At 37.4% G+C, this 72,089-nt stretch overlaps 2 protein-coding genes across 2 annotated transcripts; one reads left to right on the forward strand and one right to left on the reverse strand.

The window, feature by feature from the left end:
- Positions 1–7,045: 7,045 nt before the first annotated feature.
- Positions 7,046–11,668, forward strand: LOC145138359 (disease resistance protein RPV1-like). Its single transcript, XM_079072454.1, has 5 exons — positions 7,046–7,629; positions 7,914–9,030; positions 9,113–9,415; positions 9,504–11,069; positions 11,313–11,668. The coding sequence occupies exons 1-4, from the start codon at positions 7,151–7,153 to the stop codon at positions 10,998–11,000; spliced, it is 3,396 nt and encodes a 1,131-aa protein (XP_078928580.1). The 5' UTR covers positions 7,046–7,150; the 3' UTR covers positions 11,001–11,069; positions 11,313–11,668.
- A 21,907-nt stretch (positions 11,669–33,575) lies between these two features.
- On the reverse strand, positions 33,576–39,675 carry LOC145136683 (ABC transporter C family member 3-like). Its single transcript, XM_079070793.1, has 8 exons — positions 37,186–39,675; positions 37,020–37,106; positions 36,327–36,932; positions 35,800–36,259; positions 35,482–35,696; positions 34,415–34,720; positions 34,263–34,326; positions 33,576–34,161 (listed from the first exon to the last, which is right to left on the reverse strand). Exons 1-8 carry the CDS (start codon positions 39,547–39,549, stop codon positions 33,809–33,811), a joined length of 4,455 nt encoding a protein of 1,484 aa, XP_078926919.1. The 5' UTR covers positions 39,550–39,675; the 3' UTR covers positions 33,576–33,808.
- Positions 39,676–72,089: the final 32,414 nt, after the last annotated feature.

Below are 72,089 nucleotides of genomic sequence, written 5' to 3' on the forward strand. Positions count from 1 at the left end.
ATAAGTAGTATGTTAAAAAAAATGAAGTGTTTTGAAAATTTGAACTACTTATTCATATAGGAATAACAAATGAACTGTAACAAAATTATGATAAATGAGTTCTTCATATATAAATATAACTTGTGAGGAAAGTCAATACATGTTTGATTCATATGTGAATATTAGGGGTGTTCGCGGTGCGGTTTGGTGCGGTTTATCCTCAAAATCGCAAACCGCACCGCATATGCGGTTTGTTATTTTCGGGAACCGCAGACCGCACCGCAAAGGTAATAAACCGCGTTATGCGGTGCGGTTTTGTGCGGGCGGTTTTGTGGTTTTTGTGTGGTTTATGCGGTTTCATAAACATAAATATTAAATTTAGTTTTAAACATAATAAGTGTGTGATGCTTTATATTTTATGAAGAAAAGATTAATTGCATGTATAAGCATCTTCTTTATGCATAACATCAAAATATTTTACAATATTTTAAAATTATAATATGAACATATGGTACTGTAAACACATAATTTTTATATAGTTGGTTTCCCATTTTGACTCATATTTATCGATCGAAATCTCATAAACATTATTAAGGGTATTAAAAGTGGTAAACATCTAGCGTGTTGTGTATATATATATATATATATATATATATATATATATATATATATATATATATATATATATGGTATGTTTCAGTGCGGTTTGAACCGCGGTTTGGTAACTATAAACTGCAAACCGCATCGCATAGTGCGGTTTATGAAAACTACAAAACGCAAACCGCACCACAAGCGTCCAAAACCGCATTATGCGGTGCGGTGTGGTGCGGTGCGGGCGGTTTATGCGGTTTGTGCGGTTTGATGCACACCCCTAGTGAATATAACATGTGTCGAAAGTTGATGTAAGCTGTAAAAAGTTTATTATATGTTATATTTATATATGAATGATACTTAATCTATAAAAAAAATTAATCATATTTTTTTATTAATAAGTGAATAACGAATGTGTTGTACTAAAATTCTAATACATTTTTATTCACTTATGAATAACGATAGCTAAAAATATAAAAAAAATAAATTTTTTATTTTATCTTAAACTATATCAATATGGATGTCTATTTGTAGAGAATAAAAAAAAACATGAATTTTGGTATATTTAAAATCATTTTTCGATAAAAATAGCTTCTTAAAAGTTAAAAAAACGAAAAAAAAAACTATGTTTTTGTATATATTAAGGTAATGATTAGCATAGTTTAAGGAAACATGTTTTGTTGGAAAACACATGTTTATTCTTTTCCCATTTCCGCTGGTACGACGGAGGCTTTTGAGGCAAAAATAAATGAGTGACTAAGAATGATTCCCCCATTCTCAACCTTTTTTATTTTCTGAATTAAACTTACATCTTTCTCTCTCTCCCTCTCTCTCTCTCTCTCTCTCTATATATATATATATATATATATATATATATATATATATATATATATATATATATATATATATATATATATATATATATCATACATAATTATAAAGCTAGCATTTTTGCTTGAATCTCATGCATTTGAAACCCCCTTTTTTAACTTCCTCAAACCACATTCATTTGAAACTCCCTTTTTTAACTAATACAACTCAAAAGTTTTTTTAATTATGATTTATCACTCAAAAGTTTTATAACTTATATTATGTTTAATTAACATTTAGTGAAAAGTTTTCTATAAAAATGTCAATCTTTTGGGAAGACATGCATACAAATCATATACTAGATGTCAAAACACTTCAACCAAAATTCATTTAAAATCTAATATTTCAAATGCTTTTTAATAATGATTATAAAAATTTCAACATGTGTTACTTAATTGATTGATTAATAAAAATATTAATGTTTTGAAACTCCTAACTCTTAAACTTATATTATTTAATTTGTTAGTTAACTAAAATATTTTTCCTACATAAAGATAACATTTTTATGTTTGGTTACTCATATTTGTTTATGTAATTAGAAAACAAGGTGTACATAGAATGACTACTTCAATTTCACATAGGAATTGATACCACTAGAGAGGTATGTTGTCTTTAACCGGTGGTAGGAGATCCACATATCCTTTTTAATTATTTATATTAATGCTTAGTAATATCTATTTTATATTCCTATTCACCTTAATTTTTTAGGTACAAATTAAGGAAGAGGATTCTCGGCGCGCCAACATAAAATCAAACGTACGCCTTGCAAAATATGTAATTAAAATTAAATATCATATTTAATAATCGACTTATTTTAAAACTCTTGATGACATTTATGTATAATGATATATTTTGTATGACTTCATTCTTAATTTCAATGTTTAATATTTGAAAGTTCATATATGAAACCTTGGATGTTTTGGTGTAATATAAATATTGTAATACAAAGTTTATTAGTTCAATATTATTTATTAATAGCTCATTCAAAACAACTTATTTCTTATTTTATCCAAAAAAATGTTATCGGACATAAGAAAAGTAGATTATATTAATGTTATACAAAAACTTATAATATATATTGGGTATTATAAAATTAAAAGTAAAGTTTATAAGGTATGGACTATATTAGATAGTATCAAAATATAAGTTGATGGATTTTTATGTTATTTGATAATTCGGTTAATGCCCAAAACATTATTAAAAACGTAAATCTCAACATATTTCTATTTTTTCCCATAATTATTTTAACCACTTAAATGCATTCTTGCGCAACGCGTGAGGTTACGCCTATATATATATATATATATATATATATATATATATATATATATATATATATATATATATATATATATATATATATATATATATATATATATCCTCCCTAGTAAATGAAAATAATTTTGCCACATGTCACTCTCTCATTAACTTGGACATATGTCATTTTTTGGTATTTTTGAATAAATATTTTCCATTTGTCATTTTCTCACTTTTTTATGTTTTCTTATTTAACACATCATATTTACACATCAATTAATAATTGCCTTAATTGGAAATAACTAATAAATTACAATATTAGTACTCATATAGTATTTAATATGTTTCCTTTAATTCAAATTTCAAATCTAAAATTTCAAATTTAAATAAATTTTTGTTTAAACTTTTATATTTAATTTTTTGTTTTATCAAACCCGTATAACATACGGGTCTAACACCTAGTCTTCTACTCTAATAAATGAAAATCTTTTTGTCACATGTTACATTCTCATTGATTTAGCCACATTTCATTTTGTGGTTATTTTCAATTAAACTTTTTCCACATGACATTTTGTGGTTTTTTCCATTTTATCAAATTCCATATAATATTTAAATGTAATAATTGTAATAAATCTAATAATAAATGCATATCAATTTGATTAATTGACTTTTCTTTTAATTTCAAATTTTCTAAATTAAAACCTCATTAGTTTCATTTGTTTATTTATCTAAATTATTTGTTGAAATTTAAAAAAGAAAAAAAAAACACTTTAATTTTAAAATTCAATATTTTTCTAATTTTTCTTATAAATTCAAATTTTCTCAAATGTTTAGAATTTCATATTTAATTTTTCTTTTGAATAAACTCATGTAATACATGGGTTTTACACCTAGTATATATATATATATATATATATATATATATATATATATATATATATATATATATATATATATAGGGTTGAGATCGGTTGAGAACTCATAGTTTCCCGAGAACCCGAGAACTAAAAGTGAAGCGTTGGATCAAAAGTAATCCATTAAGGACATGATCGTCATCTTACCAATCTCATTTAATGTTTAATTTTTTTGTGTTATTTAACATATTAATATAAATGTCTAAAAATTTACATCATAGATCAAATTTTCATATTTTTTTAAAAAAAATAGTATTTTCGTTTTTTTTTAAATGCAGATTTTTTAATTTTTTATAGAAAAACATGAATTTTCGAAAAAAAAATTGAAAAAATATTTTTCTAAAATAACTGCAATTTTTTTTAAAAAAAAACTGTATTTTTTTTAAAAAAAACTGTATTTTTTTTTTCAAAAAAGCTGCAATTTTTTTTAAAGAAAACTGCATTTTTTTTTCAAAAAGATCTGCAATTTTTTTTAAAAACTGCATTTTTAAATAAAAAAACTGCAATTTTTCAAAAAAAACTGTAAGTTTTTTTAAAGAAAGTTACATTTTTTTTCAGAAAGAAACTGTATTTAACAAAAAAACTGCAACTTTTAAAAAAAAAAACTACATTTTTTTGAAAAAAAAAAGTAAATTTTTAGGAGCATATGTTCATATTTTTTCAAATGCACATATATACATTTCTTATACTATAATATTCGTAAGTAAATCACAACAAATCTCATATTTATTAATTAATCTGTAAACATAATAGTACAAGTATTTTATTCGATACAAAATAAAATATAAAAAATAAAAAAAATGCAACAAAGTTCAAAGCGTTTTCATGTCTTCGTGTCAATATTTCCATATTTTCTTCGATTTATCATTTTCCACCTCTTCAATATTCACCACAATTTCTTCCAAATCTACAAGAAAATTAAAAAGAAATTGATTGATGCAAAAACATTCACAAAAATACATATGTGATTTACATGTGAATCACATGTAATTCATATGTGATTTACATGTGAATCACATGTAATTCATATGTAAATCACATTGTACTTTCAACTTTTAAAATAAAAATAAGCTACCATTGTACTTTCAACTTTTAAAATAAAAATAAGCAATAATTTGCTATTTTTTCAAGTAAAATGTTGTAAGCATGTAACTGGAAGAAATGAAAGTAGAAGGCTATAATAAACAAATTAAACAAAGTACATATAGGGACAATAATGTAATTTACACTATGAGATGGATGGATTAATATACCCCAGGATATGTTTCTCCTTGCAAATATTGTCGGATGCTAAGTCCATAGTTCCAACAATACTGTTCAACACAGTTCTTTTCACATTTTTCACTTCCTTTTTAACCTGAAATGTCAAAAGTCTACATGCTTTCTACTAGATATATCATATACTGTATATATCACAGGCTGAATTATACTCAAATCAATCTATGCACACACAAACACACACAAATATAAAAATGTAATTCATAAAAGTCTAAAGCTAACAGATATAATAGAATCATTTTCTACACATATTAACAAATAAATAAAACATCAAAATCATGAAACCATAAACTTACTTCTTTTACAGAAACATTTCTAGGGTTATTTCATTCCTATACAGTAACCACACATGGTCATGGAATGTAACACTAAATTCCACCACCTTGTTTTTTCAATTACCTTGTCCACTTAATTCCACTGTCATCCCATTGCATTCCTTCAAAACCAACAGACCCGACCTAATCTTAAGCTGATAAGCTATTGAATGAAGACAATCAATAACATATCTAAAAGCAAGTTACAGAATTATAGAATTAGGACTCTACAATCACGAAATCAACTGTATTTTTCAAAAAAAAGTATAACAATGTGCCACATGAATTAATTCTAAATGCTTCATCAGTTGATTTCTCAAGAATAGCAGCCTGTACAAATGAAAAAAGTGTTCATGTTTCTAAATAATAGAAAGAATTTGAAGTTTTTTGAAAAGTGTTTTTCATTTATAATTGACCTGAGGTAGATTTATTAGGACATAAAATTGGTCAAATGTAAACAATCAGTGGTCTCTCTCTCTCTCCCTCTCTCTCTCTTGGGACATAAAACTGACCACTATTTTAAGGCCAAGGAAGAGAAATTGCATAACATTTCCTACAACAATTTCTCTAGTCCAATTCAAAATTCAATTTTGATCTTGAGTTCACACACACAATCCGAAATTCAATTTTGATCAGAAGCTTTAATGGAGCTTCGGTCAGTTCAGTCGTAGGTTGTTAGTAGCATACCTGCAAAAGGCTTTACAGAATCGCAGCAATTCATATGCTATCGCCAACTTATCAAATCGTTCGGAACGAAGAGAATTGTTCAGTCAAATGCTATCAAGCTCAGACCTGTTCGATTCAAGGTTCAAGCCGCAGGTATTACATCAATGCTGTTTATTTCTGCCAAATTTTGCAATGTGAATTGTTATTTCTGATAAATCGTACGTTTAATTTGTGGTTTGTAACTTGAAGTCGAATTTGGTTTTCCAATTGATTAACGATGGGAAAAACTCACCTGTGATCAACGAGATAAAGTCGCTCATCATCGAGGTCGGGCAGACTCTGTATTGAACGGACGGTGTTGCTGCTTCCGAACATCGAGTCGTCCTCTGGCTCAGAGACCGGAAGCTCAGAGGCGAAGGAGAATCGAGAGGTTCGAAGCGATCGGACCTCTGGCTGATTTATTAGGGCACGAAACTTCGAGAGGGAAGAATGACACAACCACCGCGATGTTAAATCTATCAATCATCGGAGAATCTTCAATGAAGGCGGTGGTTGTTGACAGAGGTAGGGTGGTTGTTAGAGGGAGGAGGGAGGGGTCGACGAAGAGGGAGGAGGTCGATGGAGTTGGTGAAGAATCGGAGAAGGGAACGAGCGATAGAAAGACTAATCACGATCTGATATGTTTATTTGGGGAGCTAATTACATGTTCCCTTAAATGCCCTTATCTTATTTTATTAAGATACCCTTCCTTGTTTTTTTTCTATTTATTTACAAAATTGCCATCAAAGATTTTAGCCCTTAACTTTTTTAATCTAACGGTCCACTTTTAGTTCTCAGGTTCTCGGGAAAATATGAGTTTTCAAATGATCCTTGCTCTCTCTCTCTCTCTCTCTCTCTATATATATATATATATATATATATATATATATATATATATATATATATATATATATATATATATATATATATACCAATTTTTTTCTTTTGCAATTTTGTCAACCAAATACGAAATAGTAGAAGTATTTTTTATATATTGATCAAAATAAAATTATTTTCGCACATAATTCTAAAATGTATGAACACATTGAAAAGAAATTATACAAGGAATCTTATCGTCTTTTTCATCAGACAAAGGGGCTTTCTTAATATATTCTTTCACCCAATTCCGAAGTTTTATGTTTTAACCATTGACTTCCTAAATTCCAAAGCTTCTTTGCATTCGTTCTCTTATAGTTTCCAACAAGGATTTGATTTTATGTAAATCCTTTAAGCATACCGTCAATGGCGTCTTCTTCCACTTCATCCATTCACAGGAGGTTTAAGTATGATGTCTTTTTAAGTTTTAGAGGCAGAGACACTCGTACGAACTTCATTGATCATCTTTATTATGCTCTTCAGCAGAAAAACATTCAGACTTACAAGGATGACCAAAGAATCAACAAAGGGAACAGGATCAGTGATGAGCTGATCGGATCTATTGAAGACTCGAGATTTTACATCATTGTTTTCTCCAAGAACTATGCATCTTCATCATGGTGCTTGGATGAGCTTGTGAAGATAATGGAGTGTCACAAGACGACTAGCCATACAGCTTACCCCGTCTTCTACGATGTGGAGCCATCCGAAATCCGCAAACAGAGTGGAGCAGTTGGAGATGCGTTTGCGGAACATGAAAATGAAGAGACTGCTGGGAAATGGAGAGAGGCTCTAAAAGAAGCAGCTGATTTGGCTGGATGGGAGTTGAAGAACACTGCTAATGGGTAATTCCTTGTCATATATTTGCATTATTCTTTTGTTTTAACCCGAAGTGATTCTAGTCTATAAAGCCCGGATCCTAACGACTATCGTTGACCCTATTTTGACCAAACGGAACCAATTGTTTCCCATGGATTTGGGTAAATCTCTATTCTAAGTATAATATTGAATATTATATTTCCATTTTTGAAAAAATCCAACTCAGTGGGTTCATATACTGCGTATGTTACAGTGATCTGAAACTAATCATGTTCCTGAGTAAATTAACTGACTTTTCTTTACAATTCAGGCATGAAGCTGAATTCATCCACAAAATTGTTGACAAGCTTTCTCTTGAGCTATGGTCCATCGACTTCAGCATTGATGAAAAATTAGTAGGCATGGAGACCAGGATCAAGGATGTTGTATCATCTTTAGGAAGTGATATCGATGATGATGTCCGCATGGTTGGGATCAAGGGGATGGGAGGTTGTGGGAAGACAACTTTGGCCAGAGCTGTTTTTGATCAAATATCCTGTCAATTTGAAGGTAAAAGCTTTGTTGAGAATGTGAGGGAAGTTTCACATGCTTCTTTGTCTGGTTTAAAGTCGTTGCAATATCAAGTCCTTTCAGACATCTTCAATGATCGAGGCATCACTGTAAGTGGTGTATCTGATGGGAAAAACATGATGAGGAGGATGATGCATGCTAAAAAGGTTCTTATTGTTCTAGATGATGTTGATCATATGGATCAGCTTGAGGCGTTAGCGGGTGAGCCTAATTGGTTTAGGCCGGGAAGTAGAATTATCATTACCACAAGAGATGAGCAAGTGCTCATAGCAAAAAAAGTGAGGCTGATTCATAATGTCAATCTGTTATCAGATAAGGAAGCAATTTGTCTCTTCAGTAGGTATGCTTTTGAGAGAGAGATTCCAAATCATGGATATGAAGAGCTATCAGGACAAGTTGTAAGTTATGCTGCTGGTCTTCCCTTAACGATCACAGTTTTGGGTTCACTTCTATTTGGTAAAAATGAGAGTGAATGGATAGATACCCTAGAAAGACTAAACTCAATTCCCTTGTTGGAAACTCTAAAAAAGTTGGAATTAAGCTATATCGGTCTAGAAGAGGATTACAAGGAAATATTCCTAGATGTTGCATGCATACTAAGAGGTTGGCCAAAATACTTGGCAATTGAAGCTCTTGAAAGCTGTGGATTTCATGCTAGAAATGGTTTACGAGTTCTTGAGCAAAAATCTCTCATAACTATTGATGATCATTATTATGATGGTGAGTGTGTAGGTATGCATGACCATATTGAAGAAATGGGCAGGGATATTGTTCGTCGTCTGCATCCCGTTAATCCTAAGAAACGTAGCCGATTGTGGATTGATGATGAAGTTGAAGATATATTGGTTAATGATCTGGTAAGGATCAAGTTTATTTGTAAGTTGGAGGATTTTCATTTGTTACATCAAAAGTCTCATGGTGACTGCCTTTGTATTACAGGGTACTAAAGCAACAAGATGTATACGATTCGATGCCCAGGAACTCAATCCAAATATTGTTATGAAAGGTCTTAGAAATATGAAAAAACTTAGACTTCTTGACTTGCAAATGGGATTTAGTGTTGCAAATAGAAGTGGTTTTTGTTGGAATTCAAATAATGATTTTCCAAATGCTTTACGGTATCTCCGTTGGAACAATTACCCTTTTAGATCTTTACCCAAAACATTTCAAGCAAATACTCTTGTTGGACTTGGGATGGCTCATAGCAGAATCGAACAACTTTGGGAGGCGGGAGAAAGAAAGGTAGAATTATATTGTTTTGTGTGATTCGTTATCATGCTATAAATTAATTGCTCTCTTATTTATGTGTTTTTTTTTTTTCTTGTGTTAGGTTCTTAACAAGCTCAGATTCCTTGACCTCAGTTATTCAATGTTGAGGACCTTTGATCTTGGGCTTTTCCCAAATCTTGAATCGTTGACTCTTAGAGGATGTGTTTATTTGGTAGAACTTCACATGCCAATTAGATGTCTAAAGCTGAGATCCTTCCACCTCGGTAATTCAAAGTTGAACACCTTTGACCTTGGGATGACTCCCAATCTGAAGACTTTGGTTCTTGATGAGTGCAACGATTTGGTAGAACTTCACATGCCCGGTAGATATCTAAATCTTAGATCCCTTACACTCAATGGTTCAAAATTGAGAACCCTTGAGATTGGCCGGATTCCAAATCTCGAGTGTTTAGATATTCAAAATTGTTATGATTTGGAAGAACTTCACATGGCTGAGGAATGTCAAAAGCTCGTATCCCTTGACATTAGTTTTTCAAAGTTGAGGACTGTTGACCTTGGGCTGTCTCCAAATCTCAAGAAGTTAGATCTTAAATACAATTATAGTTTGGTAGAACTTCACACTGCCATTGGATGTCTTAAAAAACTTATCTACTTAGACTTAAGTGGTTGTTTGAAGTTTACATCTTTTTTCTTTCACAGAAAGGATAATACTTCTTGTAGTGTGGATAAATCAGTCGAGGTTAGTATTTTATCTGAGTTGCAACTAATTGTCGAGTTCCTGGAGAGATGCCGATTTTGGTACAACAAAAGTTTGATGGAATTTCAGTTTACATGTTTTTATAATGAAGATCTAACCACAATAGCAAGTAATCTTGAGAAGACTGTTTCTGTACATTTGCGTCCCACAAAACTTGCAAGGTTTTCAGGAAGCATTTGTGGGTTGCGGCGTGTAAGAAAGCTTAAACTCAAAAGTAGTATTCTAGAGGCACCAAATGATATTGATCTGTTAGAATGTCTGGAAGAGTTAAGTTTGTCATCTGCAAAGATTAAACTTCTTCCGGATAGCATTTGTATGTTAAAACATTTGAGATCTCTCAAACTCAAATCATGTTCGCTTCTTGAGATGGTACCCGAGAATCTTGGCCAATTAGAAAGTTTAGAGACGCTAACTTTGTCATCTACAAAAATTAAACATCTTCCAGATAGCATTTGTATGTTGAAGCATCTGGAATCTCTCAAACTTATTGATTGTTCTTTGCTTGAGAAGTTACCTGAGGATATCGGCCTATTAGAATGTTTAGAGAAGTTAATCCTAATGGACTGTATGCTTTTACGAGATATCCCACACAGCATTGGTAAGATGAAACATCTAAAACTTTTCTATCTTTGCTATTGTATTCGAGTTGAGACACTGCCTGAGGAACTTGGAGGTTTAGAATGTTTAAAAGAGTTAGATATAGAAGGTACATGCATAAGTCATCTTCCACAGAGCATTCTTTCATTGAAAGGTCTGCATATTATTGGATCAGGAGGGCTTCTTCAATCGTATGGTTTTACATCTGAGTTACAAAACTCAATATGTGAAATGTTCACGTAGGTGTGAATAACACACACAGCAGGAGTCTCCCAAGTCTGGAATAGCTGTTCAGAAGGACTATTGTAAAAGGTACTTTCTTTGTTATCTATCGATCATTGTACTTCAATTTGAATTTTGAGATTGATATGAGAATAATTAATTTTGCAAACAAAAATCAACAGGTATATTTTATAAGTAGAAGTACCATACTTACATGAAGAATTTGTGTTATAGTTCCAACCTTGCTTACAGTATTTTATTCATCATTTTTTTTTTAATTTGACAAGTACAGAGTTTTTGTAGTTCAAGTTTAATATGTACTTTTTCATGTAGTTCTTGGGTCTCCTATCTTCTGAGTGGATAAAAGAATTAGGTGGACAACAAGTGAAAATCCGGAAGACGTTCCAAACGAGCATAAGATTTTGAAAGGGAATTTGAGATCAAGCAGAGAAGGAAACATGGAGTTCAGTTAACACATTGGACTTCTTTAAAAGTCAAATAGTGGAGATTTTGATATGTTTAAAGTAAATTCAGGAAGAGTCTATAAGTGATTTAAAATCATAAACAAATTTTGATTGGCACAAGTATGTTCCAAATTTGGATGAAATTATTAAAAATAAAATATTTGACTTGTGAGTTAAACCATTGACTTTCAGTAAATTCACTTGAGTTCTGCATGCAGTTCTATTGGAGACCATGTCTGAGAATGTTTTCTGGTGATAACCGAAGCTGTTGAACATGTTTCCAGAATCTAACAGAGAATGATTTTGGAAAATCTAAGTTTGGACAGATAGTTTGAACTAGAAACATGGGATGAATATAATTTATTATAAATAGAAACATGCATTTATTGTCTTTCCTTATAATAGTCGTCAGTTAATATAATAGTTTCTCATTTTCTCTTCTTATATGGTATCAGTTAGAGCTAACTGAAGATCCACACGGATTTTGCTCCTTCATTGTTCTAACTTATTCAAACTCTACATGACTGGGAATTCTTCCATGTTTCACACATATGGTCCTTGTCACAATCAATCTCGAGCAAAGATCGTTGATGGGTCCTTCAAGTCTGTTGCAGCATGGGATTTGTGCGACTTGTCAATGGACTTACACTTAATAAAAAGTTAACATGTAACATGTTATCTATTCGTAAACTCAACCGTGATAATTGGTGTTTGACTTTCTTTTCTTCTATTGATTGTCTTTTATGAGAACATGGATCGGGGCACATGTTGGCAATGCTAAAGATGAAGATGGGCTCTAAGTTTGGGATAGTCATGTCCCCAAGAATAAACAAGCTCATTTTTTTCATCTTATCATAACGACATTATCATGATGTGGCATCGTATACGGTGTATACTAGGACATCTTAATTTTGCTTAACTTAAATACTTGGTTCCTCAACTGTTTCTACTAGAAAGGCCTGCTCATGATCAAACGTACATGACCATTCACAGTAAAAGCAAAACAAAAGATCTCAAGGTGGGACAATTTTTCTGTGTATCACTCATTCATTAGAAAACAGAAAAATATACATACATGTCCCACTACAGCTAGAAGATAAACTCTACTCTATTTATACTATGCGTCAATCGTTGTGGAAGGATTTGTAATTTATTTGTCGTTGTCGATAGGTTAGATGTAATGTGTGGGTAGGTTAAATGTAATATGTAGAATGTGAGGTAAAGTAGGTGAGATGTAACATAAAGTGATTGACGCAAGCAATGACGCATAAAGACATTATTGAAGACACGCGCCCTTTCGTTGTGGAAGGATTTGTAATTTATTTGTCGTTGTCGATAGGTTAAATGTAATATGTCGGTAGGTTAAAGTTTGTTGTTTTTTATTTTGTTTTGTTTTTTGTTGTTTTTTTATTTTGTCATTTTGTTGTTTTTTATTTTTTCATTTTGTTTATTATTATTATTATTATTTAATAAAAAAAATTTAATCAGCACAATTTTTTTTTAAAAAAAAAAAATCATTTTAATAGTCAAAGCATCTTCATCTTTTCATCGATGGTTTTCATGACTTTTAATAATACATTTTTATATAAAAAAATAAAACTTCTTTTAACAGTCAAAACATCTTGATACCAGTATAATTCATTTTTATTTTGTCATTTTGTCTCTATCTGTAACAATAAAAAAAATTCATTTTTTTCTATCATCACAATTTTTAATCATCACCAACATAAAGGGATTCTTACTTTATTATCTTTGGGTTCTTAAAATTTACATTTTCAACCCTTCAACTTTTATGATATATTCATTTTCTTTGCATGTTATTCAATCGTTTATCTTTAATAATAAAGAAATTGATTTGATGTTTTGTTTTCTTCTATTATTATGTATATATAATACGATCGATTGAAATCATTCAAAATTTCATATCTCATATATCTACGTAAACATATCTACAACAATTGAATCATATGGCGGATTTTCAGACTAATCAGTTTTTTTTTTCTTTTTAGATAGTTTTAGTATACTAATACGTTGACACAATTATCATATTGAGCATGTGTGTATTTTATTTGTCAGGTGTTAATGATGGCGTGTATTTCCACATCATTGAATATATGGTGTGCATTTCCACAAGTGTTAATGATGGATGCCACGTATAAGACAAACAAGTATAACATGCCTCTTCTTGAAATTGTTGGTGTCACTTCAACAAACAACACTTTCCATAGCTTTCATGCTTATGGACGAAGAGAAAGAGGCAAATTATACTTGGGCATTAAATTGTCTGAGGACCACATTGGGTGGATATGATGGGCCATATGTAATCATCACAGATAGAGAATTAGCTTTAATGAACGCATGTGCAAATGTATTCCCTTAATCCACCCGGTTACTCTGTAGATGTCACATATCTGAATGTATAAAGAAACACTGCAAACCAAGTTTAAAGTCCAAAGGTATTTGGGGATCATATAAGAAAGTATGGGCGAATCTAATTGAGTCATCAACAAGGAGATCATATTTAGAAAATTATGCTCAACTTCAATCATTATTGGAAGACTGTCAAGGTATTATTTATCTTCATATATATATATATATATATATATATATATATATATATATATATATATATAGGGAATAGGGAATATACATTACAGCCCCACCTAAGTTTAGATACTAAACCTCTAAAATATATCGTTTTAACTTAGTAATTATACTCGATTTGGTTTTCACTTGGTAAATATATCATCCCCAATAACTTTTCTTCCCTCCATTATCATTTTACCATCCTTGTTTCTTTCCTCCATTATCGTTTATTATTACTTCACCCTAGTGAACAATATAGTTTTCCATCGTCACGAAGGAAGAAGATAATCAATGTTCTTGCTTCCTTATCAAAACTATTGTGTACATCATGAAACTACATCTTCAAGTGTTAATCGTAAATTCCCTAATCGTAATCTTTATATAGTAAAACAACGTATTTTCATGATGTTTAGTACCTAAGTTTAGGTAGGGATGTAATGCATATCCACTTTTCCCATATATATATATATATATATATATATATATATATATATATATATATATATATATATATATATATATATATTCCGTTATTAACAATTACTAGTCGACTAGTTTTACCGAAAGAAAAAGAAAAGCTCGGCATATGAATATTATGTTATTAAAACTTACATTTTCAACCCTTCAACTTTTATCATATATTTTCTTTGTCTCTTTTAATTTATATAAGCTTTATGGGCTGAAAATGAAATTTCTTTATGAAAACGTTGGTTTGTTTATTTGAATATGTCTATTTTTGTATACGTTATCAGTTAGTTGTTTATTTTTCAGTTGTTTTCAATTATCTTAATCAAACTTGGTTGGATAAATACAAGGAAATGTTTGTATCATTATGGACAAACAGAGTTTTACACTTCGACAATCACACGAATGATAGAGTTGAAAGTCAACATGCGAGATTTAAAGACTACTTGGATTCAAATCATTCAAAGTTGCATAGAGTTTTTTGACTATATTGACAAGATAATTCAATCACAATACACATCAATAAAAGGACGTCTTGAAAAAAGCAGAATCGAAGTAAAGCATTTCCACATCATAGAAATTTTCAGAAGCTTATTACGTAAAGTTTCACATCATGGTTTACAAAAAATGATGCAAGAATTAGATCAGCCCAATTTTCAAAATATAATTGAGACCAACTGTGGGTGTAAACTACGCCGTACTTGTGGGTTGGCTTGTGCCCACGAAATTTTAGTTTATTACAATACAGGCCAACAAATACCTTTGGAGTCAATTGATTTTTTTGGAGAAGACTTGCTATAGAGAGAGTAGTGCCGGTCACTCAATATGATGAATCAACTTTTGATGGCGAAGCAAACCTTTTAAAGAAAAGCTACAATAAACAGTCAAATGATGGGAATGCTAATTATCTGAAAAAAATGATGAATATATGGAAGTCATCACCTTCTATGGCTTCAGAGCCTGTTGTTCGTACAAATACCCGTGGACGACCGCATGCGAGTACAAAACCATCACAAGCGAAACCTCTGGTTCCGCCAACTCAAGATCCTCGTAGAGGTAGTTTTTCTTCGTATACACCAGATTATATGGGGTCTAACATGTTTGATTTAAACCAACAACCGGAACCGGAGAGGCACAGCACATATTCGTTTGGAGAATCTTCAATGTTCAACCAAGAACCAACGTATCAAAGATCCTACTTCGAACATGCACTTATTGATGAAATTCCAAGTGAATTTCAACCATATGTGTCACATATACAAAAGATGGAAGGAGATGGACATTGTGGATTCCGGGCAATAGTTGTTGCTCTTGGTTTTAGTGAAGACTATTGGTATCAAATTCGGACAGAGATATACGGAGAGTTATTGATGCACATTGATGATTACAGAGTGGTTTTTGAAAGTGACATAAATACCATTAGTGAAGCGTTGATTTTTTATGAAACACCCGCAATTCAAAAATATTGGATGATTATGCCTGACACTGGTATTTTAATTGCTAATAAGTACGGTGTTATTATTCATTTCTTAAGCAAAGACGAATCTTCAACGTCTTTCCCACTTTGGAGTGGTTCACAAGATTTCCCAAATCATCCAATTATAAATATTGCCATCCTTAATGGTTGCCATTATATTAAAGTTGATTTACAAGAGGGTCATCCAATGGCTACTGTTTCTTGGTTGTGGAACATGCACAAATCAGCACGTTGTACTGGATGGCAAACATTGTATCACGCTCGATTGTCAACTTACATTCGACCATATAGACAATTCATAATCGTTGTACTGAAAGAGTTAACGTATCGGATAATTCATGAAATGTAAATTTTAATTTGTTTAATAATAACACTGTATTCTTATGTTGTATCATGCTCGATTGTTATTATTATTGTTATCATTATTATTGTTATTATTTTTAAATTAATTAATTAATTAATAATAATAATAATTATTATTATTATTATAATTATAATAATAAATGTAAAAAAAATTATAATAATAATTATAATTATTATTAATTAATAATAATAATAATAATAATAATAATAATAATTATAATTATTATTATTATTATTATTATTAATGTAAAAAAAAGACAACAAAAGGACAAAAAATTGACAAAAGACAAAAAAGGGGGATAGAAATGGGAATTTGGGGGTACATAAAAAAAAACCCCTTATACTAATTAACATCCTAAGAAGAAGGTCAGGTAAGAAACCTTAAAGATAGGACTATTAAGTCCACGTTATTAAACCCCACCAAACCATGTCTTCATTATTAGACTAAGTCTTTATTATTAAGATTGTGCATAAAGAACTTGGACTGGCCCATTCAAACTTATACCCGTTATCCAGCTTAACCTGATTTGAACCATCAAGATTAACCCAACAAAGGGTTTCTCTATATCAGAGAAAACGAGTCCATAGAAGCAAACCAAACATATTTTCAAGCATTATCATTAGAAAAATCCGAAATCCTAGATATCTTCTCAGAAAAATCATAATGCTTAGCTCAATATCATAAAATCGGGTTAACTAGTTACCATAGGAGTGTTAGATCAGTACCTTTTAGTCGAAAATGCAAGAAAATCGCAAGTACTTGGAGGCTTCTTTGAAAAACCATCGGTGGTGGTGATGTAAAAGGTAAACAGGTTTTAAGAAAGTTGGGCCTTCGATTTTCACGGCAAGATGGGCCTACTCGAGGCACGATTTTTACTTTGGGCCCAGAAACTGTTTAAGCATTTTTTTTTTGTGGCGTGTCTTTATCGATCTTGAAGGGATTTCCTTTTTAGATCTGTCATTATTTTTATTTAGATGTTTATTTCCATAAATTTCATGGGGAATCGTAAAATAACCAACTAAAATATAAAACTAAAACTAAAAATGTCGGTTTGTATCCCACAAACTTTTTTTTAGAGTCATTAGCTAGACTCTTTATTACACTTAAATTAAAAGCTAAAATCAAAAATATGGGGTTACCTCGCGCTAAAGTCTTTTTTAAAGTCAACAGCTCACTATTTTTCAAGCCTCTAATTTTTTATTCAAATGATATACTTTATTAAAATCTAGCATGCTTGTTCTCTTTTTTCGACCCCTTACCCTACATTTATTTCATACAATTCCTGCGTTGTATGAATAAAACTAAATAAAGCATATAAAAGCTAAAAGTGAGAAAAATGAACAACTGTCCTGTCTTGGGTAGTACTGGCGAGATCAAATCTTAAAGTTGTGGGTAAGCATCGACATCTTGAATATTGCTAGAAAATTAGACTTTGACTGCTACAGAATTGACCGGATCAAAAACCAAGTAGGCGGAGTTCGGTATGTGGCCTATAAATTTATGAAAATGACAATGTACTTTAACCACGTCGTTGTATTTTTAGAACCACAACGCGGTAGCGAGGATACTAGGGGTGTGTATGGAGCGGTTTGGTTCGGTTATTGGTCAAAACTGAACCATAACCATTATGATTGGTTAATTCATTTTGGTAGCCATTGGGTATGGTTAATGGTTTTTGTTGGTTAACGGTTTTGGTTAATGGTTAAAATTGGTTAACCCTAATGTTCAAAATAATATAAATGTCGAAAGTATATTGGCATAAAAAATGAAAAGAGAATACAAAAGTCCTTAGCGCTAATGTTTGTATCCTAGCTTATAGTAATAGAATAAAATGTGTACCTTTGATACTCAGAGTGAGATAACACATAGTCACATTGAAAATCAAAAACATTCAATAAAAATATAAAACATTAAAAAAATTGACATTAATAATTTCATATATTGATAATTTATATTAACATTAAAATAAAGCCAAACATTCATACATGTTCAATGCGATTAAATAAAAAACTATAAAATAAAATAGTCAAACATTCATAATGTGTTATCTGGATAAAAAAAAGTCATTCACTCATATATATTCAATGTGATTAAGTCAAAAACAGTAAATAAAAAAAAAACAAAAAGTTCATAAAAATACGTTCTTAATATACCATAAAGTCTAGAAGAACCAAAAACTTAACTTATTTAGAAGTGTTGATTATAAAGTCAAAAAATCCTTCGAATAGGACTATAAAGTCAAAACAATATTTGATAAGGATTAACGGTGTGAGAAGCCTCCAATTAGGATTATGAGTGTGAAGATTAAACTAATTGTGAATAATGTTTACATATTGTAGAATTATCCTATTAGGAATTACAATATTAATCAATAATGTAACTCAATGCATGATTGGAAGATTGTGCGTGTATGCGTGATCAGTCTTTGATAGTTTGATTGCTCGTTCGTCTCCTGATAAGTGAAGATTAATGAATTATATTTTGAAATTTTAATGGATCTTAAATAATTTGGACTATATTATTTTTTATATAATCTATAATTTATATATATTAAAATATAGAGTTAGCGGTTCGGTTAATAATGGTTATGTTAAGTTATAAAACCATAACCGAACCGTTAGTTATCGGTTAACAAAAATTAGAAACCAAACCAACGGTTTTTAAAATGGTTCGGTTATATCGGTTAATTTGGTTTTGGTTCGGTTTTTCGGTTATTATGCTCACCCCTAGAGGATACTACTGGATAGTTGTCGCGATCAAAATAGGTACCACGACGTGTGTTAGATGCATTTTATATGTATCAATTAGCACGTTTTTGTTAGTGTTTTCTTATAAAATGCTGACTATTTCCCTTGATTTATTATGCATTACATACACATATTTCTCATTATTTTTCATAGAATGCCCATATTACTCACTTTTGTTATGATTTTCAGGGCAAATTAGCACGGATTGAGAATACAACATCTTGAGGATATGTTTGATGGAGAATTGGAGCCAAATTGGAGCTTGGAACTTATGGAGGATATTTAGGAATGCTTGGAAGCTGTTTTTAATCAAGGAAAAAAGGATGTTTCGCTCAAAATACACAAAATTCGATCGTGTTCTACCCAAAAACACGATCGTGTGAAGCCTTCGAGGATTGGTTGTTTCATGGTGAAGTCGCAAGAAGAAAAGGGAAAATTTTGATCGAACTTTCCAAGGAAATTCGATCGTGTTGATGGTTCGAGATCAGAAACCCCTCGAAAATCAAGTAAATGCGAAACACGAGCCTGATTCGATCGAAGTCCAGAAAAATTAGATCGTGCCTCATATAAATTCGATTGAATTTATTGTCGACTCTTATTTGGATGTATAATAGCACCTAAAACATTCATGTCACCCGAATTTTCGATTAGAGGCGATTCCTGACTGCAGAGAGGCAATTTTCTGAAGATTCCAAGTGCAAACGAAGATCTAAAGAACACAATTTGATCTGTATCATCAGTTTAGTAAGATTAGACATTTAGAACTCGTTTTATCTTCTATAATTCGCTTTTAGCCATGTTAGGCTAAAAACCCTAGATTTCAGTTTCGCAAAAGACTTGACTTTTCGTGCAAGTTATCATTAGGCATGATTTTTGGTTATGTTAACTGTTTAGTTTGATCAGTTTTATGCTTAATTGAACGTTTGATTTTGATTTCAATTTCTGTTTCCCACTTTAATTGTTGATCGAATCATTCCAGTTATCTGATTGTTTAGATCCATAATCCTCTTTATTAATCAGTAAGAGTAACAAATATTAGATTGGTTCTGTGTTTAGGATTAACTCTAATATAAACTGATCAGACAAGTCTTTACGCTTCTGAGCTTGTGAGAAATATTGGACTTTACTAGGAATTTTACACTGTGTGTAATGCTACTTTTCTTAATTAATTAAGAGCTTATTTAGTTAATTCAGTAAAAAGTAATGTTAAATTCGAAGAGCTTATTTTGGTTAAACATTTTAGTAAAAGAAAATTGTTAGAGCTTACTAATGATTTTTAGTGTCAGTTTAAACAGTATACAACTCAAACAAGCGTGTTGAAAGTTATTTGCATGATTAAGAGAGTCATCGCGAAACTAAAATTGGTTTTAGTTTCTGAATTTCATTCAAGTATTTTGATTGTGTTTTCTTTTATAAAATTCTATTTAAATTAGTTTTATTAATCATCAAAAATCCCCCCCCCCCCATTTTAATTTTTTGTTAGACTAGTGTGTGCCTTATGCAAGAGAGGCATAAACCTTAGGAAGTCTGGTTGTCGATTCGACCTTGCTTCCCTGTACTACCCCCTAGTGCATTTGAGTAGTATTTTTATTCATATTATTTACATGTATAGGCGTTACGACACGCTCTTAACAAATTGGCGTCATTTCCGAGGACACGACAAACACTAATCGTTTTATGCCAAGATCTTCACGTACAGGTACCCCACTAAGGCTCGATCCAGAAATAGAGAAGACAACAAGAAAACTTAGAAAAGAAGAAGCTCAGCAGAAAAATTATATAGTTTTTCGCATCCACGTCTTCTTTAGCTTCAGAGAAAACATATCAACAAGGCAGTCCCTTGTGGAATGAGCCTGAAATATCCTTATCCTCCTTTCCCAAAGCACCCCCATCCTCGCCTTCCCACTGCCCATACAAAAAGTACTCACCAACACCCTCAGTTAAATCTGAAAACACTGAATCCTCTGATTCAGACTCTAAAACTAAACCAACCATGAGTGACGTAGGAGACGACCAGGAGAAGACCCTTAGAGAATGAGTAACACAAGAGGTTACAAAATAACCTCTATGTATCACTTTCCCAGAAACTCACAACTTTGAGCTAAATTCTATATTAATCCACCTGCTCCCTACTTTCCAAAGCCTTGAGAACGAAGACACACACAAGTTTCTCAAGGAGTTCCATGTTGTCTGTTCTGGGATGAAGCCACATGTTAGTACGGAAGACCAGATCAAGTTAAGGGCATTCCCCTTTTCAGTTCAGGATGCAGCAAATGAATGGCTATACGATCTCCCTTCTGGATCTATCACCACATGGAACGAGCTGGCAAAAAAATTTCTGGAAAAATATTTTCCAGAGGCGAAAGTGTCCAATCTTCGCAGAGAGATACTCGCCATAAAACAGGTAAAAGGAGAAGCACTCCAGACTTACTGGGAGAATTTCAAGAAGTTGTTGGGCCGATGCCCACAACAAGGGATTAGTGATTATCATATTTATCAGTGTTTCTGTGAAGGTTTAACACCAATGGAGAGGCGACTGATCAATGCTTCGAGCAGTGGTTCACTTGCAGATATAACGCCAACTGAGATCCGCACGTTAATAGAAAAATTGGAAATCAAAGCAAAACACTTCGCAAATGAAGAAGAGTGGTACCCGGATCAACCAAGAGGAGTAAAAGAGATCAACAATGCCCACCTTGAGTCCCAGATTTTAGAATTGATGAAGATTGTTCTCTTACTAACGAAAGAAAATGGTGTTGAGACAAAGGTCACCTATTGTAGGATATGCTTAAAGACTGGGAACCCAACAGACATGTGCCCAATATTACAGGAAGACACTGAAGTTGTCCAGGCCATAGGAGGTTATCAAGCACAACAACAAATACAGTTTAACCAGCCGCGTAACAACCAAGCTTGGGAAGGATTCCAGAACATCAACTTCCAGCAGAGGCCCCAACAGAACTACCCATAGAGACAACAGTACCAGCAACCACCTGGGTTCCATTAACCTGCTTTTCAACAGAATCAACAATTACCTGTTCAACAACAATCCATCATTTTTAGCATGTCACTAGAAGACACTATTAAAAGTCTAGCTACAAGTACCCAAGCCTTTCAGAATGAAACTAAGTCTAGTATCAAAAATCTGGAGCAGCAAGTATGACAACTCGCAAACTCAATGAGCAAGCTGGAAGCACAAGGAAAGTTCCCATCTCAGACTGAGAAAAATCCAAATCACAATGCTTGTGTTGTAACTCTCAAGATTGGTAAAAAATTACAAGGGACCAGATTAGTAGGAAGATGAAGAAGAAAATATGGTAGTTGAGCAAGAACCTGAAGTAATTGAAAAGGTGCAGAAAAAAGACAAGCCTACAGAAGATGAGGTAAAAATTACTCCTCTTCCTTACGCTTCAAGACTGAAAAACATGAAAAAAAAGGAGGACAGAAAGATTATGGATTGTGGGAACAAGGGATTGCACGGACATGGTTTGAAAAATCAAACCTTGAGATAAATAACGACAATGGTTGCTAGAAATATTAAGTCCAGTCAAGCCTGGATAAACCAGTCAAGCCTTGAAGAAGATAACTCAACAAAGTGCTCACGATAGGTAAAGTAAAGTATGAACAATGAATAGTAAATAAGAACAAGAAGAATGTTAGAGAGAATGATTGATTAAATAACTCTTGATTGATTTAAGTGAAATTATCAATTGTTACATTTGATCAAGGTATGCACTCCTTATATAGCAAAAGTAGGTACATAAGACAAAAGTAAACATATCCGAGCTCAGGATCTCTGATAGGTCCTTCTTTTAAGAGATAAATTCCTTCAAGATTAGTACAGATAGGAGAGAGAATTTTGTTAGCTTTGAACGGGTGATCCAACTCCATATCAGATCTTCCAAACTCAGCAACATAGTCTTTTAAGTAATTGAGAGCTGAGTTGTATGCTTTGTGCTGAATTCAGACGTTCGTCGATCTTTCATATGAGCAACTATAACTAGAATGTCATTTGGATTTATTGAAAGGAAATCAGCTTCTGAGATCTTGAACTTGTCTTGTGAGTTTTGGTAGATGTAGTAGAAGTAGAGAATGCAGTCAAGGTCAAGTTTTCCGAGGATTTTCATTCCGAAGCCATTGAACTTGGTGATTCTATACTTAGACCAAGTTTTATCTTGAGGAAGGGTGTTGGTGGAGTAGAATGTGCTTTCTTTCTCTCTCTCTCTCTCTCTCTCTCTCTCTCTCTCTCTCTCTCTTTCTCTCCCCTAGTTCAGGTAAGTGTTTCTCGATCGTCTGAGGGGTGCAAAGGAGCAAACTTCACATAAAACTTTCCATGAGGAGAGATGGGAAGATCTAGTTGCTTAAAATCATTTGTTGGAAGAGCATAACTCTTAAACAGAACAAAGTGATCATCATAAATCATTCCTTGAGGATAGTAGGGAGAGATTCCTTAAAAAGGATTCACATTATCCTTCAGAGCTTGAATCTTGAGACTTTCTTCCTCAACTTGGTCAATTTCCTCTATGGACCAGCCCTCTTTCTTTTTCAATGGCACTATGGGGCTGATTCTTCTGAATGAAATTCCTTTTCCCTTGCATTTAATAGGAGCTTTTGGAGTGGTGGAGATAAAATGATTTTTTGACCAACTGGAGTAATGAAAGTTTCGAAGAATGGATAAATCAGAGGCTGATCAGGTAAGACATCCGTTTTCTTTATTGGAGAGCCTTCATCAATAGGCTCTATTCTCGGATCAGGAATGGTAAGAGGCATTGGTTGTGAAGCTCGGAATGCTTCAATTATAAGCTTGGTCTAGACCTTTTCCATTTCCAAACACTTTCTGAATTTGTTGAGCCAACATGGATGGCCAATTTATCCATTTATGTTTCTATTCTTCCAAGATAATCTTAACAATAGAAGGTTTCTCTTTTTCAGCTCTGAGTCCGAGAATTACACCAATCACTTGATCATTTTCAACAAATTCATCTTCTCTTTCAGCTTCTTCTACGTTGACTTCTTTAAGTTCTTCTTCTGAAGTCTCATCTCAGAGCGCATACACTTCCCTTCTCGGTTGAAAACGACTTGTGCTTTCTCCTTCTCCCCTCTTGTAACCAGGGAACTATATACAAGTTCCATTCTCTCATCTAAATCTCCAAGCTTGGAGAGGACCTTATAAAAGCTTATGTTGACAATCTTGGTGAGATTTTCATAGTCATCGACGTTCGGAGCTTAATTTTCCAGGGTCATGAGAACATTGTCAAAAATATCTATGACTTCATCAAACTTATAATTAGGAATGTCACAAAGTGACGAGCAGACCGAATTACCTTGATTAAAACCTGTTACATGATTATGTTCATACCTCTTTCTCTCGGATCTCTTTCTCCAACCTCTGAATTTGTTTTTCATGTCAGACATGAGTCTGCTTGATGAGTTCGTTTATAGCAGAGATCATGTCATCATGAATCTTAAGGATGGTAGAAGTGGTAGAGATGTGATGGTTAAGATTATCTTTGTGCCGCGGTTCAGCTTCTTCTAGAGTGTGCTTCAATCATAGAAAGATAAGTTGATCCAATTGGTTTGCCCTGTCAAGTTCTGAGGGAGCAACATACTTGATCTCGGAAAGAGATTTGATAACAAAATCTACTTTTGAATCAAGTACTCCGACCTGAGCATTTACCTTCTCGATCTTGGAATAAACTTGTAACATCCTGTTTCCCGTCATTTCTTATTTCAGGACCATGGGCCGGAAGTCAACTATGTAAAAGCTTTGGGCCTTAAGGAGGTAAATATTAGACCTTGTGGAAGGAGGTAATGATGGTTGAGAGATCTAACCCTTGAATTGTGTTTAGGGTTGAAGGGTAGAAAGGTAAAAGTCATAGGTCAGGTTCTTACATGAAATATGGATTTTTGTTTCGAGAAGTTTTTAGTCTAAGATATTAAGATAATATTGTAGAGCTCTTCAAGACCTTTCTGTGGATATAAAGAACGTCGAAAACGTAGTTGAAACGAAGAAGTTACAACCGTTTGAAGTTAGGATGATTTTTGGGTTTGCCGCGTACATTGAGCGTACGGGAAGTACGCTGGGCGTACTAGGAGTACGTTGGGCGTACGTGATCAGTGACCAAACCCTATTTTCGTGTTTTGATGCCTATTTAAGCTCCTTAACTTCCCCAAACCCATTACATTCTCAGCCTCCACCTCTCCAACACCCTCTCTTGAAACCCTAACCTTAGTTTGAGCCTTGTGAGAAAAAGGTGTTTTTAAGTGCTTTGGAGTGTTCTTGGTGCATGTTCGAGAAGAATGAACTCATTGAAGAAGCATTGGTTGTATTGGAGCTTGTAGATCCATACCTTGTTCACCTTGATCTTTCTTCTGGAGGTATAAAGTTTGAATCTTGATGATGAAATTGTTAGATCTAGCTAGTTTTGGGTGTTATGAGCTTTTGGTCACTTTAAGTGTATAAAGTTTAGATCTGGAAAGTTTGTGACCTTGTTATGGATAAATTTGGAAACTTTATCCATCTAAACATCATATGGATTTAGATTTGAAGGTTGGAGACTTGGACTTAATGAATTAAGTTGAAAAAGATGCACTTTTAGTCCCTTTATGACATAAAGACTATATCTTGTTTTTTGGGACCATTCTAATGGATAAAATTGGAAACTTTATCCATTATGGAGTTATTAGGAACCATAAAAATGTGATCTTGGTCCTTCTATCCCTTCCATGCAAGAGTTGTAATGTCTTAATGAATTAATAAGTTAGGTTTTTAGCTTTTGGACCTTCCCTAGCAATGGAAAGTCATAAAGGTGGAAACTTTATGACTTAAGAAAATATTTTTTAGGCTAGATCTGAGTTTGGGTGAAAAGTCCTTAAGGGATTAAGTGCTTAATGGAAAGGATGGAACCAACTCGACTACGTTGGGCATAATTTTTGTACGCTTGGCGTATTAAGACATCCCATGTACGTGGGGCGTAAGTTGAGTATGCAGGGCGTACTCAACCAGCCTTGGACTTTGACTTTTGTTGACTCTATTGATCATTGACTTTTTAACCAAGTTTGATTTTAGGTCAAACTCGAGGCTTTTGATTGGTGATTAAGATTTTATATGGTTCTGATGTTAGTGGATCCGCAGGAGCAAGCAGTGTAGGAGGGAGCGTATCACAGTGTTCTCGGGTTTCTTCATTTTAGGTGAGTTTTGCCTCATTGTACCTGTGGGTCGAAGGCACCAATGTCATCCCGCTAGTTTTGGTTATCTTTAGTAGAATGATGTGATAGGGATTGTATATAGTCATGTAGGATAGACTGATGACTCTTGATCTAGGCTTTCTTTCCTTTTCCTTGTTTGGATGTGGCTCGAGAGTAGGATCATCTGTCCGGGTGTCTATCTCACCTCTGAGTACATACGGTTATGCATTCCTTAGATTGTTGGTATTTAGTATGTTGTTATTCTGTAGTGACCTTAGATCAATATATTGGTAGTTGGTATGTTGCTATTATATAGTGATCTGTTAGACCTGTATCCTGGTATTTATGATGTTGCTATGTGGTAGTTGTCTGTAGATCTGTATGTCTACCTGTGCTTGCTAGTTATCATCTAGTGGAGTGACCTAGGGGACGTAAGTAGCCATAGAGGATAACCTAAGAACTCTTGATCTAGGCTTTCTTGTCTTTTCCTTGTTTGGATGTGGCTTTAGAGTAGGATCATCTATTCGAGTGGCTATGTCACCTCTGGTGACTTATGGTTACGCTGTAATATCCATAATTTTACAAAAAAATTAAACTTTTTCAAACATCCAGAAATCATTATTCATTACAAAATATTTTCAAAATAGTTTCATATCAGAGTATCCCAGAAATCAAATCATAAAAATGTGTAGAGGTGCATGATCACGCCTTCGCCTTCCTGCGATCATTCGAAGTACCTGAAACAAAATCCAAAATTGTAAGCCCGAAGCTTAGTGAGTTCCCTCAAAATACCAACGCCATACAACCCTTAACCATATCATAACAAACAACATGCATATAGAGTCTACAGTATGACTGGACCGCCCTCACCGGGCCTTCAGTCTATCTGGCACACTCTCAGAACCTTCAGCATGTCTGGTCTGCCCTACCTGGCATTCAGCCTGTCTGGACCGTTCTCCGGGCCTTCAGCATGACTGATATGCCCCATTGGGCCTGCAGTCTATCCGGATTGCCCTGGGTATGTTGGCCTTCAGCACAAAACAGGTCCGCCTCAACCCACCCCAAACATACAATCAACACACACACACACACACACACATATATATATATATATATATATATATATCAAATGCTAGCTAGCATGTACAAACAGTCAAACCGATTGAATAGATCACTAATCATAGCATCATCCTATATACCAAGATACTGACCTCACAGGTCACTAACATAACATCATCCTATATACCAGGATACCGACCTAACAGGTCACTAAGCATATCATCATGCAATAACCAGGATAACAATCCAATAAGGGTCGACATTGGTACCTTCGACCCTATTGATATAATGAGAAGAACTCACCTCACAAGTAGTGCTGAACTGGACTGAAAGTCTCCGACCGCTGTCTCACCGAAAATCCCGAACTATCCAAAATAACTAATACTAAGTCAACAATTGGGATATCAATCTTAATCACAGGCCACACATAGGATATGCCTTTTCTCTAATTTGGGCCAAGGCCCAATACCAAATCCATGATCCAAAAGTCCACATATACAAGGCCCATTATTGGCCCAATTTTCCAAATTGGGCCTAACTTCCTAATTAGGCCTCATTTTAAGATCCATTACCAAAACCGGCCCAAAACACAGCTATTCATAAAGTCCAGCAAGGCCCAAGTCAAACTAATCTAAAGGTGGCCCAATCCCGAAGCCCAATTCGTCAAAAGCCCAACAGAAGGCGTACGCGGGGTGTACTCCGCCTTGCGTTGACCACCATCGGGGTGGTTGACTCAGTACGCTGGGCGTACAGAACTTACGCGGAGCATACGCAAGTTTTACCAAAACTCTAATAAGTGCTTAATGGCTTAAGCACTTAAGTCCAAATTCCAGATCCATCGACCAAATGTGTCTTAGAACCATAAAGTCTCAAACTTTAAGACTTTGGATGTCCAAAAAGTTCTTAATACATGGTCTTAACCCATTAAGACCTTTCTACTACATGCATGAGACACTTTTAGCCATTGGGATATCATTTTTATCACTTAGGACCCTTCCTAGGGTCTGAAAGGACAAGTTATCACATCCAAAACACCACATGCACAATATTGAGACTTTTTGGGACAAGAAATGTGTCATAAAGATAATAAGGCAAGATCTACATCATAGAAGCATAAAGGTTGGAGCTTTTTACCTCCTAGAGCTTCTAGAGCACAAAGTAACCTCAGATCTACAAGCTTGCATTCCTTCTCCAACTTCTTGATGCAATGCCTTCTTCTCCAACTACTCAAAACATACACTTTTAGCTCACACACTCAAGAGAGGGGTTAGGGTTTGGGGAAAACGGCTCAAAACTATGGAGGCTGAGATGATGGAGGGTTATGAGCTCATAAGGACGTTTATATAGCACCCAAACCCTAAATATTAGGGTTTTCATTTGACGTAAGTACGCCCAGCGTACACAAGTGTACGCCCAACGTACTAGGGTGTGACAACCCGAAATTTCTATTCTGTACAACCATTCACTTCAATAGAAGTCAGAACTGTTTCTGCTAACTTTCAAGCTTTTTGGAATAAGTTTGAGTGTTTTAAGATTAGTACTTCAGGAGATAACAGGAGAGAGAATGCCCTAAGGTTTATTGTGCAACAATAATGTCCCAAAACTCCAAGAGTTTGGAGTTTACGGCCTAAACAAAGATGTTTACGGCCATAAACCCTAAAAGGGGGTATAAATATGACACTTAGTCATTATTTACCACTTTTCACATTTTCAAGATCCAAAACCCATTTCTCTCTCAAGTATCATCCGACTTTTCTTCAAGATCTTCAACTTTGTAAGTGTTTCTAGCCCTAAAAAGTTGATATCTTACTTAATCTAGTGATCTTACATGATTCCATCCGTGAAATCATTCCAAAAGTGTAGATCTTCAAGTTTCACCAAGAACACACACTAGTGTTCTTGGACTTTTAGCACCTTTTCAAGCTTCTACCTAGTAAGTACTCTTACCCTAGTGTATTATAAGACTTTTTACACTTCTAATCATCAAGAAAACACCCAAGAAACACAAGATCAAAGGTGTTTACGGTCCAAGAACACCTTGGACCGTAAACCCTAACAAAGGGGCCAAAGTGGCCCTAGTCCCTTACCAAGCCTTGGAAACTAGCCTAGACCCCTTCCTTGATATGCTTAGTACTTGAAAACATCAAAAAACCATAAACCATTTGGGTTTACGGCCATAAACCCAAGGAGAAGTGGTCCAAGGACCGTAAACTCCCTAAAGGAGTGAAATGGTGCCCTAATCTCTTCCTAAGGCTTAAACATGAAGTATGAATGCTTCTTATGATCTTTATGGCTTCAAAACACAAAATGGTCAAGTACCATGAGTTTACAGCCATAAACTCATGGGTTTACGACCGTAAACTCAATGAGTTATGGTCACAAAACCGTAAACTCCAAGGGAGTTTACCCTTGAACCCTAAACTCAATTGCAATGTCCTACAACCCTTAGATGCAATCCTTAGCACTTATAAGCACTTAAATCAAGTGTTTTACATGTCTTAGGATGTCTTAACTTGGTTAATTAGTTGTTTAATGACTAATTGGATACATATATGTGTGATTATATGTTAACTAGGATCCTTGTGTGTGTTCAAGTCTTCACTTGACACTTAGCATCCTACATCATCCGTTCATCCAAACCACTCACTACAGGTGAGTTCATACCCCCTTAATCAATATTTTTAAATGATTTTAAATGCTTTCATGGGGGGAGAATACAAGTAGAAAACAGGAAGTTATAGAATCAATCACATGTGATTTATAACTGTGTTTTCAAACAACTGATATCACATACTTCAAAATGTGATGAATACAATGCTTTTCAGTTATTTTTACTTTGTTATCAACAAATTACTTTTGAATTATTTTATAAACTGACATCAAGTCATTATTATTTATTGGTCAAAACTCTTAAATGTTTTACAAAACCTCTTTCAATTTACTGTTAAAAACCATATCTATACACTTATGTTTCATGTATATATGTACTGATATGAGAACTTTCATTCTTTCTTCAGTTCCAACACTCTTGAGTAGCAAGGGTGTATAAACCTACTTAGACATTCAATTTACATTCCAGTAAACTATTATAGGTATAGTTTAGGGGATACAAATTACTATTCCTATTACAAGGAATTACACAAGAGTCAGTTCATTCATGAGTCTATACTACTATATGAAGAGATACTATTACATGTTATCCAGAGAGAAATACTATATCTATACAGAGAGAAATACTATATATATATACTATACGGGACTGACCATCCTACACCTGGCTGCTAGCTACAGCGGGACCTGTTCATCGACGGATGATCTCGGTTGTACTGTTCGGCGAGTTTCCACGCCGTGTTTATCCTAAGGCAAAAGGATACGATTTCAATGATTATATAATTTTCCCTATTACTTTTATTTTGTGACACATTCACATAAACGATGAGGTAGACTATATTTTTATAATAATAGTTGTACAGGAAAAAATCTTCATTGATATAGAAATGCAAACCTTCAAAGCATTCGGGTCTTGGTAGAAGACTACTTTTTATACTAGTAGGAAATATGAGATTTTCTAGGGTTTTCACACTTATACTAAATGTTTCATCAAATATTTACAAGTCTTTCATAATAGCTTTTCAAATCAATGACACCATAATACTTATGAATTCACCAGCTTTATGCTGATCTACACTTTCAAAATAACTTGTATTTTCAGGTCACCAGTAGACAGGTACGATGACCAGGTTTTGAGAAGACGGAGCATAGACAAGACTCGTCTTTTATTTTGATTACATATTTTGGTGTCTTATTACTATGAAAGAACACTCATGTATTAAAACTTTACTTTTAATGCAATGGATGATGTTGTTGCTTGTTTACTACTTTGCACTGTTATGATAATGTACATGACGTCCTCCACCCCTGAACGTTTCCGCCGTTCTTGGTTTTGGGGTGTGACATAGGGCACGCCTAGTACGCTTAGTGTACCTTATGTACGCTTAGCGTACTCTTCTTGATCCCAAAGTTACAACTTTAGCCCTTAGGCTCCTCATGGCTTCACTCTTCGATCCCCAAGGACTATAATGACAAAATAATAATAAAAGAGAGGATTCGGAAATACCTGAAAAATCTCGGGATGTTACATACACACTTCATGGAGGTTAGTTGGTAGCGAGACAATGTACGGTGCGAGGAATAGTAGGTGGTAGTGAGTTGTATGATTGTTGTTTGCCTGTATTATGTGCCTATTTGATCCTTGATTGTTTATATGTCGACATACGGTAGTAGTGGGTTGAGGCGGTCCTATTTTGTGTTGTAGGCCAAGATACCCGGTGCGGGCCGACTGTAACCTTGAATTTTTTCCAAGTGATTTTTTTAGAAATTTGGTATAACTTGAATTTTTTAAACTGTTTTTTTTTTAACTTTGCTTTTTTAAAAAACTTTGATTTACGAATTTGATACAATTTCTTTTTATAGTTTCCATAATTTTTTATAACTTGATTTTTTTTTTTTTAAAAAAAACTTTGATTTTTTTTTTATCATTTCCTTTAATAATATTTTCAGTTTCGATTGCATCTTTTTTAAAATGAGTGATTCTTTTACGAATTTTCTTGACATTGTTTGTAATATTTTCTTAATTGTTTTTATATTTTTTAAAAATAGTTTTTTCTAGAAAAAAAACTGATAGCTTCTTTTACATTTATTTAGAGTTTTTTAGAAATTTTATATTTTTGTTTTTTTACATGATCTTTTTAGTAATCTTTCAATGTTTTAAGACTATGATTATTAAAATTTCGATGTTGAGAATTATTTTTAGTTTGTAAAATCAATTTATTTAAATTTCAGTTTATTGCAGCATCCTGCAGATGTTAAAAACAAACATGTTTTTTATTACAGGCTGCAACTGTTTGGTCCACATCTTCTACTGCAGAGGGTTACAGAGGTGGTCCGAAGACTTCATGAATTTTTGCTTCGAAAAAACAAACAACACCTTAGTTTACCTGCCACTCCTTCGATTCACTCTGTTTTTCATGTTTCACAGCTCAAGAAGGTGGTGGGCGACCCGTAGGAGTAGGTGTTAACTGATCTACCAAGAGATTTAGGCACCGAAGTTTCAGTAGTGTTGCTACCCAAGAAGATGTTGATAGCAGGGACAGTTTGGGTAACATTGAGTTGCTGATCAAGTGGATTGGGCTACTAGAGGAAAATGCGACGTGGTCTAAGGCGAGAGTGTTGATATGAATCGTCCCGGAAGATGGTCTAAGGCTCATCAAATGAGAGGGAAGAAAGTATCACGGGGTGTTTAGTCATTTTTTCGGCTTTAGTAGTTGAAAATTTATTCTTTTTCTTATTTTGTGTGGAGATTCCTGAGTTTATATCATAAGGCTAAAGGATGTGGTGTCGCCCTTTATCACATATAGTCTTTTCCACACCCACACCCAGAGAGAGAGAGAGAGAGAGAGAGAGAGAGAGAGAGAGAGAGAGAGAGAGAGAGAGAGAGAGAGAGAGAGAGAGAGAGAGAGAGAACCCATTGCTATTTTTTCTTGTCATGCGGTTCATACCACACACAAGGCATGATGACAAGAGAATCAAATATGACACATAACACTTCATTCTTAGACCACTCCCATTGGTGACTAGTTGCCTTTAGTTGGTTGGGTTGATCATTAAATAAAAATGAAAAGGGTTTCCAAAAAGCAATAATATGACCGATGGTGTTGGTGCAACAAACATTAGTCGGTTGACTTATTTCAAATACATCTATTATTGCCATCTTTACTTATTATGAAACAAGTTTTATAAATCACAAATATGTTTTATTTTGTTGAAAAAAACAAAATACATTTAAATTTATAACTTATTTTTCTCTGCAAATAGAGACTAATAATGATGTATTTTTTTATTATTTTTTTAATATTAATTTTTAGGTTGGTCTAAGTTGCTAACGAGAGTAAAAGTTTGAGTTTAATTGGATTGTATAGATAGAAGAGAAAGAAATTAATATTTTAATAGATAGTTGGGTTGGTTTTAATTGTGAATGAGAGTAGTCTTACCACGTCCTACACCCTATATTCTAATTGGCCTAGTGCAAATGGGTTTGCTTGATCCTTTTTTTTTCATAATTCATCAAACAATTTCCCCAGAATGTAATCTCAAACGTCAAAAGTCTAAAAGGGATTAAAATGTATAATACTCAAAGAGGAAGCCATTAATTATCAGCTCTCCGCAACTAAAAACTCAACACCAAAGTTGATCAAACAAACATCTTCGATTTTAAGCATGCTCTTGAGCAATCTTAACAGCTTACTATAAAAAACTATTTATGCTTACACACATTGAAAATCCAGAAAAACAGTAGAAATACATTAAGCTTATAGTAGTATCCAAAAAGGGCGACCCTGTCCACCAAATCCATTTAGCTTCCTATGTGCCATGATCATATCATCAAGCACTCCCCTTGTTACCAACACATTACATTGATGCTAATTTTCAAAATTTGAATTAGATCTCATACTATACTCAGCAACAAGCTTTGCAAACGAAGACGATTTATCTTCCAGCAACTTTGTTGGAGAATCATATTCATCAATCAGACCTTGTTCTAGAACCAAAACCATGTCACTATCAAGCACAGAAGTGATACGATGAGCAATCATAATCACCGTGGAGTCTGTAAAGTGTTGTGCAAGTGTTTGCTGAATCATTCCATCAGTTGCTGTGTCAACTGATGCAGTAGCCTCATCAAGAACCAAGACTTTTGTTTTCTTCAGTAGCACACGCCCTAGACACACCAGCTGCCTTTGACCCACACTCCAGTTCTCTCCATTCTCAGTCACTATAACATTTTGTATCAAAACTGTTAGTTAGATAACATAAGTCCAAGATTTTTTGGAGCTTTTAGAAAGAGAAGGTAGATTCCAACAGTCTAACATATACCTGATGAGTCAAGCTTCCCTTCCTTGCTCCTCACTTCATCTCCAAGCTGGCACTTATCAAGAGCCTGAAGTAACAAACAGTGTTAGATTCTACTCATTCTAGCATTACAAAATGTTTGAATGCAGTGAAATTTATGTTTGTAGTTTTGCTACCTCCCAAATCTTATCATCTGTATACTCTTCAAGAGGATCCAAGTTGCTTCGAATAGTTCCTTCAAACATGGTAGGATCTTGAGGAATTATGCTCAATTTTGAACGAAGATCATGAAGTCCGATTGTTGATATGTTAATTCCATCTATGAGAATCTCTCCAGCTGCGGGGTCCACAAGGCGAAAGAGTGTTTGTATCAGAGTTGACTTCCCGCTACCCGTTCTTCCCACAATCCCAGTCTTCATTTCTCCCTTGAAAGTGCACGTAAGACCTCGCAACACAAGTGGCATATGTGGTGCATACCGTACCTTTAAGAAGAAATAGAAACTTATGAGGACTTAAGTTGGCAAAGCACAAAAGTCAAGGACCAAAGCCATGCATAGAAACTTAGGAGGACTTAAGTTGCCAAAACAAAAAAGTCAGGGACCAAAACCATGACAAGCTAAATGCTTAAAAATAAGCACGAAACGTTAAAAAAATTATGCCGAAACATACACAAACCCGAATTTATACCGACACGTACATAAAAAAGCAAGTTTTTTTTTTTAAAATTAACAAATGAAAGTTCTAAATTTACGTTGAAACGTTGACCATGTCGAATTTATACCAACATATATATAAAAAGAAACACATAAATTAATTTTTTTTAACTTAAAAATTTTTATAAAGTTCAAAGCCAAGGGGGTTAAAGTGATATTTTAATAAGTCAAGGGGTTGTAACTCCAGGAGAATCAGATTATGTATACTATGGGGGTAAACATGAAAGTGGAGGGGGTGAAAGTGAAATTTTAGAAAGTTCAAAGTTGAATGGGTAAAAATGACATTTTAAAAAGGAGAGGGGTGCAAAATAGAGGGGGTGAAATGGACATTTTAGAAAGTTCAAACTTGAGGCAGTAAAATTGACATTTTACAAAGTATAAGGGTGGAAAATGTTGTTTTACAAAGTAGAAGGGTGGAAAATAAAAAAGATACAAAGTAGAAAAAGGTTATAACCAAAGTGGAAAACTCCACCAAATATTTGGAACATATATATTAGACAACTGTCCTAGACATTTATTTATTTAAGTACCTGTAGATGACGAATATCAACTTCTCCCTGTGATGGCCATTGATCATCAGGCCTATTTGATTCTATAACAAGAGGAGGTTCACTAGGGATAGAAGAATACTGAAATATTCTTTCAACCGAAATAATTTTGTTTTCAAGATTTGTAAGTGTCCAAACTACCCATCCGTTTAACGTGTTCAAAGTAAGCCCATAAGTAGCAGCCAATCCCGCAATACCTTGAGAAATATACAAAAAAAAAAATCCATTAGTCATGATTCATGAATTCTTTGTTACTTATTGATGGCTTGATGCAATATGTAACATGAAAGAATAACTTACTTGGATCAATAGTTCCTTCGGGAATAGAAACCAAGAAAATTAGAAACACAGCAAAAGTTAAAGTCGACAGCATGTCTAAACGTATGCCTAACCATTCCATAGCTGCAGCAGCATGAAACTTTGGCCTTGCAAAATCATCATTCAGTTTCAGATTCGTGTCCTGAAATCTTCCTTGTTGATCAAAGCTTCTGATTGTAGTTGATCCTGATATTGTTTCAGCAAAGTTTTGAATCACAGGGCCTTTACAAACTCCAACTAAACGTGCCATTTCTCTTGCTGAAGGCAAGTAATATTGCTGTAACCAGATGCACATTACACCCACAGGAATGAATATAATAATCACTTGCCAAGCAGCTTGTGACATAACTGCAATGATGCCAAGAAGTTGAATGATAGCAAATACAAAGGATCCAACTTGGTAAGGGATTTGCATATCCACTGCACTTTGATCTGTAGATGCCTATTTATAGAAACCAACATTAAAAAAATTGGTAGATTGAGAATTTGAGTAGATGTTGTTGACTTACTCTATTTAGTATTCGTCCACTTGGAGTAGAGTCAAAGAAAGACATGGGAGAACGGAATATTGACAAGTGCATTTTGTGGAAGAGAATAGTGGCTGCTTTATAAGCAACAGTTGCTAGAAGTAAGCCTCTTGCTAGTATGCACAATGCGCATCCAACTGCTAAAATTACATACACCATGATTAGGGTTGATCCATTAACAGGAGCTGGATCACTTTCTGAAACTGGAGAACCCCATGCCATCCAGTAATTGCTTCCAATTTGAAGAACTTGGAACACAATTTGTGCAAATACTATAAATGGTGCAAGCGCTCCTCCATAAGCAGTTGTTATGTACTTCCAGTAGACTGAAAACCCTACTTTCCCTTTTTCTCGTTCTTCTTCTTGAACAAGCTGTGCTTTTGAACCTGAAATATCGTCTGTTTTACTATTTTGAGTTTCGTTTGTGTTCTTCTTGGAAATCGTGGTTCCTTCTTGAACATTTGCCTCCATGGAATCGATTGCTGATAATGCGTCTTTGTGTGCGCCTACGAGGTCCATAAAGTCGCTTCCTGAATTGAGGATGTCGTTGTACTTTCCGGCTTGTGTAATTCTTCCATCTTTCAAAACCTAATTGTGATGTTAATTATACGGAGTGAGCTTCAATAATTGTTCGTAGGTAAAACGAAATTAAAATCGAAGAGTTAGATAACTCACCAGAATCAGATCCGCAGCAGGTAGGAACTCGATTTGATGTGTAATGTAAATCACGGTCTTCGACTCCAGAAATTGCAACATGCATTCCTATCATACAAAAACACCGAATTCACATTGAAATGATGTGATTGAATATTTAGTTCAAAACTGTTAAAATGTTGCTTACTTTGAAAAGATGACTTCCAGTATGAGCATCAACTGCACTGAATGGATCATCAAAAAGATATATATCAGCATCTTGATAAAGAGCTCTTGCAATCTGAATCCTCTGCTTCTGTCCTCCACTCAAATTAATCCCTCTCTCACCAATAACCGTTTGATCACCAAAAGACAAGATTTCAAGATCTTTCTTCAAAGAACACGCTTCAAGAACCTTATCATACTTCTCTCTATCCATCTCCCTACCAAACAAAATATTATCTTCAATCTTTCCACTTTGTATCCATGGTGATTGAGCCACATACGCCTTTGTTCCTTCAACTTTCACACTTCCAGATATCTTCGACACCTCTCCCAAAATACAAGAAAGTAAGCTTGATTTCCCTGAGCCAACAGTTCCACAAACAGCAACTCTCATGCCATGATTCACTCTAATGTTTATATCTTTCAGTGTGAGATTCGAAGAGGAAGCATTTGCATCCCATGCGAAGTTTCCATTGATGATCTCAACTGCCACGTCAGAACTGCCAGGTGGCACCTTATCTATCGCGTTGGAATCTATGTCTGTGAGGCGAAGGTATGTGGCAATTCGGTCAAGTGAGACTTTAGTTTGGAAAAACACTGAGATTGAATCGGGAAGATTGTAGATAGGCTCTTGAAGTATTTTGAATGTGGCTAATGCAGAAAGTACTTTCCCTGATTCAAGTGGAATCCCAAAAAATAGACACGTGGCAAAAGTGACCACAGCTACAACAATAGGAGCACCCCAGAATATGAAAGAAGTTAGGGATAAAGTGTACATGTATTTCTTCAATGCGTTTTCTTCTTCATCACGAAGTTTGATGATTTTTGAAAGAAACTTCATTTCCCAACCTTGAAGTTTAAGAATCCTCATGTTTCTCAAGATTTCGGATGTTGCTTTCATTCTCTTGTCTTTAGATTTCATCAAGTCATCTTGAAGCTTTTCTTGTATGTTCCCAAGTGGAAGATTTGCTAACAACACAACTATTGTAGCAACTAATGAAGCAATTGCAGCAAGTCCTAAATTTTTATATAAAAGTGCTAAAGCAACACCTACTTGGATAAGAACTAACCAAAAATCATGCATATACCATGCGTAATCACCTACTCTTTCAGCATCAACAGCCATGAAGTTGATGATTTCTCCACTTGAGTTCCCTTGCTTTGACTGGCCGGAAATGGTCAAACCCTTTTGGTAAATCATGGCGACAATTGCTGACCTGGCGCGAATGCCAGCTTGCTGGAGTTTGAAGTACCAGTGTCTTTGTGTGAAACAGCCCACCATTTTTGAAACGAAAAATGCAGCGACTAAAACAAAACCTTGGTTTTTGTAAGCTTTGTGTCCATTAAGGTATTGAACGAATTCGTCTATGAGGTAAGGGCCAACAAAACTAGTCAACGAAGATGCTAAACCAAGGAATCCAGTGATTACAACTTCTTTCCATACGATGTAAAATAAAGCTTTTGTGAGACCGAATGTCGTGATTTGGTGATTCTCACCGTTTAAAGACTCGATTTTTTGTAATAAAACAGGAAAGACTTGTTTCACGCTATCGATATCTGCTAGCTGTGGGACGTCTTCAAGGTCTAATGGTTTTTTATTTCCTTTCGCGATTATCGCACTCATCCAAGAAAATGTCAGCAGACTAAAGAAACTTGCGTTTTCGTAAGTTGATGGAATCTCAACCCTAACTCTATCGCCGCTAGAATTCAAAAGGGGTTCTTCAAGATTGTGATTTTGACCTTCTTCTTCGCGCTTGTGAGACAACCCCACAAAACAGAGAAACAAACCCAGGAGACTAGACACGGAATCGGACAGGATGAACATGGAAGGTGGATTATGGGTTCTTTTGTAGTTGATGTAATCTACCACAAGGGAATAACAAGAAACTGTAAAGAAAAACACCCACCAAACCCTTAAGACCAATGGGTACTTTGAAGATTGTGTCGACGAATTCGAGACGAGTGTATGCAGATACACAGAAACGAAGGACCAAATAAGTGTTCCAAGAACAGCATGCAAAAGGGTGACAATCTTTTCATCAGACCAGCCATTTCTATACCAATAAAAATTGTTCAAGAAACACAAAACTAGGTTGAAGAGTGAAAGAAGAAGAGAACAAAACAGAGTTTGTTTGAGAAACAAATACCCACAACTATGTTTTGCAACCACAGTTTGATCAATCCTGAATCTTTTCGATACCCAAGAGATTGATATGAAAAGCAAGAACAGAAATTGTATGGAGGCAAAACACCCATGTAAGAAAATGGGGTTTAACAAGAAATCGGTAGCAGTGTTCATCGAGGAATTGTAAAACATACCAAATCTTGAGACATTAAGAAGCTCCATTGATTATCGAGTGCGTATTGAAAGATGTTCTTGTTTTTGCTGTTCTTGGTCACCACTCACTCGTCGAACAGTGGCTGATAAAGCAAGAGTGGTGATGGGTTTTGGGGTTTATGGGTCTTCCTTTTATAGTCTTTTTCCCATGAAGAAAGGGAAGGTGGAGAGAGTCAAAGATGGGTTTATTAAAAAAAATAACGTGGAGGCCAAGAATTAGGGAGACGAAGACAACAACATTAGAGACAATTGCGTTGTGTGGAATTCCGAGTTGGAGTTTTAAATTTTGTATTTCGAAAGATTCTTTAGGTAATATCTTGGAAGAAGATAACAATAAAGCATCAAACTAGAATTTTTGTTGTTACAGTTTATTAATTAATAATTACTCTGTTGGCTTGTTCCATTTCTATAGAACAAAAGTTAAAAGATATAATATAAGAAATTAAATTGTCTTTTATTTTTTATGCTTAAAAAATATTCTTACTCAATATAACAAGTGTTATTATTATTTTAATTTTCTAATATATTAAAGATATATCAAATAAAATTAAATTAAATCATGAAATGAGGTAAGAACATGAAGCAATTTAATATATATATATATATATATATATATATATATATATATATATATATATATATATATATATATATATATATATCTCCAGAAAAGTCCCAATATTTTGGGCAAATTTTTATAAAGTCCTAAATTTTAATTTTTGAATAAAAAAGTCCTGACTTTTTCACATTTTGAATAAAAAAGCCTAAGAAACCGGCTAATTTATTCACTTTAGCCATTTTTGACCTGTTCAGCAGGTCATGAGACCAAATTGTTAATTTTTCAAAAATAATGGGACTTTTTTGCAGATTTCGTCAAAATTTTAATATAATGTATAAACATATTTTTTACATATCTATATTTATTTTTACGTATTTGTGTATTTTTTATGTTTTTATATGTATATATGTACGTATTTTTATATATTTTAAATGTATAAATGTATTTTTTTACTAATTTATATGTATTTTAAACCACATAGTTTTTATGTATTTTTATGTGTTATTTTTTATGTATTATGTATTTATATGTAATTCTATGTATTTTTACGTATTTATGTATTTTTTAAAGCTTTTTATATAGATGTTTATATATTTTAAATGTATAAACGTATTTTTTACGTATTTATATCTATTTTTAAGTATTTTATATATTTTTTATGTATTACGTATTTATGTATTTTTTTAAGTGTTTTATATAGATGTTTTTGTATATTTGTGTATTTTAAATGTATAGATGTATTGTTTTACGTATTTATATGTATTTTTTAAGTATTTTACATATCTTTTGTGTGTTTTTATGTGTTTTTTTATATATTATGTATTTATATGTATTTTTGCGTAATTATGTATTTTTGCGTAATTATGTATTTGTTTAGTTTTCTTATATAGATGTTTATGTATTTTTACGTGATTAAACATTTAATATACATAAAAATACATAAACATCTATATAAGAAAACTAAAAAGTTACATAAATACGCAAAAAAAATATTTAAATACATAATAAATAAAAACACACAAAAATATGTAAATACTTAAAAAATACATATAAATACGTTTATACATTTAAAATACATAAATATACAAAAACATCTATATAAAAAACATTAACAAATATACATAAATACGTAATACATATAAAATATGTAAAATACTTAAAAATAGATATAAATACGTAAAAAATACGTTTATATACTTAAAATACATAAACATCTATATAAAAAGCTTAAAAAAATACATAAATACGTAAAAATATATAAAAATACATATAAATACATAATACATAAAAAATAACACATAAAAATACATAAAAAATATGTAAAATGGTTAAAAATACATATAAATAAGTAAAAAAAATACGTTTATACATTTAAAATACATAAAAATACGTAAATATATGCATATAAAAACATAAAAAAATATACAAATACGTAAAAATAGATAGAGATATTTAAAAATAGGTTTATACATTATATAAAAATTTTGACGAAATCTGCAAAAAAAGTCCCATTATTTTAAAAAAATTAACAATTTGGTCCCATGACCTGCTGAACAGATCAAAAAGGACTAAAGTGAATAAATTAGCCGGTTTCTTGGGCTTTTTTATTCAAAATGTGAAAAAGTCAGGACTTTTTTATTCAAAAAATAAAATTTAGGACTTTATTAAAAATTTGCCCAAAATATTTGGACTTTTCTGGAGATATATATATATATATATATATATATATATATATATATATATATATATATATATATATATATATATATATATATATATATATATATAGGTTCAGGTTCATTTGAGACCATGCTAATTTTGTGAGACCGTGAGACCAAATCTAAAAATAATTTTAAAATGCAAAATAAAAGGAAAAATACAAAAATTCTTTTTTTAATTATTATTTTCGGAACTTTATTTAACTAAAAAAAATAAAAAAAAAATAAAAAAAAAATTACCGTTTTGTTTTTGAAAAATTCGTGAAATATTCAGAATATTACACTGTACATTTCTAATATGATTTTTAGAATGTTTAGAATATTATACTAGATTTGCCAGATATGTAGAATATTCTAAATATTCTACTAAAATATGTAAAAAATGTATTTTTTTTGTATTTATTTTTTTTTTGGTATTTTTTTTATTTTTTTTGGAAAATATATATTCTGAAAATAATATTGGAAAAAAAAAATTTCGAAAATTTTCAATTATTTTGCATTTTAAAAATGTTTTTGTTTTATCTACTAAATGAGTGGCTAGGATTGCGTCTCACGGTCTCAAAAAATTATGTCGTCTCACATGAACGTAACCCTATATATATATATATATATATATATATATATATATATATATATATATATATATATATATATATATATATATATATATATATATATATATATATATATATATATACCTCTTCTAATAAATAAAACCTAAAAAATAACATGTGTCAGTTTTTTAGAATGTCTCTTTGACACGTGACATTTTTTTATGATTTTTATTATTTCCTTTTTTTGGTAACAAATCAAATTCAATTCAACTTTTGAAAATACAAAATATTATCCTAATAACATTATTATGTTTATTTTGCTTACCAAATTAATTCATAACTACTTACAATCGATAATATCTTGGTTTTTTTATATTTATTATTTTTTTATTTATATAGAAATTTTAAATATACCGACCGTGGTTTCCGCGGATTATAACCTAGTGTGTATATATATATATATATATATATATATATATATATATATATATATATATATATATATATATATATATATATATATATATATATATATATATATATATATATATATGATGTGACCTAGTCTCCGACCACCTGAGCTGTTAGTAAGGATCGTCATAGGGAAATCTGAAAGGTCACAAGGAAACGAAACCGCCAGTCGCTCTCCGGGAGGAGGTCCCGGAAAAACGCTCTGACGGTCAAGTCGGTAGGGTGGATGAATGTGAGTGTTAAGGATCGGAGAAGAATAGCTTACCCATGAAGGCAGGGCGATGGTCCTTTTATACTGAGGATCCTCCTCGATCCGTATGAGGGACAAGGACTGCGATCCCGACAAGATCTATCGTCCTTATAGGTGGATCGTGTTCGTCGTAGTGTCAGAGCCAACGATTGGTCCATGCGATAATGCTCTGGATGTGCTCATTATCGCCTAGAGCCGTTATCCTTGGACTGTAGCGAAGGACAACGTTTGGCGAGGGCGGGGTCTTGCGCGGTCGCCCCGCTGGAGTCCCTGGTGATTAGGGCGGTCGAGTCGGGCTCGGTCGGGCCTCGTTGGGAATTCCTTGCCGAGGGCTCTCTTATTTCTGGCCCGCTCTGAGGGGCGTGTCATCAAGTCCCCCAGTCCAGTAGTCATAGCGTATGCTAGCTAGCTATGATGTTCTGGACTTAACTGTCGGTATACGTGTCGTGTCCTCATTTGGTCGTCGTTTCATATTCGGTGATGTGACCGCTCGACGTGCGCAGCGGTTACGTCAGCCGTGTCAGGGGTTTTCGTAAATCCCGCTCTTTTTCCCTTTATAGTTTGTAAGCAGATTTTCCCTAGTTTCTACCTTATTCTCTCGTTTCCTTCTCTTTTTCTTCTTTTCCTGTATCTCCTTTATGGCTTCTTCCATGAGTTTGATCCCCAGTTCCTCCGAATTTGCCACTCTTCAGGAGGCTTATGGCCTTACTCCGGCCGACGGAGTGGAGTTTCCGACTGTTGGAGTTGTGATCACTTCACCACCGCCTAGGAAGGTGGGTGTTTATCAAAAAACCTTCGACGCCGGCCTCCGTCTTCCACTGACCGATTTCCAAGAGGAAATACTCCGACACAATGGATGCAGTGTTCAGATGTTGACCCCCGGTGCTGTCCACAAGATAGTAGCTTTTGAGATGATATGTCGGGCTAATGGCATCGTTCCTGACTACTTCGTCTTCAATTTCTTTTTCCGGTTTGCTGCTACTAATGACAAGTACACTTTTTCTGCTCGTCGGGGCGGTCATAATCTTGTCCTTGACAGCAAACCACCAAAGAATTGGCAGGACAAGTGGTTATGGGTCAACCGGGAACTGCTTGGCCGGGAATACCATCGGGCGAATGCTTTGTCGGATGTTACCAAGTTGTTTCCTCATAACCAAGCGACTGCCGATTTGTTGCATATTCTTCAAGTGGACATTGATACAATGTCAGAGGCGTTACTTGCCGGGGATGGAATGAGTCCTAGCTGGTGTGCCCGGGTGGATATGCCCGTCTTCTACACTGTCTGTAATGGTGAGTTGTTCTTGCTTCTCCTCTTCTTCCCCCCCCCCCCTTTTTACTAGGGTATGGGATGTTTTATGTTTGTTCTTTCTGCTTCCTCGTTTTATTATTATTTCTATTTTTTTATTTGTATTTGTTTTACATGTACCGAATGCTCTGTTTCCAAGGACTCTGTTCTGCGAAAACGGTATCAGGGGAAGTTGGAGCACCGGGTGGTACCTTTGTATGAGACTCTGCCTCCGCCCCGTCGCTTGAATGTCTCTGATGTGGCGCCTCCACAGCCAGTGGGGAGCTCTACTGCGTCGAGGAGCCAGCCTGTTCTTAATGTTGCCTTGTCTCCTGTCGTGATACTTCGCCCACCAAGCGAGTCGTTGACCGATGATGTAGTGGATAGTAAGGACGGGATCATTGTCAGCGTCCGTCGAGCTGCAGAGAAACGGAAAGCTGCTCAGGCGATGAGTGGACCAGCGCATGGGGGTAGTTCTGGTCAAATTGGTCGGTGTGTGGTTCAACGTTGTGGGCTTATGTGTCTGCTATCTTCTGCGTCGCCGCACCTTGGAGATGTGTTGGTGATACCCAATGATGACGTTCAACAGTTTGAGGGTGTCGAGGGGGCATCTCAGCAGCCTATTGTTCCCGTTCCGATTTTTTTGAGTCCTGGTGTTAGTCCTCAGTCCTCAGGGGATAGCCATGAGCGATTGCTCCGCAAGTCTGTTGCTACAAAGGTTCTTCATGGTGCACCTGCCTTTGTTCCGGGGTGGAATCTTCGCACGGAATCTCGTCTGTCCGTTCGTTATGCTCCCTTAGAGTTTGCTCATCATGCCCTTCCTCCTGCTACTGTCGAGGATATGGATTCTATGAACAACGCCGCCCTTGCTCATAACCTTGCTTATGCTGCCGCGCAGGCCATGACTTAGGGCATCTCCAACCCACCCCCAAACTCCATTTTTTCCTCCATTTCTTCCCCCATTATTATCCAACCCTACCCCATTTCCACCTCCATTTTTGGAGATATGAATAGTATTCTCCCATATATGGGGGAATATTATTCATATCTCCGAAAATGGAGGTGAAGTTTGGTTGCTAATTTTAGTCCCTCTCATTTTTATTTTCTACATTTCTAGTTTGTTTTATCTACTTATTATAATTTAAATGTAATATTTAATATTTATAATATCATGTTATATACTAATTTATATTAAGTTAAAATATAATATATATTTGCTAAAATCTAATTAGTAGAGGGTTGTATTTGACAATATATATAAGTTATAAAAATGGAATATTCTAGGAATATATTTTTTGGAGTAAAAAATAGGGTAGAAAATGGAGTAGGGTTGGAGATGAAACACTATTTACCGTATTTTTTACTCCATTTATGGGGGAAAAATGGAGATGGGTTGGAGATGGTCTTACTTGGCTGTTGGATCTCGGCGTGTGCAACGGTTTGGCGATTTGGAGCATGTGCACTCTGTCTTGGTGGCAAGTGAGGTGAGTCTGAAGGGCGAGGTGGCAGATCTTAGTGCCACCGTTCATCGATTGGAACAGCAGAATAAGTCATTGGTGTCGGAGAAGCTGGTGTTGGAGGATGTTCGAAGTGCTTTGGAGGCTTGAGTGGATTCTTTGACACAAACGAATGAGGGTATGATGATAAAGAATGAGAGCCTGGAACGCGACCTTATTGACCGTGAGCGTGAGTTGGAAGCGTTAAGGGCTGATCGTAGTTGGATGCTCCAGGTTGGTCTTGTGCGTGTGATGGATAAGCTCATAGAACATCCTGAATTTACCGGGGGTATCAGCCGCATCTTTCACACTGCGTTTGTTGCAGGTGAAGAGTCAGGTTGGGCGACTTTGAAGGCGCAAGTTGATGCTGGGACTTATGACCCTTCTGCTAGTGATTCGCATTCGAGCCACTCCTCAACTCTAGATGATGCCCTTCTGGCTTTTGAGACTATGGATTTTGCAGGTTTACTTGGGCTGGGCCAGCTGGATGTGGATGGAGTGAAAATGTTGTGTGCATTTGATGAAGGTGAGGATATTGTGGGAGATGTGGGGACAAGTCTTGTTGAAGGGAACATTACTGGTGTGGTTGGGGATGGCGCAGATGGGGCAGGTGATGGGGTTGATGCAGGTGGTGCGGGCGATGAAACTGGTGCAGGTGGCGCCAATGATGGTGCCTGAATTTGTTTAGAGCTGCCCTTCGGGGTGTGAAAAGATTTGATGAAGCTTTTTTTTTGTTTTGTTTTCGAACAATTTGTGGCCTCTAAGGCCTTTTATCGTGTTATGTTGTCGATATTTTGCTTTCATGAATCGATGGTGGCTTTGTTTGTTTTCGTTGCTTGTTAGGCATGCTTGTTTATTTTGAGCATTTTGTCTGAGATTTTAGACATGTCGAACTTCCTATGTAGGTTTTTGTTGTTTGTTATTGACTCTATTATGAGATTTGTCATTTTGTTGTGTGTACATGTGGATTCACTAAGTATCCTCTATGTTGTGTTTTTTGCTTTATTATACATATTCATTGTGCACAACATATCAAGACTAGTGCATTTTCTTTTATTTATGTAATCCTGATACATGGTAGTTTTCTGCAATATAATTCCCAATCGGACTGCTCTGAGCGTCCGCCTGTTGGTCCGGGTGATCAATCCGGCCAAGGGATATTTCGTACCTTCCCTTCTGCGTATGGGCTTGTGGGCTTTGCTCAAAAGTGGAATCTTCTTAAGTTCCTTGCATTCCATGTTCTTGGTATTTGTCTTCCTTCGGGTGTTTCCAAAGAGTATGACCCGTTACGGTGTGCTTCCACCACCTTGTATGGTCCTTCCCACATCTGACTCAACTTTCCACGGGGCTGCGTGTGGCTGAATTCGTTCTTCCGTAGGACGTAATCCCTGACCTGAAAGGCTTTGTCCTTGACTCTCTGGTTTTAGTATCTCTCTACTATTTTCTTGTAAGCGGCCTGAAGCATGCTCGAGCGTTCTCGTCGTTCTTCCAAGAGGTCTAAGTTTTCCCTTAGGTTCTCGTCGTTTTCTTGCTCTTGGCAATACTCAATTTGTATCCATCCTATCATTATTTCCACTAGTAACATTGCCTCGGCTTCATAGGCCAAGTTAAACGGTTTTTCCTTTGTGCTGGTCCGTGGTGTGGTTCGATATGACCAAAGGACTTCTGGTAGCTCATCTACCCAATTACCCTTTGCTTTGCCCAACCGCTTTTTAATTCCCTGTACTAGCATCCTATTAGACACCTCTGTTTGTCCATTGGCTTGGGGGTGCGCTATGGACATGAACCTTTGTTTTATTCCTCTTTTGACACACCAATTTCTGAAAGGGTTCTTGGAGGACTGCAGCCCGTTGTCGCTGACCAAGACTTTGGGTGTCCCAGACCTTGTTATAATATTTTTCCACATGAACTTAATCATTTGTTTTCCAGTAATGCATGCCAATGGTTCAGCCTCTATCCATTTCATGAAATCGTCAACCACCACGACTAAGAAATTTACTTTCCCTGGTGCCTCTAGGAAAGGGTCGATGATGTCGATTCCCCGCTAATAGAAAGGCCACAGACTAACTATACTTGTCAACTTGGTTGGGGGTACTCCTTGCGCCAGCGAGAAGGTCTAGCATTCCATGCACGTCCGGGTTAGTTCGATGACATCCTGATGTATGTCCGACCAATGGAGCCCCATGCATAGTACTTTGCTTGTGAGTGCTCGTGCTCCCTCGTGGGCCCCGACTGACCCTGCGTGGGCTTCTTTTAGGGCCTTTTTCCTTGACTCGCCATCTATGCATTTGAGCCATGGGGCCGTGTGGCCTTTTCTATATAGCGCTCCTCCCAGGATCGCATACCGGGGGGGCCCGTATCCTCGTTTTCCGTGCCTCTCCGTGGTCGTCAGGAAGTATGCCCTGTTTCAAGTAATCTATGATGGGCTTCATCCAGTTGGGTTGTGCCGTAGACAGGGAATCAACTTAGCGCTCATCGATGTTCCTCTCCTTTAGCACCTCCACCAAGACCTCCTTAGAGAGATGCCGAAAACATGTTGATGCGACCTTGCTAAGGGCGTCCGCCCGTCTATTACTTCCCCTTGAGATCTGCTTTATGGTGAAACTCTTAAGCGGGCTTGTGATTCGCTGGACTGCTTTGACATATCTTTCCATCCGTTTATCCTTTGCTTCAAACTCTCCAGTGACTTGGTTGGGCGCCAGACGTGAGTCGTTCAAAGCTACAATCCTTTCCGCCCCCATTTTTACTGCCAATCTGAGGCCAACTAATAGGGCTTCGTATTCAGCTTCATTGTTGGAGGTGTAAAAGTCGAATTGTAGAGCGTACGTGATGTCTTCGCCCGTGGATGGTCAGGATTAATCCTGCGCCCGAGCCTTCCTTGCTGGAAGCTCCATCCGTGTAGAGGGTCCACTGCTGACCAGTCTTTTCTTCTGGGTGTCTTTGTTGGGCCGTGCCGGTCATTTCTTGTTGGAGTTCCCCCGGGATTTCCAACAGGAAATCTGCCAATGCCTGCCCTTTGATGCTCATCCTGGAATGGTAGCTGATGTCGTTCTCTCCTAGTTCTATAGCCCATTATGCGAGGTGTCCAGATGTCTCCGGTTTCAAGAGTACCTGCTTGATTGGGCAATTAGTTAATACCTCCATCTGGTGGGCTTGGAAATACCGACGGAGTCGCCGTGGCGCGTAGATTAAAACGAGCACCATATTTTCGATGATTGGGTGGTTAATTTCTGGCCCCTGCAGGGCCCAACTCACGAAGTAGATTGGGAGTTGTCGTCCTTGCCTTTCGACTACTAGCACTGATGAAATAGCGTCCTTTGATGCAGACAGATAGACTTGCAGCGTCTCGCCTGATACTGGGCTAGCTAAAGTAGGGAGCGTGTGTAATGCCTTTTTTATTTTCTGTAGCGCGGATTCGGCCTCTGGTGTCCATCGGAAATTGCTCTTCTCTATGTATCCATTGAGTGTGTGGAACAGGGGCATGGATTTCTCGGCTAACTTAGAGATGAACCGATTGAGCGCTGTTAGTTTTCCATTCAACCCTTGGGCATCTCTTAGTGTGTTCGGCGAGGGTGTCTCTTCAAGCTCGCTGATTTTGGCTGGGCTTGGTTAGATACCCTCCTTCGTCACGTAATATCCCAGGAACTGTCCTTCTTCTACCCCAAAAGTGCACTTTGCTGGGTTCAACTTCATCTTAACTTTCTCCAAAGTTTGCAACCTCTCCTCCACATCGCGTAGCAATCTCCGCTCGTCTGGGATCTTGATGATCATGTCGTCAACAAAAACTTCGATGTTTCTTCCGATTTGATTGGCAAATAGGGAGTCGACCAGTCGCTGGTAAGTTGCTCTAGAGTTATTTAATCCGAACGGAATTTTTGTATAGCAGAAAGCATCGTGATCTATGTAAAAGGATGTTTTATATTCATCATTCTTGCTCATTAGTATTTGGTGATATCCCTTGTATGCATCCAAGAAGCATTTCCACTGGAAACCCTGTAGGGATTCCACCTTCTGGTCTATCTCCGGTAGTGGGTAACAATCCTTGGGACACGCTTTATTGAGATCCGAATAGTCGATACACATGCGTCAACTACCGTCATGCTTCTTCACCATTACTGGGTTGGCAATCCATGTGGGGAAAATCGATTCCCTAAGGATCCCAGCGCTGGTCAACTTGGACACTTCTGCATTAATTGCCTTGTTTCGATCTCCTCCTTGGACTCGCTTCTTCTACTTTACTTCTTTATCCCGTAGTTTTATCATTAGCTTGGGTTCTATGATCCCCTGGTCGACCCCCACCATGTATGTGGGTGTCCAGGCAAAAACATGTTTATATTTTTGTAATAGTGGAACCAACGCTTGCCTTGTTACCGTGGGGAGGATCGTTCCCACATTTACTTGTTGGTCTGGGTATTCTCTGTTAATTACTTCCCCCCTCCACTCGACGAGTCCGACTTCAGTCTCTTGGCCTCGGCTGAGATGTCTTTTGGTTGCATGATCTCGTAGCATTTGAGCTCCCTTGGAGGGGTGGTTAGGATTGTCCCTGGGTCCCGGATCGTGCTGAATTTCACTATTCCGTGGATTGCTGACGAGATTGCTCCAAACTTTAGTAGGGCAGTCTGTCCTAATATGACATTGTGTTCGGATGGGTGTCGTATGACCACAAAATCTACAAGGGCGGTCTGTTGCTTGGTCTTGTCTTGACTGGTTAATGTAAACGGTAAGTAATCATACCTAGGGGCCACATGCTGTGTCCTGTGAACCATGTGAGCTGGACTGCGGCTGGCCTTAGTCCTTTCTTCCATGCGTCTGGCAGCAGCCGGAAGCAATGCTCATAGATGATGTCTGCAGAGCTTCCTGTGTCGACGTATACCTGGTGGATCATGATGTCTCGAATGGACCCCTGGATGACAAGGGGGTTGTCCCCTTTCCAACCGGTTGGGCTTGGGTCGGTCACAAAGAACGCTAGCCCTTGCATGGCTTCCATGATGATGCGTACGTCGGTCGTGTGTTCTGCTCTCCCCCTTTTATGGTGAATCGCGAGGATTTCTTGCCTGTAATCTGCTATTCCAGTGTCGTCTTTGGGATTCTCTGCATCAAATTTGGCTCGCAGACTCTTGGCGATTTCTATCACGTTTCCCTTCAGTTGCTTCTCTTCCATTTCCCTTTTTAAGACTGAGCAGTTGACCGTATCGTGTGTCCTACTCTTTTGGTATTCGCAGTATCACGTCTTAGTGCCCTTTACTACTGGTTTTTCTGCAACAGTGTAGACTTCTGCTCGTCTTCCCCGCCTCTCGTCTTTGATGAAAGGTCTGAAACGTCCCTGCGGTCGTCTATCACGTCCCGAGAACCTGCCTCCTCCCTGAGAATCATGGTGGGGAGTAGACTGGTGGTGTCGTTTCCCGGCTGAGGAGGACATGGCGTTGAGGTATGCTTGCTTCGACGCTTCGCCTTCTTCTTGGCGTAAGAATCGTTCCACTCGCTCCTTTAGTTCTGCTCTTGTCTGGGGTTGCTTGCCCATGAGTTTCTAAGATATCGAACCTAGTAGTAATCGCCAAGTGAACGCTCCCGCAATCAACCCCTTATCGTGTCCTGGGACGTCTAGTGTTGCCTTGGTGAATCTGGCGAAATAGTTCTTGACTGTTTCCCCCTCCCTTTGTTTACATCCAATGATGGAGTGACAATCACCTTTGTACTTCTGAAGTTGCATGAAGTTGGTTAGAAAAAGATACTTCAGTTGGCTAAAGTTACTAATGCTGCCCGGGCGCAGTGTCTTGAACCACGTCCATGCGTTGCCGTCTAGGGTGGTGGAGAAATATATGCACCAGAACCATTCATCTAGCTTGAGGGATGTCATGGTCCACTCGTATGTGTCAATGTGGCTGTATGGGTCTGTGGTGCCCTCGTACGTTTTGAGGTGGGGTAGTTTGGCGGTGTTGGGGATTTCGTATTCCAATAATTCTTTGACGAACGGCGACGTGACACTTCGTGAAAGGCAATCTTGGTTTGGTCTCCGCTGAGTGAAGTGGTACCCTGGTTGTTGCATTGCCAAGAAGGGCTGTACTAGCATGTTATTGTAGGCTGTAAGGTCCGGTGTTGATGGGCCATAGAAAATTGATGGCTGAAACGGGATGGGAAGCGTGTGAGCCATGGGTATTTGTTGGTAAGGAATGAATGGCAGCGCTGACGCGGTGCCCGTCACCAATGGCGGGTGGTTTTGTGGTTGTGATATGACGCTTGGGCCAGTTGTGGTGTTGTTCGTCGGTGTTGCATGTGTGTATGTGGGCAATTCGTTTACCGGTGGCGCTATGGGGGTTGTTTGTTGTGGGTCGTTAGTGGTTTAGGTAGATGGTGGTAGAGAGTTGTAGCCGGTGTTGTTAAATTCGATGGTGTTAGGAAAAAATGGTGACAGAGAAGGTACAATGTATGGATTGGGTATGCTGCTATTAGGGAATGGTGGAGGAGTTGCGTAAGTCAGCGTGGGTAGTGGTGTTTGGTGTTAAATTAGGTCTATAAGCCCATAACTATAGTTGGTATGTACTTGACCCGATAGTAGCATGGTACTTTTGGGTTGCCTTCACCAATGCAACTTGATAGGATGGACTTTTGAGAATAAGGTTATTTGTGATCTGTTAATACATTACAAGTATAATATATTAATATGAAATCAGATTATTTAATTAGTATTGATCAAGAGTTAATTTGGAATTAATTTAGTGATCAAAAGAGACTAACTAAATATACGAGGAATGATTTGGTAAATCAATGATTCTTATAGTGTGGGCCAATGATCCATGGTTATTTAGGATGGGCTAAACCAACATGGATAGTCCATGGAGGTTTAACCCATGGAGCCTAAGTAATATGAAGAGTCATGGTGCATTAGGGTTTGCATGGATGTAACCCTAGCACTTATCACACTATAAAAGGAACTCCCTAGAGCTAAAATCGGTTGCCACATACATTCTTGGAGAGTGTGAACCAATTTTGTGCTAAGCAACTTATTCTCTCAAGCCTCTTTTTGCACTTGGTTATTGTGACACATTAGAGGCATCACATTTGTGGTGCTAAAGATTTTAAAGGCCAAGAACTACAAGTCCTATTAAGAGGTAAGTTATCTAACTAGTTATATTGTTCAATTGTCAAATTGTATGCTAGTTAGGATGTATGCTTTGGAAAATCAAATTGCATGTATAATTAGAGAAAACATAGATCCAAAGCATCTAGGGTTGCATGTGCACCATAAGGTTGTTAGAGTGCTCAAAATCCTTCAGTGGTATCAGAGCCTAGGATTGTTTTCTGTTATACTTGATGCTTATTAATTTTTCAAGTTGAAAAAATCGATTTTTCTGGCCTCTGACTGATGAACTTGCCGAGTCCACTGACTGACTCGACGAGTCCAGTCAGTAAAAGAGCAACTCGACGAGTCAGGATCATGCACTCGTCGAGTTGATGGCTCTGGTTGCAGAATTTCGAGTTTTTGGCCAGAATTGGATTAGGATCATTACCACAAACTGTTTTTGAAACACAAAATCTGTTTTCTTGATATGGTAGTGATCATGCTCATCCAATTGAAAGATAATTGTCAAAATTTCAAGATTTGTATTAGTTTATATGATTAGGCTAATTTCTTGAAAATTGTTGATATGAATTATCTTGACTTATGAGTTTAACTAGATCATAGATAAATTATTTGATTATTTTGTTAATTAAAATATTGATCTAAATGCCTTTAATGAATTCCATAACTTGTCCTCAAGTTATGGAAAATGAAAAGTCTCATTTTAAAAGTTATTAAACTCATAAGTTATGGAAATGAAAAGTGTTGCAGAGTTTCAAAACTTGCCCTCAAGTTTTGGAATTTGTAAAGCCACACTTATGAATACTTTAATTCCAAACCTTTAAATTTTAAAAGTTTAAAATTCAATACTATTATAATATTAAAAGTTTAATAATTATATATATGTATAAGACAAGTCATTCTTACCGTTAGTAGGCCTCATTCACGAAGCCGGTCTATAAGGGGGGTATAAGGTTACTGCATATAAAATGATGCTTTAATGGGTGTCCACTCTCACCCACCGCTTCCTTGACTGGTGGAGGGTCGTTAGCCGAACGGGTAGGATAGGACATTAATTCTCATTAAAAGTATAATGATAATTATAAAGTAACTAAATGTTTTATTAAATTTCCAATCTTAGTTACTTTAGGAAAAATGTGAAATTGATGCTAATCCATGAAATTACACTCTGCACCTTGCCAAGTCGTTAATGGAGCGTGTGTGGTTAACCGGCACATTAACTTGGACTAGTAAGGGTGGCAAAGGGTAGCTTGATGTTTGTCATAGATCAATGGAGCGTGTGTGGTTAACCGACACATTGATTAGGTGATAAATGACATCGAGTGTACCAAGCACATTTGCATGGTTATTCACACCTTGTTTGTGATCCTCGGTATCCCAGTCACAAACTTGAAGGGCATAATCGAGATTTAAACATGCCATTGAAAAGTTCAATGAATCTCAAAGGAATCTAGGAATTTCAATCAAGTTAAAACTTAATAATCAATTTCGTTTTTCATGGTGGAAACTGTTAATCGTCATTTACCTACCTTCAAATATTTTGCAATTGGATTACGACATCCCTCTTCCAAATTGTAAAATATTGTGTTGGGTCCTAGCCTTAATATTTAATTTGGGTGTTATATTAAGGACTCTTATATAATCTAAACTTTGTCTTTCTTTTTTCAGATGTCTTCCAACACTTCTTCTGGCTCAAACCCTACTGGCTCTTTCTCCCTAATGAACTTGTGTGGGAGAGTTATCTTTGATGGTTCCAACTTCAATGATTGGTTCAAGAACATCAGGATGGTTATGTTGGATTAGGTGTCTAAGTTCATAACTATTTCTGGAATGTACTTGACCCGATTAGCATGGTCCATTTGGGTTGCATGGCATTGCAACATTTGGATAGACTAAATGAGAGAAAGGACACTTAAGGTTATTAATATATTATAAGTTCTAATATATTAATAATATTATTTAATTAGTATTGATCAAAGAATTAATTTGGAATTAATTAAGTGATCAAAAAGAGACTAATTAAATATATGGGATAGATTGTGTAAATCATCTATTCTTGTATAGTGGGCTAATGATCCATGATTTGTATGGATTGGGTTAAAACCCATAAGGTGCTCCATGGATAATCCATGGAGGTTACAAACCCATGGATCATGGAATATGAAAAGCCATGACAATTAGGGTTTACATGGTGTAACCCTACTTGTGCCACAACTATATAAAGACCCCTAGTCTAGCAAAATCAGCACTACTTGTACAAGAAAGAGGGCAAGCCGATTTTGAGGTGTTAGTGAACTTCTCTCAAGGTCATTCCAAGTGTTGTAGTGTTGTGTGAGACATTTGAGGCATCACACTTGAGGTGCTAGGCTCACAAGGTTCTCAAGGAATCCAAACAACAAAAATGTATGTTCTTCTTCTAGCATTTATGTTTAAAAGTTCCCCATGCTATGATAGATAGGTTAAGAACCTATGAAAATCAATTTTGCATGTATCATAGTAAAACATAGATCCAAGGTTTATAGGGTTGCATGTACACCTTAGGAGTGTTAGAATGCTCAAAACCCTTCAGTGGTATCAGAGCCTAGCCTTGTTTTCTTGATACTTGATGCTACATGTTTTTCCAAAAGTTGAAATTCTGCATTTTTTGCATCTGACTGCTCACCACGACATGACAGTTTTTACCATGACGTGGTAATGCCCATGTATGCATAATTTCGGGGTTTTGCTTGGTATTGGATGAGGATCATTACCCTAAACTGTTTTTTGAACCTTAAAACCTGTTTTTGATGTGGTAATGATTATGCTAATCCAATTTCAAAGGTTATTATCAAAATTTCAAGCTTTGTATGGTTTATTTATGATTCTTGAAATTGTTGATATGCATGTTCATGAACTTATGAGTTTAGAAGATCATAGGAATTATTTGTAACGTGCTTGTTAGTTTAATTCTTGATCATTATGTGTTTTAATGGAATCCATAATTTGTCCTCAAGTTATGGATTACCAAAAGTCACTCTTTTAAAGTCCATTATGAAACACATAGGTTACATAAAATGAAAAGTCTCTCATTTTAATAAACTATTAACTCATAAGTTATGAAAGTTGAAAAGTTTTGAAAGTTACAAAACTTGCCCTCAAGTTTTGGAACATGTAAAGTCATCTTAAAAAACTTTAGTTTTAACCCCTAGAATTTTAAAAGTTAAAATTCAACCCATATACTTTATAATATTATAAGTTTAATAATAATTATATATGTATAAGAAAAGGCCGTTTTACTGTTAGTAGGCCTCATTCACGAAGCCGCTCTATAAGGGGGGGGGGTATAAGGTTGCTGCCTATAAAATGACAGCTTAATGGGTGTCCACTCTCACCCACCGCTTCCTTAATCGATGGAGGGTTGTTAGCCGAACGGGTAAGACAAGGACTTTAAATCCTCATTAAAAGTATGATGAATATAAAGTAACTAAATGTTTTTTTAAATTCCCAATCTTAGTTACTTTAGGAAAATGTGAATAAGGTGCTAACCCATGAAATTACACTTTGCACTTTGATTAAGTCGTTAGTGGAGCGTGTGTGGTTAATCGGCACACTAACCTGGACTTAACAATATAGGCAAAGGGTGGCTTCAGGTTTATCATAGGTCGGTGGAGCGCGTGTGGTTAACCGGCACATCGATTGAGTGATAAACATTAATGGTACCTAGTAATTTGCATGGTTACTTCACACCTTGTTTTGTGATCCTCGGCATCCCAGTCACAAAACTTGAAGGGCACACTCGAGATTGAAACATGCCATTGAAAAGTTCAATGAATCTCAAAGAATCTAGGAGTTTCAAAACCAATTAAAAACCTAATAATTTATTTCGTTTTTCATGGTGGAAATTGGTGAATCGTCATTCACCTACCTTCAAATATTTTATAACTTGGATTACGACATGCCTCTTCTAAGTTATAAAATATTTTGTTGGGTCCTAGACTTAATATTACATTTAGGTGTCTTATTAAGGACTATCTTTATCTAATCTAAACTTGTCCTTCTTTCCTTTCATATGTATTCCAACAATGCTGCTTCTGGCTCTAACCCTACCGGCTCTTTCTCTCTCATGAACCTTTGTGGGAGAGTCATCTTTGATGGATCCAACTTTATGGATTGGATCAGGAACATCAGAATGGTCACTCGGTATGAGGACAAGGAATATGTCGTCGACAAGGAGCTTAAGGAACTTGAGTCGTCTGCTACTCCTGAGGAGATCGCTGAATATCAGGCACATGAGAGAGATGCTACCAAAGTGGCATGTATCATGTTGGCCACTGTGACAGCAGAGCTCCAAAAGTCCTATGAGGACTACTACCCTTTTGAGATGCACCAAGACTTGATGGACCGCTACCATCAAAGTGCTCGTCAAGAGCGGTATGAAATAATCTCCTCCATGATAACAACCCGAATGAAGGATGGTGAACCCATGACGGGCCACATGCAGAAAATGCAAACGTATGTGGACCGTTTGCTGAAGCTAAATGTGAACTTCCCCGAGGAATTGGCAATTGACATCATTTTGCACTCCTTACCTTCGTGTTATGATCAATTCCGAATGACATACCACATGAACAAGGAGGAAGTTTCACTCAGCAAACTTCAAGGACTTTTGAAGACCGTGGAAAGTGGTCTTAAAGGTAAGTCGGTTGTTACTACTCCTACTCCTACCGCGGCCTCTGTATTGGCAATCGGACAAGGCAAAGGAAAGAAGAGGAAGAGCCCTTCGAAGGGTACCAAGGGAAAGTCCCTTGATGGCTCCTCTTCAAGTGGAACCAAGAAAGGTTTTGTCACTCCTTCTGCTAATCCTAAAGAGGCTGAATGCTTCTATTGCCATGAAAAGTCGCACTGGAAGCGAAACTGCCCAAAGTACCTGCAAGATGTTAAGGATGGGAAAGTAAAACCCAACCATGCAGGTATATACAATATATTTTCTAATAACTCACCCCATTCTAATTCTTGGGTCCTTGATACAGGTTGTGACATTCACATATGTACTGATTTGCAGGGAATAAGAAGAAGTCAGAATGTGGAGCATGGGAAGATAAACTTAATCATAGGGAATAGAAAAGCTTCACCTATCACCAAGATTGGAGTTTATTCTTTGTTGCTAAGTAGTGGATTAGTGTTAGATTTGAATAAGTGTTGTTACTCGTCTGAAATGGCGAGACATATTATTTCCTTTCATGGTTTGTACAAACAAGGTTTTACCTTTTCATTTGATAATGATAGTGGTGGTATTAATGCTTTCTTTAATAATGTTCTTTATTTTAAAGCATTACCTTGTGATGGTGTATATGAAACTGTGTCGGTTGTTGATAACCTAGGAAATAATGTATTGTGTATCGATTCTTCCACTAGCTTGGATAAAGCATCATTATGGCATTGTCGTCTTGGACATGTAAGCAAGAAACGCATAGGCCAACTCCAAAAGGATGGAGTCTTGGAGTCATTTGACCTAAAGTCGGATGATAGTTGTGAATCTTGTTTTCTTGGGAAAATGACAAAGTCACCCTTCACTGGTTCTTGTGCTAGGGGTGAGGGTTTGTTGGACCTCATACATACTGATGTGTGTGGACCCTTCAGAACCGACACAAGAGATGCTAACCACTTCTATGTGACTTTTACTGATGATTTTAGTAGATATGGATATGTCTACTTAATCAAGCATAAGTCAGAGACCTTTGAAAGATTCAAAGAGTTCAAACAGGAAGTGGAGAATCAGTTGGGCAGGAACATTAAGATGCTTCGATCCGATCGAGGTGGTGAGTATCTTAGTACAGAGTTCCTTGACTATCTTAAGGAATGTGGGATTATCTCACAATTGACACCTCCCAGGACACCACAACTTAACGGTGTAGCTGAGAGGCGCAATCGAACCTTGTTGGATATGGTTCGTTCCATGATGAGTCGAGCTTCGCTACCAATCTCATTCTGGGGGTATGCCTTAGAGACTACCGCCCATATCCTTAATCTAGTCCCTACAAAGAAGGTTGCCAAAACACCTCATGAGATGTGGACCAGAAAAGTTCCCAATCTGGACCACATCAAGATTTGGGGTTGCGAGGCTTTTGTGAGGCGCGAGTCTCATGATAAGCTCGAACCTCGAAGTGAGAGGTGTATTTTTATCGGCTACCCATAGAGATCCTTTGGTTACCTCTTCTACAGACCTACTGATAATGTGGTCTTTGTAGCAAGGAGAGGAGTCTTTCGCGAGAGAGAATTCATGAGCCAAGGAAACAGTGGGAGGCAAGTTGATCTTGAAGAAATTCAAGATTCAAGTGGTGAAGGAACCTCAAACCCTAGCAATCAACCTGAGGAGGAAACTCCTGTTGATCCGACAAAAGAGTCTGTACCTCTGAGGCGTTCCACGAGAGTTAGGAATGCACCTGAGCATTACTATGGTTTCCATATTACTGCGGAAGGTGATACACTTATCACTGATAGCACACTGGTAGGTCTCGATGAACCTAACAGCTACACGGAAGCTATGGCAGGCCCTGAGGCTGCTAAATGGAAAGAGGCTATGCACAGTTAGATACAATCCATGTATGACAATCAAGTTTGGAACTTGGTTGACAATGTACCAGGTCGTAAGACAGTTGAGTGCAAGTGGATGTTCAAGAAGAAGACCGACATGGATGGTAGTGTACACACTTATAAGGCGCGACTGGTTGCAAACAACTTTTCTCAAACTCCAGGAGTTGATTATGATGAGACCTTTTCACCAGTAGCGAAGATTAAGTCTATTAGAGTTATGTTAGCCATTGCTGCATTTCATGATTATGAAATATGGCAAATGGATGTCAAAACCGCTTTCCTTAATGGAAAGTTGGCTGAGGATGTTTACATGAGTCAGCCAGAGGGTTTTGTCAGTACAGGATACCCTAATAGAGTGTGTAAGCTTCAGAAATCCATCTATGGATTGAAACAAGCACCTCGCAGATGGAATCTTTGTTTCGATGAGAAAGTCAAAGAGTTTGGCTTTTCGAGGAGTGAAGATGAATCTTGTGTATATGTCAAGGCTAGTGGGAGTATAGTTAGCTTTTTGGTACTGTATGTGGATGACATACTACTTATAGGAAATGACATCCCAACCCTGCAGGAAGTGAAATCCTGGCTTGGGAAGTGTTTCGCTATGAAGGACCTTGGAGAAGCTGCCTATATCCTAGGGATAAGGATTTTGAGAGACATGAGTAAAAGACTAATTGGTCTTCGTCAGAGTACCTACTTGGAGAAGGTGCTGAATAGGTTTAGCATGCAGAATTCCAAGAAAAGAGAGTTACCGATCCAGAGTAATGCCAGACTGAGTAAGACTCAGAGCCCGAGTAGAGAGGCTGAGACAGCTGAGATGAGTCAAGTACCATATGCTTCCGCTGTAGGCTCGATCATGTATGCTATGACTTGTACTCGTCCTGATGTGGCCTTTGCATTGAGCATGGTTAGAAGATATCAGGGGAGCCCTGGCAAGGATCACTGGACTGCGGTAAAGAACATTCTCAAGTACCTGCGGAGGACTAAGGACTAGGTCGTTACCCTCGGTGGGAGTGATGACTTGAGAGTATTAGGGCATAGTGATGCTAGCTTCCATACTGATAGGGATAATTTCCGCTCTCAGTCAGGCTGGGTCTTTACCTTAAACGGAGGAGCAATTTCTTGGAAAAGTTCCAAGCAGGAGACAGTGGCTGATTCAACTTGCGAATCAGAGTATATAGTGGCAAGCGAGGCAGCAAAGGAGGCTATATGGCTAAAGAACTTCATTGGAGACCTTGGAGTTGTACCAGCTATAAAGGAGCCTATAGAGATTTTCTGTGATAGTGAAAGTGCAGTTGCCTTAGCCAAGGAACCAAGGGATCACAGGAGATCCAGACACATCGACAGAAAATACCATTTCATCAGACATCGAATAGAAGAAGGACTCCTCGTGGCAAAGAGGGTATCATCGGATGAGAACCCGGCAGATCCCCTCACGAAGGGACTGGGTAGGGTTAAGCATCCCCAGCATGCGAGGCACATAGGGCTGAAGGATGATATTAGTTTTAGTAGTTAGATAGATTTGAAATGTGTAAAGTGTAATTGACATTTGATGATGAATAAAAGTTGTGTTTATTTATGAGTAAAGTGTTGCTATCTTTGGTCAATCGTTTACTATCATTTCATTTTGCATGTTTTGACTTCCAGAATCATTATGTTATTGTATTTCATATTATTCAAATTCGCCACAGTCAGTCATATGTTGGAAGTAGATATGAATCAAGACTGTCATGTAGTTGGTTGTAGATGTCTAAGGTGTTGGACATTGCAAAGTGTTGCTACAACACTCATGAGTGCTTATAAGTTTTGAGTATTGGATTCAACCCACGCTTACTAGTATCACTTCATGGAATTTATCTCGAGTGATTGTGAGACGGTAATATCATATAAGTCTTCAAACCTAGAGATATGACTTGTTGCATATGAGTTGGTTATACATTGATTGTACGAAAACGCATTGGTAACTCGATGTAACATCCAAAAATTTTATGCCAAATTTAAACTTTTCAAGCATAAATAAAACCCAATAGTATTGTTTACAAAAATGTTTTCAATTCATTATTCAATCAGAGTGTCTCAAAAGCCAGATCATAAGGATGAGGAGCGGTACGGTCACGCCTTCGCCTTGCCATGAACTCCTGAAGTACCTGAAACAATAAACTGAAAACTGTAAGCCCGAGGGCTTAGTGAGCTACCCCCAAAATACCAATACCACACTGATAATACCATATCCATAATAACCAATCAATCAACATGCATACTAGGCCATCGGCCTGACTTGACCGCCCTACAGGGCCTACAGTCCAACTGAATCTATACCGAGCCTTCGGCATGACTGGACCGCCTCGTGGGCCTATAGACTCCCGGACCGCTCATAGGGTGTGTTGGCCTTCAGCACAAAGCAGGACCGCCTCAACCCAAACAACAAGCAAATAACCATGTGCGCATAACTAACATTTACTGGCATATACAAACATCGAACATATCTATCTCACTGATTACCAAACATATCAATCTCTCATAACTAGAGCACTGACCTAGCAGGTTACTAACATATCAATCCCTACGGATCATAAGAGCATAACATACTGTTTATCCTGATTCTGATTTAACGGATCATATCCACATGTAGCATACCATAACAATAACAACTAAAGGGCCGGCCTTGGTGCCTTAGACCCTATTGATATAGTGAGGATAACTTACCTTGTAGATGTCGTCTCGGTAGATAAACTTCAACCCTCGGATCACTGCCACAAACTCCACCACCTATTACCACAGTATAATCACACTCATAAGCCAACTAATCAATCCTGGTCAAAGTCAAAGTCATCAGTCAAGGTCAACAGTCCATGTTGACCTTAACTCGCTGAGTACCCTCGGCTACTCGCCGAGTTCCTTGAAGTACTAACCCACTCGCCGAGTCAACTGAGTGACTCGTCGAGTTCCTTTGGTTTACGATCGAGACCCTAAGGCCACTCGTCAAGCTTCCTTCTTGCAACTCGACAGTTACCCGCACACACATAAATTGGTGCAACCTCAACCGACTCGCCGAGTTGTTCATCCACTCGTCGAGTCTACAACAATCTTTATCGGACTCGCCGAGTTCATGCCTATCTTCATATGACTCGACGAGTCGACCATACGCATCGCCGAGTCCCTTCAGTCCTTTTTGCCATACAGACTCATTTGAGCCATGCAGCGGCTCCAAAGTACATATCCAAGCTTCTAAGGCATGCTTTTCACGTAAAGTTGCAAACTTTACGTGCATGCATAGCTACAAAGGCTCTAAATTTCAAATCCAAGCTCACAATGGGGTTTCCTACCCAAGGAAGGCTTCATTCACGCCCAAACCAAAAACTTTATGACTCTAGGACTTAAGAAGGGTCCAGATCTGAAGTTACAACTTCAGATCTAGCCCATAGTCCACCTTATCAACTCAAAGATCCATAAAAGCCCCAAACTCAACCAAAAAGAGATCTAGAAGGGAAAAGAAGTAAAGGTGGCGACTTGATACCTCTGGGAGATGCTAACTGAGGTAGATTCTGATTCCCACACTTTCCTTGCTCCAATTCCCTTGTCTTCCAAGTTCCTTTTCTCCAAAGATCTTCCTCCCAAGTTTAATATACACACAATAGAGCACCACACGAGTTAGGGTTTCTTAAGAACTCTCTAGAACTGCAAAGAGGCCAAAGGAGGCTTATGCTTCCTTAAATAGGGTGCAAAACCCCGGGATTTAGGGTTTCCTATGCCAGCTCCTACTTGTCGAGTCCCTTCATGGACTCGGCGAGTAGGTCACTAAACACGCGTACCAAGCCTGTTGCTACTCGACGAGTAGGGCAACCAACTCATCGAGTAGGCCTTGAAACCAAATAAACTCTTATTTAAACAATACCTGAGAATCGGGGTGTTACAATTCTCCCCCACTTGAACTAGACTTCGCCCTCGAAGTCTGCTGGAATAAACAACGCCGGGTAATGCTCCCGCATTTCCGCCTCCGGCTCCCACGTCCACTCGGATCCTATCTGATGCTCCCACTGCACTTTTACCAAAGGTATTTCTTTGTTCCGCAAAATCTTCTTCTGAGTTAGATAGTGGACTTTACCTGAAGTAGAGTCAAACTTATTGACTCTAACATCCTTAGGTAAATTTGGCAGCTTCGCAACCAATGCCCCTTTCTTTGGCAATGGACCATTGATAATGGGACTATCTCAGACTTAGCCTCTCTCTTTACCATTTGGTCAACCAAGTTGACTATGGCCGATCCCTTTCCATTGGGAAGAGAGAGCTTTACTGGATATCCAATGTCATCATTGTCAATGTCCATAAAGTTTTAGGAAGTTGATCTTAGCAAATAGATAAGATCATTAAGGGTCTTGTTATAGTCTGTTTCATAGGTGTTCCAAAAGAACTCACTATGTGACTTAGAAAGTAGTTGAGCCACCAACTTTCTCAAGACTTTGACACCCAACTCTCCCGGCTTGTCAATATGTGACTACATCTCCAAGATGTGATCACACATAGACCTTTGCTTGCCAATAGGGCTTGAGTGACCTTAAACTTTTCAGGAACTTGTGGGTTAGGGAGAATAATTGGAGGAGGTGAAAGAAGTATGATTTCCATGGGACATCATCTTCATTTAGGAAAGCTTGTTTCAAGAGATTTGGGAAGATCATCTTTTGGGAGATATTCAAGAGAGTTGATTTAAAGTCCTTAATATAACACCCAATATGAAATATTAAGGCTAGGACCCAACAACCTATTTATAACTGGAAGAGGGATGCCGTAATCCAAGTTATAAAATAGTTGAAGGTAGGTAAATGACGATTTACCAATTTCCACCATGAAAAACGAAATATAATTAAGTTTTAATTGGATTTGAAACTCCTAGATCTTTTGAGATACATTGAACTTTCAATGGCATGTTTGAATCTCGATTGTGCCCTCTCAAGTTTGTGACTGGGATGCCGAGGATCACAAACAAGGTGTGAATAACCATACAAATTGACTTGGTACCCTCAACAATATTACCTAATCGATGTGCCGGTTAACCATACACGCTCCACCGATCTATAATAAAGTTAAGTTACCCTTTGGCACTCTTACTAGTCCATGTTAGTGTGCCGGTTAACCACACACGCTCCACTAACGACTTGGCAAGGTACAAAGTGTAATTTTATGGGCTAGCACCAAATTCACATTTTCCTAAGTAACTAAGATTGGGAATTTATAAATGTTTAGTTACTTAGTATTTATCATTAATACTTTTAATGAAGGGAGAATTATAGTCCTTTCCTACCCGTTCGGCTAACGACCCTCCACCAGTCAAGGAAGCGGTGGGTGAGAGTGGACACCCATTAAACTGCCATTTTATAGGCAGTAACCTTATACCCCCCTTATAGACCGGCTTCATGAATGAGGCCTACTAACGGTAAGATTGACTTTTCTTATACATATCTATATAATTAAGATTATAATAATAGTATAAGGGTTGAATTTTAACTTTTAAAATTCTATGGGCTAACTTGGAATTAAAGTATTCATAAGTGAAACTTTTCAAATTCCAAAACTTGAGGGCAAGTTTTGAAACTATTCAAAACTAATTAATTCCATAACTTATGTGTTTAAATTAGTTTTAATTAAAAAACTCTTCAAGTTCCATAACTTGAGGACAAGTTATGGAAGACTTTAAACTAATAAAAGAATGTAACTTTTCTTTATTTTATAACTTATGGAATTAATTAAGGTTACACATTTTATTACTTAATGAAGTGACTCTTGAACCTCCATAACTTGAGGACAAGACTCTTCATTTTTGTAACCATTGCCAACTTTTATGAGTTTTATGAAACTTAAATGTGACTTTTCATATAACTTGAGGACAAGTTACAAAAACACATTTTAGAATCAAATCTTAGATTAAAATGGATTGAAAACACATAATCAATCAACTTTTCTATTAATCTAAGCAACTCATAAGAACAAGATAATTCAAATCAAACTTTTTCATGTAATTAGCCTAATCACTAAACTAATACAAAACATGAATCTATTGACAATTATCTTTGAAATTGGATTAGTATGAACATTACCACATCAAAAACAAGTTTATAAGTTCAAAAACATCTTAGGGTAATGTTGCTAGTCCATTTCTAGCCAAAAAACTCGAAAATATGCTGTCTGGGGCTCCTACTCGTCGAGTGTATCAACCTACTCGCCGAGTAGGATGATTTTCTTCATGTACTCGGCGAGTTCATCAGTGGACTCGGCGAGTACATGGCCCAGAATGCCCGAAATTCGACTTTTTCAGCATTTTTCAGCAATTTGCATCAAGTATAATTGAAAACAAGCCTAGGCTCTGATACCACTGATGGGTTTTGAGCATTCTAACACTCCTAAGTGTACATGCAACCCTAAATACCTTGGATCTATGTTTTCTCTATTATACATGCAAATATGATTATCCAAGGTATCCTAACTAGCATACCAAAACATTGATACTAGGATAATAAAATGGATAGAATACATACCTTGTTGTTGTTGCTTGACTCCATGAAGCTTGAGAGCCTAGTGCCCCAAGTGTGACACCTCAAATGGTTCACACAACATCATGAACTCTTGGAATAACCATGAGAAGAAGACATACATGTTCAAATTGGCTAGCCCTCAAAATATGTATCACTAGTGCCAATTTCTTGAACTAAAGGGGTTCTTATATAGTGTGGCTATTAGGGTTACACCATGTAACTCATGACTTTACCCATTCCTTATGCTCCATGGGTTTTAACCTCCATAGAGTGTCCATGGATCACCACATGGGTTAAACCCAACATAAAGGAATCTTGGATCATAAGCCCACATATATAAGAATGAATGATTTACACAATCAATCCCCATATATTTAATTAGTCTCTTTTTGATCACTAAATTAAGTCCAAATTAATTCTTGATCAATACTAATTAAATAACATGATTTCATATTAATATATTAGAACTTATAATATATTAATATGTCACAAAATGTCTTTTCCTCATAAACGGTCTATCCAAATGTTCCGATGCCATGCAACCCAAATGGACCATGCCGAGTCGGGTCAAGTACATACCAATTATAGTTATGGACTTAGACACTAATCCAACATCTTCTTCCTTTCCAAGATGGCTACATGCCTCTCCACATAATTCAAGTGCTCATCGACCTGTATATCATCCAGCGATACTACTGCCTCCTGATCTGTAATACACTTTCGCAAATGCGAAACATGGAACGTGCTATGAATTCGGTTGAGCTCCTCAGGTAGCTCTAGCCTATAAGCCACTCTGCCAACCCTGACAATGATCCTGAACGGCCCAATATAACGGGGACCCAATTTTCCCCTCTTCCTGAAGCGGATCACACCCTTCCAGGGCGAGACCTTCAGAAGTACCATGTCACCAACCTGAAACTCTAAATCCGATCGGCGTTTATCGGCGTAACTCTTTTGTCGACTCTGAGCGGTCTGCAGCCGCTGTCTGATCTGCTGGATCTTTTCGGTAGTCTGCAACACTACCTCCGTCCATCCCATCACTCTGTGTCCAACTTCACCCCAACAGACCAGGGTTCTACATCTCCGACCATACAACAGCTCAAAAGGCGCGACGCCAATACTGGAATGATAGCTGTTGTTGTAGGCGAACTCTGCCAGCGGTAGGTGAGAATCCCAGATCCCACCGAAATCAATAACACACGCCCTCAACATATCCTCGAGGGTCTGAATGGTCCGCTCGCTCTGACTGTCGGTCTGCGGATGGAATGCTGTACTAAAGTGCAGCCGCGTACCCAGTTCCTCGTGGAACTTCTGTCAAAAATGGGAAGTAAACCTGACATCCCGATTGGAGACAATGGAGACTGGAACCCCATGGTGAGAGACAATCTTACTGACGTACATATCGGCCAATCTCTCGGCCGACGAACTCTCCCGTATGGCCAAGAAATGGTCACTCTTGGTCAATCGATCCACGATGACCCATATAGCATCAAGCCCCTTCGCCGTTCTCGGCAACTTGGTAATAAAGTCCATCGTGATCTGTTCCCATTTCCACTTGGGAATCTCCAGGGGCTGCAGTTTACCATGCGGCCTCTGATGCTCGGCCTTGACCATCCTACAAGTCAAGCACCTCTCGACGTACCAAGCGATTTCTCGCTTCATGCACGGCCACCAGTAGCTCAAACTCAAATCCCGGTACATCTTGGTGGCCCCCGGGTGTATAGAAAAGTGAGACTTATGAGCCTCCTCCAATACTGTCTGCCGAACCCCTCCGGACATCGGAACCCAGACCCGACCGTGTCGGGTCAATAATCTGCGGCTATCCTGAACAAACCGAGCGTTCTCACCCTTAATCCGCTCCATCTTCCAGTTCTCTGGTCTCATGCCCTTGACTTGAGCATCCTTAATCAAGCTCACAAGCAGGGAATCCACCGCTATCCTCAAACACCTTGTCGGGGTAGAAGACCTAGCTGACTTGCGGCTCAAAGCGTCCGCAACCACATTCGCTTTACCAGGATGGTAAAGGATCTCACAATCATAGCCCTTGACTACATCCAGCCACCTGCGCTGCCTCATATTCAAGTTCGGCTGATCCATGATGTGCCTCAAACTCTTGTGATCCGTGTATATAGTACATCCGACCCCGTACAGGTAATGCCTCCAAATCTTGAGAGCGAATACCACTGCTCCCAACTCAAGGTCGTGCGTAGGGTACCTCGTCTCATGCGGCTTCAGCTGCCGCGATGCATAGGCTATCACTCGTCCCCTCTGCATGAGGACTGCCCCCGGTCCTGTGATGGACGCATCACAAAATACTACGAAATCCTCGACTCCCTCGGGGAGCGTCAACATTGGCGCCTCACATAAACATCGCCGGAGGGTCTCAAACATCCTCTGCTGCTCAGGGCCCCATCGGAAATCCACCCCCTTCCTCGTTAGACGAGTGAGGGGTACTGCAACCTTGGAAAAATCTCGAATAAATCTCCGGTAGTACCCTGCTAATCCCAAGAAATGCCTGATGTCTGAGGGAGATTTCGGAATCTCCCACTGCATAACCGCCTCGACTTTGGTCGGGTGGACCAAAATCCCCTCCTGGTTAACGAGATGTCCGAGGAACTGGACCTCTCGTAACCAAAACTCACACTTCGAGAACTTGACATACAACCGTTCTCGTCGCAGAACCTCCAGCAGCTCCATGAGGTGCTCCTCGTGCTGTTCTCGGGTCTTGGAATACACCAAGATATCATCTATGAACACAATGACCGAGCGATCGAGCATCGATCTACAGACCCAATTCATCAAATCCATGAATACTGCAGGCGCGTTGGTAAGCCCAAACGGCATCACCACGAACTCATAATGACCATAACGAGTCCAAAATGCAGTCTTCTCCACGTCTTCCTCCCTCACCCTGACCTGGTGATACCCGGATCTCAAGTCGATCTTGGAAAACCAAGATGCACCCTGCAGCTGATCGAAAAGATCATCTATCCTTGGGAGTGGATAACGGTTCTTTACCGTTAGCTTGTTCAACTCCCTATAGTCGATGCACATCCTGTGCGAACCGTCCTTCTTCCTGACGAAGAGGATCGGTGCTCCCCATAGGGAACTACTCGAACGAATAAACTGCTTACCCAACAGATCCTGCAACTGAGATGACAACTCCTGCATCTCCGGCGGTGCCAGTCGGTACGACGTCTTAGCGATAGGGGCCGCACCCGGCACCAGATCAATCCTGAACTCCACCTGCCTCTCCGGAGGCACTCCCGGCAACTCCTTTGGAAATACGTCAACAAACTCTCTAACCACCGGGACCTCTGAAACTGAAGTCTGATCCCTGACCCACGTGTCTACCACACACGCTAAATAACCTGCACATCCGTGCTGAATATACTGTCGAGCCCTGGCGGCCGAACAAAACCCTGATCCCACTCTGGTGCCCTCACCATATACCACCAGTTCTCCCCCACTTGGGGTTCGAACTACTACTCGCTATCCCTCACAGTCGATCATGGCACCAAACCGGCTGAACCAATCCATCCCTATGATCACACATACTTCCCCCATGGGAATCGGAATCAAATCTATCGAGAACGACACCCCGAAAATCTCCAGCTCGCATCCCCGGTAAACCGAAGAAGCAGAAATCTCGTGCTCGTTGGCGATCGAAACTCGCAACGGACACTCAAGCTCATCTACCGACACACTGAACTCTCTACTGAAAGTCTGAGATACAAACGACCGACTCGCCCCCGAGTCGAATAAAACCAAAGCAGGCAAAGAGTTTACTAAAAACGTACCTAAACACAGGTACCAACGATAAGCACAACATAGATAAAATGACTGAAACAGAAAATAGAAACATACCATCAACCACATCCGGTGCTGCCTTGGCCTCCTCGGCCGTGAGCTGGAAGGCGCGCCCCTGAGCCTTCGGAGGCTCCGCCTTGACTGGCCTCCCATCCCCAATCCTCAAAGTAGCCGGTGCGGATCCCTGCGCCGGCTTGGCGGCGAGCTGCGGGCAATTGGTCTTCACGTGACCAACCTGATGACAATGATAACAAATCCTCATATCTGCTGGAGAGGCGGACTGGCGACAGTCCCTGGCATAGTGCCCCTCTTTTCCACATTTGTGGCAACCACCTCCTGCTCGACAAATCCCAGAATGAACCCTGCCACACTTTCCGCAAGTGCGGCTCTGCTGACCCCCGGTCCGAGTATCAGCGGTCTTGGACCGCTTAGGTGCCGGCTGAGATTGTGCCGGAACCTGACGCTGCTCCTTCAACTGCAGCTCTATCTCCAACTCGCGCTGCCTCGCGGCTTCCTGAAGATCCAAAAGAGTCTCACAACGTGGCGTAGCAACAAACTGTCGAATATCAGTCTTGAGCATACTCAGATAACGAGTCATCTGAGACTGCTCTGAAGCAAACTCCGGCCAGAACATAGCCCTCTCCGTGAACATACGAGTGATCTCCATCACTGACTCCCCATCCTGTCTCAATGTCAAAAACTCCTGAGCAAGCCGCTCCCGCTCAACGCGTGGAACGTAGCGGGTGCGGAACATATCCCGGAACTGCTCCCAAGTAATAACAGCTCGCTGATCATCAGTGTACGACCCTGTCGTCAATCTCCACCAGTCCTTTGCCCCAAGCCTCAGCATGTTCAGGGCACACCTGACCTTATAGTCAGCAGGACATGAACACGTGAAAAAACATCCCTCCACGTCAGATAACCACCTCATAGCCCTGATCGCATCCTGTGTACCATCAAACGTCGGGGGCTTCGTGTTATCGAAGTCCCGGTACTGGAAAGCCTTGCTGGCTCCTCCTCCGACCCGTGCCGCAGTTACAGCCGAAGTGGCTGCAGCGGCAGCTGTCTCTGCTAGAGCTGCATAACGTTCATCAAAGTACTCAACCATCGCGGTCTTAATCGACCCAAACATCTCTGGTAGCTGTGCTCGGAACGTTGCGGCAATCTCGTCGTGCATAATCTCCCGGATCCTGGCATCCAACTCCTCTGTCCCTATCTGTACCACGGGCTCAGGTGCTATCGGCACCTCTGACCCTCCGTCTCCCGATCCTGATCCTGATCCGGATCCAGTAGCAACACGTCTCGTCACCACCATACTGAAATATATATATTCAATTCATCAGATAATAACATAATATCGGGAGACCCAAAACCCATAAACCCTAGGGGTTGTGACTTCCTTGCTACGCGTATGGGTCCTGTGCTTTCAGTAGTACGGGCCCATACTACCTTCCACACCTACCCATATTTGTCTCAAGTATCACCACAACACCCTAACACTATCATTAACATATTATGCGCTCAACCCTTACTCCTAGGGAAACATCGCCTATCCCACAACTGATCCCACAGGTCCTCACAACCCACACATTCATGAAACTTCCATCAACCCCTGCAGTGCTAGTGCAGGCTAGTCGCACATAACACTGGACCTAATAGACTTTCGAATACCCAATCCTATCCGTAGGCTGGATCAAGCATTCTCAGGCTATAAGATCTGGATTACGCACGGCCGTGACGCCTACACTAACGACTACAGTAATGATGTCAATTCCATATACAAGAAACCCTAGGCTAGTAGGCATCATATAATCAGGCAAGTCTATCGTGCGATTCCTGAAGATCCCTAGCCTAGCACTAGCATGCTGTTCTAACATATCATAATAACTGTATGGTATTTTGGGGTTTACTTACAGGCTCCGGCTGATCGTACCCTCTGCATCCTCCATCCTTTATTTTTGAAAACCATTTTAGAATTTATTCCGAAAATTTCCTTGATTTGAGACTGGGTTCACACGTGTGTTTCCCCCAATTCACTCAAACCAAGGCTCTGATACCAACTTGTAACATCCAAAAATTTTACGCCAAATTTAAGCTTTTCAAGCATAAATAGAACCCAATAGTCTTGTTTACAAAAATGTTTTCAATTCATTATTCAATCAGAGTGTCCCAAAAGCCAGATCATAAGGATGAGGAGCGGTACTGTCACGCCTTCTCCTTGCCATGAACTC

This window comes from Lactuca virosa, chromosome 9, assembly GCF_052849685.1.
Source record: "Lactuca virosa cultivar CGN04683 chromosome 9, Lactuca_virosa_CGN04683_v6, whole genome shotgun sequence".
NCBI lineage: Eukaryota > Viridiplantae > Streptophyta > Magnoliopsida > Asterales > Asteraceae > Lactuca > Lactuca virosa.

What these genes read in the sequence shown, in the direction of transcription:
- LOC145138359 (XM_079072454.1), top strand. Translation starts at nt 7,151, where the DNA reads ATGGCGTCTTCTTCCACTTCATCCATTCACAGGAGGTTTAAGTATGAT. An exon ending in TTGAAGAACACTGCTAATGG is followed by an intron (nt 7,630 to 7,913) that starts GTAATTCCTTGT and finishes TTTACAATTCAG; the next exon opens with GCATGAAGCTGAATTCATCC. An exon ending in GGGAGGCGGGAGAAAGAAAG is followed by an intron (nt 9,416 to 9,503) that starts GTAGAATTATAT and finishes TTCTTGTGTTAG; the next exon opens with GTTCTTAACAAGCTCAGATT.
- LOC145136683 (XM_079070793.1), bottom strand. Translation starts at nt 39,549, where the DNA reads ATGGAGCTTCTTAATGTCTCAAGATTTGGTATGTTTTACAATTCCTCG. An exon ending in CTGGAAGTCATCTTTTCAAA is followed by an intron (nt 37,107 to 37,185) that starts GTAAGCAACATT and finishes TTTGTATGATAG; the next exon opens with GAATGCATGTTGCAATTTCT. An exon ending in AGGGAAGCTTGACTCATCAG is followed by an intron (nt 34,162 to 34,262) that starts GTATATGTTAGA and finishes AAAATGTTATAG; the next exon opens with TGACTGAGAATGGAGAGAAC.